Raw genomic sequence first — 60948 nt, forward strand, 5'->3', positions numbered from 1 at the left:
AGTACCTTCACAAAGACTTCACATATTTAAGGATTAAAAATCTGTATTTTGAACTTAAAAGACAAAGGTAACAGAATAATAATTAAGGGAAAAAAAAAAAAAAAAAAGCCTGAAAGAGACTAGAGACAGAAAGGAAGAAAAATTATCTATCTTGGTCAAAGGGATTAAAGGGATCATTACGGACTGTTACGGATAGACGGAGACACGGGTGAAAAGTAGAAAATAACAGGAAATGATAAAGAACCTGAAAAACCTCATCATAAAAGGAGGTGACCACCAGTCTGCGATGCCTTACTGTAGTGTCAGTCTTGATCCCACATACAGTTCGTTTATGTGTGTGGTGTGCGTGTGAATGCATGCAAGGTTTTTCATCCAGTTTTTAGAGTAATCCATGTTCTGTAGTTCTCCATCTCAGGACAAATGGCATGCATATGTGCTTGAAGTATTAACAGGAAAGTATTCACACCAACACTGAGAATTTCTGGGGGTGATTTTAAGATGCCATCGGTGCCAAATAGAGTAATCTTGTAATCCTGTCATATAATATCTTTTGTTATGGCTGTAATATCCTGGGTATCTGTTTTACAGGGAACACCCAAGATCTGCCTGTGCACATGTTTACAACAGGAATGGTCCTTGCTGTACTATTTCCATGTATTGCTGTAGCTGCAGTGTTTGTCTGTGTGATGTTTAGAGTCGACTTAGTCCTATTTTACAGGAACATATGCAGAAGAGATGACACTGCTAGAGGTATGAGTTGGCTAATGTTGACATTGGAATAAGGGTATTGATTAAAAAATAGTTTCTGGTAGGTTCTCCAAAACAATCATCTGAGGAACAGACAAAAAAATCCAGGAGTTTTGTGCCTAGAAACAGCAAAGAATATGTAAAAGAGAACTTGATGGTCAGGTGCTAAAGTAAGTTTGTTATACACCTGGGGCAGTAACAGCAAATAAACACAATGAAGAAGCTGCTCTTGGACCAGGTAGTGGAAGGGATGTGGTTAGATGCAGTTCAAATGTGCTCTGTTCTGCCATATTCTTCATCACAAAAGTTGATGAAGGTGGAGAAGTTTACAGTTATCTATCCGTAAAGAAGATGAGCACTCTAGAGTTGTCAGACAGGCAGATTTGCATAAATTTGTTTTAAATTGGTTAAAATGCTTCCTCGACTGTAGAGGCCATTGCAATGTTTATATGTATAACATCACAATGTTTGTCACTAAAAGCACTTGAGAGCAGGAGGGCACACTACCAGTAATCTACCAGGCAACATTGCTGTGACATTCAGTTAAGGAGCAAGTCTAAGAGTCACCCGGTTCTGGGTATAATTTTTCTGAAATTGGTGTGAAAAAAATTGCTGTATACATATACGTGTTTTTCTTAGCCCTCCTTATTCTCTAAATCAGCTTGAACATGCTGTGGTGGTTGGGATATCTACCAGTATTATTTATCTATCCGCTGATGTTAGCTACCACTGTGTACGCTGGCTTCCTGGGAGAATCTTCGAGAACCTGCACTATGCCACCCTGGAGGAACCGATTGTCTGATACTAGGCAATGGATTTCCTACTCCTAGAGCTTTTTTATGTGTAGGGTTTCATGGACTTTATTTTGCGCTCTGTCTTGTGAACTATATGCATTAAAGTACCCTGAAAGGGAAGCAAAGAAGTACTGTTTAAGTTGCAAAGCTATGTGCGCCACTGTATCAATTCAGATAGTTTTCTACGGCAAAGCTGAATTAGATATCACTCAATGGGGCAGACCTGGCCTTTGAATTGTTCTTGGATTTCGTGTTTGTAAATTACTGCCAAAAACATGGCCAGACATTGTATACTCTCATAATTAAAATAAAAAATTGGTCTACTCTCTTTTGCCAGTACCTGTTCTACAGAGCTACTTGATAGTTTTGCACAAAGAGTAAAATAAATGTGTGTGTCTTCAATATCACTTAAATAACATTCTTACCAGGTTACAGGCACAGTTTTACTTCCCTTAATTTTCTTTATCATCACACATGTGACATTAATTAGTTAAATTAATCTGATTTAAAAAAAACCACCTTAATGTAAGAGGGGTATGTTATTTTCAAATGTTTGACCAATGCAAGTAGAATCTTTTGTATCAAATTTAAATTGATTCAGGGTTTTTTTTGTTCATTTTTTTCAAGACTGTTTGGGGTATCAAAGGAGTTTCTAGGTGATTTGGTACTGAGACAATCACTTTGAAAACCAGAGTGGTGGATCAGATCCATATTTTTGATGGTTCTTAACAAGAAAACAACTGGTGATTTCTTTCCAGATGGAAAAGAATATGATGCATTTGTGTCTTACCTGAAAGACTGTGTTTCTCCTACTGAAGAAGAGAGAGAATTTGCTTTGGAGATATTGCCCATGATATTAGAAGAAAACTTTGGGTACAAGTTATGTATATTTGAGAGGGATGTATCCCCTGGAAGAGGTAAGTACATTGAATATTCTTGTCATTTAATAAGCACATCATTTTCTCACAAAGGTAAAAGAGTGTAATTAGAAGGAATTCTCTCAAATCTGTCATGCTTTTTACATTTAATCTGGACTATGTGCATGCAATGTTCACATGCACGCATTTTGCATGTTTTATAGATATTTTTATGAACTCATTTACACCTAGACACACACACACACATCTTTAATTACACAATACCAAGATAAACGGATGAATAAGCTAACATGGAAAAAGATGAGGTGAGAATACAGATGATGTCAGATGTTTCACAGTAGTAGTGCTCTTGCTCTGCTTTTGCTGAGAGCAGGTGCCTACAAATGAACTCTCATTTAGTGCACAGAGCAGCTGGTGTCTCTCGTACTAATTATTAGATAACTTGCATGTTTTTAACTGTGTCTGCAGTGTGGTGGTTGAAACCATTCTGTGAATGGAAAGGGTGTCATAACAAAATAGAAATGTGAACATGGAATTCTGTTTCTCTAAATGGCCTATGGATAGACAGCCTTTTGCAGATGCTTGGAAAAAAGATAGTAGGGGATTCAATTTAGTCCAAAGATCTAATTGAGGAATAGGATTAATCATCAAAACCACAGAACAATAAGGTCAGCCAGCTTTCTTCAGGCAGCATCTTGTCTCCTTCTACCAATTCCTGGCATAGTTTTTTAACCTGAGAGGTACCACAGCTCTCCCAGTAAATATTCTTTCCAGTTGTTCTCATCCTTTGAGTATTAAAAAAAAGGCTTTCTGAAGTGCTCAATCTGATTCTTTCAATGGTTTTAACTTACTTTGGTCTGATCCATTATGAATACAGAAAACAGAGTATTTCCTTCTATTTACAGGACCTTTGGTTTGTTGTAATACTCCTGTTAGCCTCTTTCTCCTCTCAATTCTCTCTTCAGGTTTCTCCCACAGTTTGCTTTGCCTTTCCCTACAGGGCATGTTTTCTACGTCTCTGGTCTCTGTAGACTGTGTCCCATGGTGTTGAAGCAAGCACAGGAAGTTGTGCATGAGAATTCAATTTGGTGCTTGGTTGTTTGAAGGGTATCACTATTTGATTTCATTCATTGCTTGTCATGACAAAAGTCACGAATCTGAAACACAATTGTAACTCATTCTGTCATCACACGCTAGTCTTCTCAACTTTGGATTACTGGCAATAGATTTGGGTATTCTGTGATGTAAAGGAAGGAGTAACCTGAGGGTTACTGAATATTTAAAGAGAGGTTATTGTTGGTGTCTTTCTGTGAAATTGCTCCAATGGTATATATCATAAAAGAGCAAAGAGATGTCTCGTTGGAGGAAAAATGCATTCTACTGTCACCTTGCACCCATCTGACTACCAACAGCTGTCTAGGATAGCTGGAGACTGAATGTGGGTTCTTTTGTTTGCTCCAGAAAACAAGCTTTGGCCACATCTGAGCTCATTTTCACAGCCTCTTAATCTATAATTCATATTAATCTTTCCAGAGGGACAGAAAGCTTACATGTCTCTTCTATAGGAGGATTATAATGGAAGCATTTTTGGTACATGTTTGACTGTTAATGAATAAGTCAATTCAGTGCCTGTCCTTTCAATTTAGTTTAATAATACATTTATCTTTAATTTGCAGCAGTTGTTGATGATATCCATTCATTCATTGACAAAAGCCGAAGATTAATCATTATACTGAGCCAGAACTACGTTTCTGACAGAGCCATATACGAACTTGAAAGTGGACTGCATAAAGCCCTAGTTGAAAGGAAAACTAAGATCATATTAATTGAGTATATGCCAATAAGTGACTACAGTTTCTTGCCAGAGTCACTGTCTCTTTTACCATCAAAGAGGGTTGTGAAGTGGAAAAAGGATAAATCTCTTCCTGTGAATTCCAGATTTTGGAAGAACCTTCGGTACCTGATGCCAGCGAAACCTACTAAGAAAAATGTCAAAGGGCACTGTAATAATCTTGACCTAGGCTCACAAGGGGCTCAACCACGGACTGAGGGCTGTGACTTTAATGGAGTTGTATAACAATTCTGGAGGCAGAAGACTGTTCATTTTGCTAACTACTAGAAAACACAAACTGCACACTTGCTTTGGAAAGACAGTGTTCAAAAGAGGCCAAGTCTGGGATCTGAGAAGAATGTAGAAGTAGCCACAGTGGCCAAGATTCTAAACGCTATCCCAGAGAGAGTTTCCTTAACAATCTGCACAAGGAGCAGGAATTCCATTCTGCTTAGGACTTGCCACATGGCACAAAACACAATGCAGGACATTTTGATTTCACATTTTTCAGTAATGTAGAATGATACGAATTATACTTGCATACATTTTGAGGCCCCTCAATAAATATATCTCTATTTGACATGTATTATTATTTAGATGCTTTTCGTTTTGTATTTTGGATTTTCCTAAGGACCTTACTTGGGAACAGATTCAAATGGCTCCTGCCATATAGAGCCTTGCATGCAGGCTTTGGGCAATGTCAAGCAGAAAAATCAAATGAAAACAGAAAAAAGGAGGCTAGAAAGAGTTAGGGCAGATTTTGTCCTGATAGCAGTATTTGCTACTGAGTTGTATGTAGTCTGGACAAGCCAAATGGGACTGATTTGGATGAATGGTAAAGACTGTTCCCATCCTTCTGTTTAGCTGAGGGATGTGGGGGATTTACATGAAAATGAGCTCTTTGATATGTACATATACTCCTAACCCTTAGGAACATTTGTATTTAGTATTATTTTTTAAAACAAACATAGTAATATAATTCAAAACCATACTAATCCTCCCTTATTATTAGTTGCCTGGCAGTATATATAATCTGACATAAATTTGATAAAATGGATAAATCTGATAAAATGGAACCATATTTCCTTCTAGTACCAATGGGGAGAAATCAATAGAGAATCATTTTGGAAGATCTTCTGTCAGTTTGCTAGGAAACCATCAAGGTTCAGCCCATTCTCCTCATTGTCTTGTATTCAACTAAAGCTACTTCTGAGGAGGCGTTTCTTTGATACTGATACCTAGTTCATGCAGCTGTAGTGGAGGGGCTTTGTTACCTTCTCAGCGTACTTGGGAACACAATTGGAGTGCTGGATTAGTGTATGTTGGATGTGTCCTAAAGGAAATACACAGCTAGTTTGTGAAGGATGGTCTAGAATTCTATGTGTTACATCCAGTAACACAGTAGAATGTATAACCTAATACAAAATGGACAGAGGTTCATGTTTAGATGTTGTTCAGACACCTGCTGTGATGGCAGAACCAACACCACTGACTCATTGTAGAGATAATCGGAATGGAAAATTTCTTACCCACTGGTGTTAACCATAGCTGGGCAGAGGAGGAGGTGACATGTATATGTGTCAAGGCAGAAGAGTACCAGAATACTAAAGAGATGTAACCTCCCAGCAGTATAAGACTACACTACACACACACTGAGATGGTGCATTTCCCCTCCCTGTTCCTTGGGTGGCAAAATGCTTGAGCGAAAGTGAGATGGACAAGGTAAGACTGAATTTCCACAGGGGTAGGGAGGCACAATTTCCTGCAACTATAGCATCGAATATCAAATATGATATCTGTGTGTGAGCAGAGAAGGAGGAGAGAAAAAGGAAGCAGGGGAGGTACTCTGGAACCATCCTTTACCCTTTCCTTTATAAACTTGCTCTAGCAGCAAAGAATAAATATGAACCCAGGAAGTGAGGCTGCTTTTTAACATATACATAACTTTTACAAAAGAGGAAAGGGTGAATTGGAGCAGAGGCTCAGCCAAATACTTGTTACTATTTGATAAGATTTTCATTCAGTCTAAGTAACCAGTATGACATACCACTCAGTCTTTTGGCAGCATGGTTTTCAAAACTTTATGTGACTGGTGCTTCCGTTGTGTTTCTAAAATCTGCTCTTAAAGTTGGACTGCTCTACTTCTTTTTTTGAATGTAATAAACCCATTACTTTAACAGTACAACAGTAGGGACTTACAATGAATGAGTGTCCTTACAATGTGTCTTTGGGGAAAGAACCATCTTTTCTGTCTGATAGTCTGAGCAACGGCTTAAAAGCAGCATAGCTTGACTGTATCTCTGTTGCACTTTCTAATTCCTTCAAGGGAAGAGGAAAATACAGTGCTTTTTTTCTAGGCAGAAAGGACACCTTCAGAAAGATGAACTCTTTATAGTGAAATGTGCAGATATACATTGGAGCCTTTTGTAATTCATAAACCAGACACATATTTGGTATTGCGGCAAAACACAAAGTATTTTAGGAGACAGTCACCAAATTTAATCATCAGTGGGCTTTGTTCTGGATAAGGCAGAGAGCTAAGTACACTTTGGAAGCTGAGAATACAAATCCTATATCTCCAAATGCTCAGAACCCAACAGAATCAAGCATTAGTACTGGCCAGTGTATAAAGGAATATGTACATAAGAAGAGGCAACATTGAAATCTCCTGTTCTAGAGCAAAAACCTGTTTTTTAGCTTCTTGTGGAAATAGAGTAATTGACCCAATGTGCAGTAAGGAGAGTGAAGCTCACACAAAAAGAAAGAAGTCCTACTGTTCCTGAAATGACTGGTGCAAACTGCTGGACCTGTATATTTTACAACCTATTTTTGTTGTATTTTGTTGTTGTGTTATTACTACAATATTTTTCAACCCCTATTGAAATAGGGAGAACTGGGGTCTGAGTTGGTGACAAAGTGCTTTCAGATGCTTTTATGTAGTTTGAGTCACTGTGCAGCCTGTCTTTTTTAGGGGTTTCACATCCATACAGGAAGCCTGCAAGAGGGCTTGCACTGTGTGGGACTGTATATGCTCAGTGCTCTGCTGCTTAGTGGGGCTAGGGGGCAAGTTACAGATAGCCCACATTGATCAGGACTTCTCTTTCTGCCAAAGCTATGGCTGCGGTAACCAACAAGGCTTAACTGGGAGGACACAGATAGAAAGTAAGAGTGTGTCACAGCCTCCTTATAATGCCAAATTTCAGTGGGTGTGGAAAGTAGCTGAGAGGCTAGGAGTAAGGAGAACTAGGCTCTTATAGTGGATATTACTCACTATTGAACAGAATTGTGGTTCTTTTGTAGATTTCAGATATTACACTTTTTTTTTTTTTTTTTTTTTTTTTTTTTGAACCACCTGGTACCAGCATTTAGGCAAAAAAAAAAAAAAACCAAACCCAAAACACTTTTACCCTTCCTCCTCTTAAATGAAATAAATTAAAAAGTCCAATGTGTTTCTTCACACAGTGCAAATATAAGATTTTTAGAACCCAAAAGGCTTTGATTTTTTAACTAAGGGCAAAGTATTTTCCCCTGTTCTTTTTACAAGAAAGTTACCAGGAAATTTTGAACCTAACAGAACTAAACTGAGAAATGAAGGGATGATGACAGTGAGGTAAAGGAAATTCCTGTAAAGGAAACAGACTCAACACAGTGCACAGCTAGAACTAACCACATTTCTTACCATATAGTGTAGGATGTGCAGGTAAGATTTTCAGATAATAGGTTTTTTTTAATTATAGCTTTTACCTTCGGATTTTACCCTACCACATCTACTTCGTAGGTGAGTTGATTTATTATCTTTGAATGTGCATTTTAAAGTAAATCAGTTTTAGTTGCTTGGTCAGACAAAATGGTAGGGTCTAGTAAGTAGCTTCAGCAGGGCTAGGGTAATTTTTTTTTCTTTATAGGTATGGTGAAGCTTTTTTTCTATGTGATTATTACTAATCTTACTCCTAGATTCAGATTACGTTTGGTTTTCCACTGTTGTAAGTCCAGTATAAGACACAGGAGTTGATAGCTCTGACGCTGAATGAAGTGATTTTCATCAGAATGGTAGTAGTAGAAAGATTGTGGCATGTCACTCTTTACTAGACTTCAGAGATATCATGAAACTTGGTGCAGCTCTCAAGAAGTTGATCTTGATTTCGTGTGCTTATATTTTATGTAAATACACAGAAAATGCTATGACATAGAGATTTATCTTTTTTTGTGAGAGTCCGCTAAGAGTTTAAACCTATGCAAAATAGCAGAGTTTTTATTCTTCTTTTGTACATTTTTTTTAACCACAGGAAGTTGTGTTAAAGCCACATTAGTTTCCTTTGTATATGAGTTTCCAACTGAGTGGCATCCTAATTCCCTACACTAAGGATACGGTAGCATGGGTGGGTACATGACAGGAGAAGGTGGAGAGGCTCTCGGTAATATGTTGCCCAGAGTAGATTGCTTTCTTTTTCTTGCAGATACTGACAAAGGTAAAATGAGTCAGTGATTATATCGAGTTACTGATTCACCTTCAGACCCTGTGCAGTGCACTGGATGATCAGTTAAAGATTATCCTGCTTCAAGTACCCTGCCTTTGGTAATTGCTGTCTGCTTCTGCCATGAATTTGTCTTCCTGTCAAACACATATGCAAGACAACACTTCTTAATTTCACGCTACTGTACTTCTCAAGCACTATAAAAATTCAAAGATTACAAGGTTCTCTAATAAAAGTGTCACCAATTGGCAAAAACAAAAAATTGGCAGTGTTGTATTTTCCCATGGCTAGCAGAAGAAAACTGAAAATTATACAGATTGCTAACCAAAGCTATAGCATTCATTACCTAACCCTCTCTTTCACACTTCTTCCACATTTGTGTTGACCTGTTGAGCTTGAAGAGAATATTGTTAGCATGGCAATAAACTGAAGAGCAGAGAGATTATACATCACTGGCATTATTAAATGCATTGTGAATGGTCACTTGTTTTGCTACAAGTAGCCTGTGTGTCCCCAGACAAACGGGCAGCTGGGAAATAAATACTTCCACTGCCTAACTTGTGTCACGTCAGGCACCGCTCAGGTAGCTTCTGATAGCTTAACAGGTTGAATGAATCACCAGAAAGAACTGCAGCTGTTATAGGAAAGGGCCTGGATCATTTGCCTGGGATCAAGGGAGTGGAGAAGACAAAGAAATAGACGAGACCTTCCCCTTTTGATAATACTGACTGACTGCATCAGCTCACTTGCAGCACTGGATCACACACAAGGCCCTTGGGTCCTGCTTTCTACCAACACCAGCATGTCTGTCCTGGTTTTGTCTGGGATGGAGTTTTTTGGGTTTTTTTTTCCTACTACCTGGTATGCTCCTGTGTTTTGGATTTAGTGGGAGAACGATGTTTTTGTTGTTGCTGTGTAGCGCTTACCCTGATCAAGGACTTTTCAGTGTCCTATGCTCTGCCAGTGAGGAGGGGCAATAGAAGCTGGGAGGAAACAAAGATGGGACATCTGACCCAAACTAGCTAAAGGGATATTCCATACCACAAAATGTCATAATGTATAAACTCTGGGGAGTTGATCAGCAGCCACAGATTGCTGTTTGGGGACAAGCTGGCCGTCAGTTCGTGAGTGGGGAACAGTTGTGTTGTGCATCACTTGTTTTTATAGGGTTTTATTTCTCTCTCTCTTTTTGCTATTATTATTATTTTTATAATTATAGTATTTTATTTTATTTCAATTATTAAACTGTTCCTATCTCAAGCCATGGGTTTTACCTTCTTCTGATTCTGCTCCACATCCCACTGGGGAAGGGGAGTGTAAGCCAGCAGCTGAGTGGTACTTACGTTGATGATCGGGTTTAGACCATGACAGTGTCTTTGCCATGTGGGCTGTTGGGTGATATAACTCATCCTTTGTTTTATACAGTATCAATAGGGGTAGAGATGAAGCCCTAATGAATGCCCCGAGAGAGGTCTTTGCAGTTGTCATAAACCCAGATTCAAGAGTAAGGATCCATTGATCCTTTTACAGTGGATAAATCCTAAAGTTTAGGAGGGCTTCTGCCCAGTGCTGCTGGGAAACTGTCTCTTTGTTCAGACATATATACTGGTCAGGAGTTTCAGGATGATTTTGAAAGATGAATGGGGTGATGACCGTTGGCGGCAGCCAATCTGTTATAAAGCACCAGGATGCATTAAGACAGGAGAGTTAACCTACTCTATGTGACCTCCGGGTGTAAAAATAGATCATTCTGCTCACTTGCAAGGAATAAAGATGTGCTGAAGAGAATGATGACTAAAGTGCCCCTCTCTACTCAGAACAGCTGCGTGAAAAAGTGTAGAGTGGGAGTTCTTTTCACGTCTTTTGCTAGCTCTGTGTGCACTGGATGCTCTCTTGCTGCCTGCCTGCATGAGTGGTGTCTGATTTGCATGAGGTGACAACAGACGAGGGAATAGCCTTTGCCCGACCTTTCTTTTTTTCCTCTGGGCTGACTCAGTGCCTCTCTGGCAGATGTGCAAGTGCAGAGTCACTCTGTGGCCAAACGTGCAAAGGAAAAATCTCCTTGAGGTCTCAGTTGCATAACATGAACATCAGCAAAGCACATGGCCTTTACTCCTGAATCAGGCACTCCAGACATGTCAATCACAGGCATTGGGTATGTTCTTACTAAATACACAAATTAAGCCATGGCTGTTGAATATGCATGATTGACAGCCTGCCTCCTGTCTAGCCCTGTGGTTGAGAAGGCTGTGGTACACAGATGAAACCTCCTAGTAGGAAAGACAAAACACTTAATGCAATCGTGTTTGGGGTTTCATCTTGTATAGGGTGCTGTAATATAGGGGTCTGGGTGCAGCTGAGTGATTTCAGGTCCTGCTCCCGCATCCCCTGGGTGTCCTGGTCTCAGCTCAGAGATAGTATGCCACAGAGCTGATACCTTATGGTGGTGTGGATGTTACCTTGTTGGGCAGGTCTCTGCTAGGGTCATTCAGGCAGTGCAATGCAGGACTCTGGTGCAGAAGTGAAGCCTGATGCTGCACATATAGGTAAGTCATAGAGGAGAAGGGTTTTTTTAGGTTCCTCTGCAGACCCTAATTGGCATCTTATGGTATATCCATTTTAGCTGGTAATAAAGCCCAATAGGAGCATGTCTCTTGGGTGAATGAGTTAGAACCAAAGACCTGGTGTCTATACAGTACATGCTTTTAGGGCTTTCCTTCTGCATAGCTCTGCTCCAGTCCAATGGGCTCAATGCTGGTTGTAGCTGCAAAGCATCTTTAGATTTGATAATCCCAAAGGAGTCCAGTTTACACATTCTGAGCCTGTTGGCCTTCAGGATAAAACAAATCTCCACGTATTTTAGTGCCAGTTATGCCTTTCTCAGTCTGTTGCTGATAGCTGTCATTAGCTAAAGGCATATTTTGTTGTTTGGTATCTAATCTATTGGAGGACAGGTTCCTCTTCTAACAGCAGCATCTGCTGCAAGACCTGCATTTCCATTCCAGATGTGGAGCTATGCATTGCTGTAAACTTGGAAATCCCTCCATAAGCAATTCTATGCAAGATATATTTAAGAGGATGTTCATATTCTTGAATATCATCTACCCTGCATCTGTGTGAAATAGTATGCATAGGAAGAGTGCTGCAAACCCCTTTTCAAAAGGCACAATATCTGGAAAATACTGTCTATAAGTTTTATAGAGATACATAAAAAGATATGTAATTGCCTATCTATGTTACTGGAGTATTATTTGGAAAAGAAAAAATCTGTCTTCCTCTTTTACAGAAAGCAAGATGATTCTTAAAGAAAATATCTCAGAATATCAACCAAAATCGGTAAAGAAAATCATGCTCACTTTGTGCTGGATCCTAGCATTGTTTGTCAATGGGGCAGAAGTTACGGAGATTAACTTTTTAGGTAAGAGGCTGCTTTGGTGAGGTTTGGGGTTCATGGCGCTTTTTAACAGCTGAGAAAAGTGGATCTGCATTTTGACATGCCTTCATGACTTTTCCCTGCACCTGTTTATACTCGTGTAAGGGAAACAGATGTTTCTAGCCTTTCTGTAAACTTTTTAAGTGTTGGTAATGCAATTTACTGTAAATAGGATTAAAAAATCAGTTCCCTAATGAAAAGAAAATGGCAAATGTAAAGGAGAATTTCTGAGAACCAAATGGAGAAAAAGAATTGCTTCTGTAACTCCTCGAAGTCTCCAGCAGCTGGTCCAAGCCCACACAATCTATTTGAAGTAGCTTGATTCAATTCAGTTCACAGAGAGAAACCAAAACAGACAGTCTCCCAGGTGGGCAGGTGAGGAACTGAAGATTTCATGCTGTCACTTCTGCTGAAGTGAAATCCTACCATATTCTCAAGGGTTACCACATCTTGACAGGCTGGAGGGGTTACACAGCAAAGTCAGTCAGCCTTCAGAGAATTTGGGGGTAGGTGACCGCAGCTTTCAGCATCTAAAAATCTGTTTAATTTTAGTGACGGTAGCTGAAACGTAAGAGGGGACAGATTTGAAAGCAGCATGACAATAATGATAGTCAACCTTACCCAAAATATGGAGTATGCTTGGCAGGCTCTCCTTCTTCAGGCTTATGTTAGTCCCTTCTCCATTAAGATGAGGAGGACTAGAAAAGCTGCATCTGCTTTCCTACAGAGTTGAGATTTAACAGGTTAGCGCTCGTGAAAATCTTTGGTTCGCTAAAAATCTTAAGCTATTTTCACATTAGGCTTTTAAAAAAGGCTTAATAAACGTCTGGAAACCTTTGGATGAACTTTTGAAATCACTGGCAAATTTCATGTTTAAGGAAATCAATCCTCTATTAGTCACATCTGGTCACATAAAATTATTTAACAAAAAAGAAAGTCGTATTTTTGTAGTATTCCTAATTTTATTTTTAAAACATGACAACTGTGTGATATTTCAGGTGGTGTTGATATTTTATTGTCCTGCTTTTCAGGATGTTCCCATGTTGAACCTCAAATATGGTATCGTGCAATTAGTGGTGAGGAATTTGTTTTACAATGTGCTTTACCAGATAGAGATGCTACCCACATTTATAACAACTCACTTCCAAAACAACATAAGGTGAAATGGTTCTGGCAAAAAGACAAAGAGCCACTGAAGGCTATCAAGGAAAGCTCTAATCCTGCTCTTCAAGGGGATGCACTTTGGTTTAAACCAGTAAGGGACAGTGATTCTGGAGTGTTCATCTGTATAATATGGTATGTAATGAAACAAAAGGCTTTTATTTCTATACAAGAATAATTGTTTTCTTTTGCTTTCTTTTGTGTATTAAATGTTTAACTTTTTTCCTGCATCACTCAGGGAAAAAATCCTATGTCTCAAAATTGTTTTGGAGGTTCAAACAAAAAAGGTGGCAAAATGTACAGGTTATGACACAGGCATGCTCTATCTTCTTGCTGGCAATGGGAATTCAATAACTTGTCCTGGGACAAAATGCTACAGCCATATAAAAAAGCCAGATGTAAAATGGTACAAGGTAAGAGTCACTGTCTTGAGCATTCAAAAAAGCTCAGTGGTCTAGTTAATGCTCATGTGCCATAGTTTTGTGAATTCTTGTTTGGCAGACAATGCAGCCTGAAAAATTGAACCCAAAAGTAGAATCTCGAATTGCTACATATCAAGTTGGTATGTAAGAGTTTTGATGAAATTTGCCACACCCAAAATATCATTCCATGAAAGAGAAGCCTAGAAATGCTTTCTCTCCAGTGGATTTTTTTCAGGAATTTAATTAATGGAAAATTCTTAGTGGTCTTAGAGAATATGAATACACTGAGTCGAAAAATAGGGGAGCTTTTCAAAAATTAGTGAGTTTTGATCTTTTTAATAGAACAGTGTTGTCAATCTCAGATAATCCAAATCATGATTTATTTCTCATGAAAGAACATAAAATATTTTCAAAAGAATTTATTTATAAAAAAAAAAAAATCCAGTCCATCAAAAAACTTCAGTAATAGTTTAATTTAGATTAGATTTATGATTTCACATTTCTCTCAAGAATCACAAATTTAAAATATTTTTTTAATGATAATCACATATTATAAACCAAAATTTTTTTTAATATCACTGACAAATGTCCTCAGATTCCTAATAAATCTTCTTTTGTGATTCAATGTAATGAGTTTGGCTTAGCTTTACTGCCATGGTAATCCTATCCAAATATCCTAAAATATAATTTAATAACAGCAACAATAACAACAAAAGACTTCTGATTCCTTGATATTATTTTTTTTTCTTTTTTTTAGGATGGTCATCAGATAAAGCATAGGAAAACCAGAAAAAGTCTCAAGCTTAAGCATAATGAAATCTACATGAATCCAACCTATGACAAAGATGCTGGAATATATGTGTGTGATTATGTTCTGTATGACAACACTACCAAGTGGACAATGAGAACAACAGTTACAGTAGAAGTCATCAGTGAGTAATATAATAACTCAGAATAAAATACCTGAAGTAAAGTCTGTTTTCTCTATTCTTTCCTACCCTATTTATGTCCTTTGTTCAGGCTCTTGTTCTGAAAAATCCATAAACTGAATTTGCTACATGATTATTAAAATCCTCTTTCAGGTATTCTGAGGACATCTTGACTAGAACCTTCAATTATAGAATCATAGAATGGTTTGAGTTGGAAAAGACCTTATGATCATCTAGTTCTAGCCCCCTGACACGAGCAGGGAAACCTTCCACTAGACCAGGCTGCTCAGAGCCCCATTCAACTTGGCCTTGAACACTGCCAGGGATGGAGCATTCACAACTTCCTTGAGTAGCCTGTTCCAGTGCCTCACCACTCTCACAGTAAAGAATTTCCTCCTTATATCCAATCTAAATCTCCTCTGTTTAAGTTTGAACCCATTACCCTGTGTCCTATTACTACAGTTCCTGATGAAGAGTCCCTCTCAGGCATCCTTGTAAGCTGTTCAGTAACAACATATAGCATAAAATGCCATGATTTTCAAGATCTAATTCCACCTTGGATTTCTTGTGGTTCCCAACAGTGGAGACCAAGTCTACAAAAGGATTTAGATCTCTTGATCTGAGAGTAGGAATTCGTGAAACTCCAACTGGTGCTAATGAGTGTTAATCCAGAACTCTATGGCAGTTTGATATGGCATGGCTTTATATTCTCCTCCAAACCATGGTAACTTCTTCCATAATATTTACTATCCTCTCTTGCCCTTCGGGTGAAGTGCAGATATTGCCTGAGAGCTGTTGGACAATGTCAACAAGGGAGCATGCTTGAAACTCAGGATCACAAAAGAGGGAGACTGTTTAAATTGCTAGAAGAGAGATGTGGTTACGCTTTACTCCAGATGCCTGTGGTTGAGTGCTGGTTGAGACTCTTATTTCAATCACAGGTCCTAGAGGAAAGTACAGCTACTTTCAATAGTACAGCTACTTTCTATAGTACAGCTACTTTCTATATCCTGAGCTGGATGAACCAAATACAGCTGTTTTTGTCTAACAGCATGGGACCCATTCTCAGCATCCTTGTTGAAAGTGGACCACTGTGGAAGGGAGAACAAGATTTAGGGAGCAAAAGAAAGGTATCAGGGGAGGCAACCTGGTTCTATGGTCTAGTGAGGACATCACTCCTCTGAAATTCCATGGTCTAGGGGAGTATAGCACTCCTCTGAAACAGCTGTTCCCTTTTTTGCAGATGTTTGATGCATTTGGTACCAAGAAGTCATGGAAAAAATATATACTCCCCACCAGAACAGGGTCTTGAAACCACACCTCACCAGCTTTTGAGACATCTGTGTGCTGAGTTACAATACTCTTTCACTCCTTTCTCTGGCTATATTCCTGAAATATTTTCCAATCAGTCATGAAATAGCCCTGCTTTTATTCTGATCACACTGAGCCAGAGCTAAGCACTGTGCTTCTCAGTTCTTTTCCCTTACTTCACAGCACAGCCAGAAAAACATTTGAAAGGAGCCATATACATACGTAATTGACCTGAATCTTGCATACATTTCTCTTCTGCGGCTTGGTTTAAAAGAAAACCCGAAGTGTTATGTGGCACCATTTCCTGCAGGATGGGACTTTCCTAGAATATCAGAGCTGTGGGTTTTAGCACCTTCAGGCTGTTTATCCGGAGGCTGGGTAGTTGCTTAGTAGCTGTATGAACTGTGGGTGCTATTATCTGTGCCCTTTGATAGCCCTTATGAAAAAAAAAAAAAAAAAAAAAGAAAAAGGTTATTTTAATGCAAGTATCTGTGCTTGTGAATGATTTTGTGCTCTGTGTGTGCTTCATGGAATGGGGATTGGCATGGAACTCCTTCAGGGGATTTTGCAAGGGTAGCCCCTAATTTCTGAGTTCTAAATAACCTTAAGTGCAAGCTACAGTGTCTCAGAGTAACTGAGATAGCAGGTCTTTAAGTAGCTATATAAGGTTTGTGGTCAAAAATCCCTGATCTGTGCAGTCTCAACAACTGTAAATCACCCTTTTGGATTTTGGTGTCTGATTTCCACCTAACATTTAAAAAAGAAAATTCTGTCAGATATTTTCTCTGCTCTTCTGCACTGATGATAGTATTGTAGTTATTAACAGTACTCCTGTTAATTGCAGCAAAAAACACTATCCATCCACCCAACTTCTTGTATCCCATTGGTGTGATGATCCTTGAAGCAGAACTTGGTAAGTTTGATTCCTTATCTGAAAGTGAAAGAAAATGTTTAAATGAGATATTAATAGATAATAAAGATCTTGATAAAGAAAACAGTTTTGCCTTCTAGGAGTATGAGAATTTTATACAAAATGTGTTTTTTTACTTGGTATGTATCTTTGTGGATATTAAAGGAATCATCATGTGTTATATAGGTCCCAGGCTATTTAAGAGAAAGATATTCTGGTAACCTACATACAAGATTTTCCTGTTTTAATTTGTTCCAGGAAAGCCACTTGAATTGGAATGCCGTGTACAGTTTGGGTTTGAAAGAGGTTCTCTGACAAGGGTAACATGGAAAAGAAACAACAAAGAAAATATAAATGAGAAATTGAATCAGGAAACACGGTAGGAAAAAAATCCCAGTAGTCTGATTACTACTAAAGTCAGCAGCTATAAAAACCCTTCTACAACTTTACAGCTTTACTGAATACATTTTACTGAAAGAAACTCAGAAGGCTCTGTTCTTCAATTTATTAATGTGTATGTCCATGAGCATGTGACAGGCCCATGCACTTCAGTTACAAAAGCACATAATGATGACCATAAAGTGAAGAACTTAAACTTTCTGCACAATTTTAACTCTTCTTCCTAAAGCTTTAGCCTATGGACAGCTTCAGCGTGAGTGGTGCTTCGTTGCCTGTGCCTGTATCAGCTTTTTTCAAGTGTTCCCTCTGTTGTACCTTGCCAGCAACTCACACGTTCTGTCTTTTGAAGCTGTCTCTGAATGTGGAATGAACCAGATCAGTAAAACAGTACTGTGGACACTGAAAGGAGTTTGGGTGCCTCAGACCTTGGGGTTAGGCAGTCTGAGGACTGAATTTCAGGACACTGAATTTCAGGATTCTCCCCTGACAAGAATTAACCAGACCCTGTAGAAAAGCCACATGCAGGGGAAAGATTTTCTGTGACCTGGGGTCAACCCATATAGTCACTTTTGCAGTGTCCAACTTGGGCAAGAAACAGTGAAGACAACACAGGCAAGTGTGTCTCTCACTAAACAATCCTGAGTCATCTTTATGGAGAAAATCTTCTGTACACCATGGGAAGCTAAAGCCCTGCTGCCACTGCTAAAATTCAATTCTTAACAGGAGTCATACGGGGAAAAAAACCCGAATTATATTACACACACACATGCACATATTCATACTCCTGTGGTAGATTAGAAATCTGATTTTTCTAATTTTTGAATGTTTAGCTTTGTAATGTTCTTCTTACCAGGTTTTTAGCTTTTTGCATACAATTTCTGTTCATTTTTTAAAAACCCAAATGACTAGAACATTCCCTACAGACTTTTGGTAGAGGTTGAATTCTTGCCCATGCGCATGCTTATGTACCTTGAGTTAGCAGAAGTAGGGCCATGGTAGACTGTCATTTTGCAATGTCAAGATGTGAGGTGCCCTCAGGACCACCAAAGATATGCCTGTACTTGTGGCTTTCAAAGAGAAATGCTGAGACACAGAAACCTTGGGTTCTAGAGTTTTTGAAGACACACATCTGTCCCATACAACCCTCACTCAGCCCCAAAGGGATTCCTTTGTTACCTCTTCATTTCCCATACTTCTGTCCCTTATACCTTATTCTGTTTGCCTCTCTTGTCCTTGGGCTTTTTACCACTATGCAAGAGGCTATGCTGCTCAGTCTTTTTGCCCATCTAGTTCTCTCTTGTGGCTCCTTTTGAAGTTTCATTTCCCTCCATTTCTACCCTGAGAATATTTTTTACATCTTAGAAGACCACAAATACTCATACAGAAGTCAAAGGGGAGCTATATATTTAAAACTAGGCAAGTGCTTAAGAATTTTGTTGAGTTGATGAATTAAGAATAAACTCTTCAGTCTGCACGCTATTGATGTTAGTAGTATTTTCTTACAATGTAAAAACTAAATGGAAGTTCCAAACCAGAATATCACATCATTGTCAAAAGTTCAAGATGAGTGTTAGGAAGTTGCAAACTCCTCTTTGTGTTTAGGACATTTGAAGATGGTGTGCATGAGCAGCAAAGGTATCATGCAAACACATATTTTTCTCTCTTTAGTGTTTATCCAGAAGGTTTAAAGGGGCACACACTTCTTCATGTTGCAAAACTGAAAGAAGTTACTGAAAGGGATCTTGGAAGCAACTTCACATGCTTTGCTGAGAATTCAGTGGGGAATGCCACAGCTATGATCCAGCTGAAAAGAAAGCAGAGAGGTAAAACTATCAATGGATGACTATTTGCCCTTGAAGACACATTTTGATTTGCTGCTATGAATTCATTTTGCATTGACACTTTAGCCAGCTGCAGACATTTCTTGAAGCTGGATGGGAGAAGTTTGATTTGCCAGATATCTAGAAAGTCACATTATTCTGACTACTTAGGAAGATGGGGCTATATGGAGACTTATTGCAGGCAAGTGGGCCAAGTGGAAGCTGGAGAGTGACTGGAAGAAGAGGAGAGTAGCATTTCTCAACATTAATAGTTAGTCTACTAAACCAAGTCAGAGCAGCTGCTGAAAGCAATAGTATTCCTTGATTTTCATAGGACATTTCTCCTTGTTTTCCCAGTCCTTAGCATGCATGTTTCTGAGAAGTTACCATAACTGGTATGAATGTGGAAGCCTTTCAAGCAAAGAACAAAACTAGAATCAGTGTTGAAATTAAACCATTGAACTGTAATTCACAATGGAGATTCATCTTTGGAGTGGCACGGGAAGTCTCCAGCAGGGCACTGTGTGCAGCTATACGTGTTCTGATGTGACAATTCCAACTCAAGTGATGACTACTTTCAGCCCTGCTGAGTGTATCACAGACCATTTTCTATGTGCTTTCCATCACAGATTAGCTTTTAATACCATCAAGGAGAGTCTATTCAAAAAAGATCCCTGATGGTAGACTGAAATTCTGTTAAGGTTTGCAGCTAAATAACTTCCTGACTTCTCTAAGGTCTGCCAGTGGCATAAGAAAGAAGATTGTGAGATGGTTTGCCCCCATTTTTGGACTGAATTTTTCATCTAGAGTGTCAATATTTTTTTGGAAAGCCTGAGTTATGATGCACCCTTTTCTTTCTACAGTGTTTCTCTTACATGTCCTGTGCAGTGCCATTTCTATTCTATTTGCATTACTTTTGTGCATTGCCTTTATTTACCAGCACTGGATTGAAATAGTGCTGATGTACCGAAGTTATCTGGTCCCCAATGAAGCTACAGGAGGTAAGAAACATTACATAATATTAATTTTATTCATTTTTTCTACTTCCTTTTTCCATGTGGGTTAATCTGGTGGGAATTAACCGTTAAATTAAATTCTCCTACTGACCCTGCTCTCTTTGAGTCAATACAGTACAATACAGAGGCTGCTAAAGCTAGCAAGATGCCCAGTGGATTCAGATGGAAAAAAAGTCAGGCAGTGTGGAGGAAGTATATAACACCAACTGAAATGTCACAGTTAGCCTTTTACAAGATCTCTTTTTTAACCAGGGAAGATTAGAGTAGGAAGTTGAATTTTTGCAGTAACTTTTCAGGGAATAGTAGAGCATCTCCAACATTCGAACCTCATTCTCCCAAAGCATTCAGCAGAACCTCTGGATAAGAATCAATGGTCCTTGCAGAACTGAGTGAAGAACTCCGGACCCTATTGTATTTTTCACTGGAAGACAATAATTTCTCACACCGACTGAGAAGGGTACATTTGGGAAATATTCATATTTCCTTTCTAAAAATTATGTTGACCGTCTTTGCATGTACACCAGTGATCATCTTCTGATATTTCAAATCTTCATAGTAGCATCACTCCATCATTTCAGCTAAAGTGGTTCTCCAACATAGTAGGCAGTATGAAAATGCATCAGAAATGACTGTGCCTGCTTCAAAGAACTTAACATATAACTTTCTTACATGAGCTGAAAGAAATCTGGTAGTATGTGACCAAGGAAATTTTTCAAAAAATTCTTGAATCTTGATGCAGATTGAGATAGAGGTGTCTCGGTCTGCTTTTGTGTTTGCATGTGTGTATGTGCATTATACGTGAGTGTGAAATAACTGGATCTAGTTATCTATAAATACATACGTAGTGAGAGAGAATTAACTGCCCTTTTGGAAAGTATTTTTGTGAGCCCTAAGGCAGCTGGAAAAAGTGATTTGGAAAATCATTGAAAATTTCCCCTGTATTTGGTAACAAATTGATTTAAGAACCTCTGGAAAGTCCCCTTAGAGATCACCCCATATGTCAGTAGGACGAAGAAAGACCTGCCAGGATTTGTGCACTGAAGTTGAAGACACAGTTGGCTTCCATTCTCGTGGCTTCTGTCCTTCTCCCTGAGTCTCATGTACCACATGCACACAGTACCATTCACAATGTGGGGGCATGGAGTGTACAGACCAATTGTGCCTACCCAGCTAGCTTTCTGCCTAAGGGGATTGGCCATAAAATGTGTTCTCACCTGTTGGATTATGCCCTACTTAAATATGTATATATGGAAACTGAACATTAAGAAAGAAGCTGAATGCTTCAGACAGATTTGCTTATGTATAGTGTTATTTATTTATTTTAGATGGCAAAGAATTTGATGCGTTTGTGTCCTATGCAAAACTGGACTCTTCTGAAAGTGACTCGACTCTAATTAGTGAAGAAAAGTTTGCCCTGGAGCTTCTTCCAGATATGCTGGAAAATAAATATGGATACAAGTTATGCATTTTTGAAAGAGATATTCTCCCAGGAGGAGGTAAGGTCCCTGTGGATGGCAAAAAAATCTTCAGTTCTTTATAAAATTGTTTTTCACTTTCCATAAAACATTATGCACCGAACCAGCAAATGGTACATTTTGGTACAGGAATTTCTGCTCAAATCTCATGTTGTTTTGATCTTTATGTCTGGCCCCTGCGCCTCAGGCATTTGTATGTTTAAGTGTGGTCTCTGGGAGCTACTAGGCTGAGATAAAGCTTCTCATCTAAGAATTTCTTTGCAAGCAGACTCCATTCACTGGAAAGAAGACCACAAATATTTCAGTAATTGCCTCCTGAGCTACTTTAGTCGATGCTAGCAGCAGTAATTAGAAAGCCCTCAGTACCTGTCCCTGGGGAGACAAAGAAAGTGCAAGTGCCCCTTGAGACTCTGTTTAAGTAGCAATGAAGTGAGTTTACATGTCAGCTCTGTCCTCTACCTCCTGAGCAGCAAGTTTAATTCTTCAGGCTGCGTAAGAACAACAGCAGCACCCTCTGATAGCAAAGACGTTTATAGAGGGTTATGTGATTGCTTAGCATCCCTGTTTTTGGTTTCCTTATTTCTGGGTTTTAGCTGTCTATAAAGGAACTGATAAGTTATAAAGTCCATTATAGAATGCAGTAATGTTCGTTGCCATTTCTTCTCCAGCATACACAGATGAAGTTGTTACAGCTATTAAACAAAGTAGACGAGTAATAATTATTTTGAGCCCAGCCTACGTCAGTGGGCCAAGCATCTTTGAACTGCAGGCAGCAGTGAACTGTGCCTTGGAAGACAAAAAGATCAAACTGGTATTAATAAAGTTCCAGACTTTCCAAGAGCCAGAGACTTTGCATCCAGTAGTGAAGAAAGCTCTTCGGATTTTACCAGTCATTACCTGGAAGTCTTCTGTTTCTGCTGCTCCAAATAAGTTCTGGAAATATATGCGTTACCACATGCCAGTGAAAACTACTAAGGTATTGGGAAATTGGACCTTAAAGGACTTTTGCCTAAGGTTATTCAGCCTGGTATATCGATAGCAGAAATTTCACAGGGGGGTGATGACAGCAGGCTCAGGAATGGTGATGCGACTGTAAAGGGCCTTTTCTACACTGGCTGACCACTGCAGACTGTAACTACTGTCAGCAATAGCTCACTCCAAAACAGTGAGAAGGACTGCAGTGTGACAGTGCTGCAGCTCCACAGTAAAACTAAGTGGCACTGCACACATCTGTAAATGTGAACTCTTTCATAAATTATTTCTGTATTATTTTTATTATATTTATTATATTTTGCTGGGATGTTGAGACATACATGTGAATGCTTTGTTATTTGCACTGTATTTCTTCTGGAATATTTTTATACTAATTTTCTAGAAAAAATATTAAAAAACAGAACTCCAGAGAAAGCTTGCAGTTCAATTTTCCTGTGTAGTCCAGTGGGACAAATCCAAAGTCTTTAAATGAGTTACCTCCTCCTGTGGGAGCACCAAGAAAGTGCCATGGGAGACTGCTACAACTGAGTATGCCAAATGAGTTGAGAAAAGAAGGATCACTGTATTAGGTCTGATCCCAGGCATCTCCATCATTCCTGCAATGAGAGAAAGCATTCCTACCAGTTGTGAAACCTTTCACACTTGCAAACATCTGCATATTGCTGACCCTGTCTGGTGTTGGTCACTCATGAGTCCCATTGAATCTGTTGGTATTATTGGTGTGTTGCAGTTGTAAATCAAAGTCCTGGTTGTCACAGCCAGTAGACTTTCAGGGACTTTAAAGTCTTTCCTTTCTAGTTCCCTGGCTGCTAACTCTCCAGGGTTCATATCACTTACTTCCAAGGCATCTTGCTGTCTGTAGCTAAGTCAAAATACAGTGGTTAGTGTTAAGAAAATCTGAGCAGGACAACCACTGATTTGGTGTTCTGCTGACTTCATTTGGCTTCCAAGTTAAAAAATCATTGTTTTATAATGCTAATTGAATAGTTCATCTGCCAGATTTCTTGTTGGAAAGGGACTGCAAGAAATACTGCTGTTAACTGAACCAGTATACTGAAAAAAACACCCCGATTGTTCTACAAGCAGCTTTTAATCAACACTACTATGTTTGTACACTTTGTTAACCTAATGCTAAACATGGTAGTTTTTGTGGAGGAGGGAAGAGGCTGATCTTTTAAAGAAATATTCTGTATGGGTGAATGTCGCGTTGGGGGAGGATAATGTAGTTGTCCAATAAATGCCTTGCTGGCATGAGTAAAACAAATGTCAAATACAAGACAACTCAAGATAGAGTTTTAGTCACGTGATGTGATTTAGACCTCCTTCTTTCTTCTGTTATTATGTGCTAAATTATGTTCACGAATTTAAGGGAGAGAACACATTTCTAAACAAGAAGGCAATTTGCGTGGTCCTCCACCAGATGTCCCTACTGTAAGCCCTGCAGAGCACGTCTATTTACACGCCAAGCAGTTCTGTTCCCAGCTGAGAAAAGACCAGTGAGCAGTGCCAAGTGTGGTGGTATCTGAGGTGCCAGTTGCACTGGGGAGGCAGACAGGGAGTGAGGGCAGAAGAGGAAGGTATGGAGTAGGCTCTCCTGCATGCACTGAGTGCCACCATCTCACCCACCCGATACTATTCACCTGTGCTGCGCTTGTTACCTGATTTTTTTTGACAGTGGGAAAAAGAAATCGAAGTGGCTGGATAAATAATATAGTTAGAAAGGGCTTTTATTCCTTAACAGAGTGATGCTGTTGCTGAGGTTTATCTAGGTTGAAGAAACCTGCAGAACCGGTATCTTTATACAAACTCTAGGTCCGTCTGTAATACAAGGAACAGGACAGGCACATTAGGGCTTTTAAAACGACATCTAAAAGGCAAATGAAGCAGCCCTGAGGAAGAAGTGAGTGTTGCATACCTTCATGCACCCACTATACGCTGTATCTGTAATAAAACAATCACAGACGCAGACATGGGCTCTGCCACACTTGCACATGCAAAGCTTTCAAACTGGTTGTTGGTCTTGCTGTTGAGTCTGGTATGCTGTTCTGCTGCTGCTTATGTGGATGAGCCCAACCTGAGCAACGGTTTCTTGCCTCACTATGAACCTGATCAAGCTGTTGACTCTTCGCAAGATACGAGGCTACATGTTTTCACAGTGGACTATGGCTATGTGCAAATTCCCTATGAAGTTACTCTTTGGATCCTCCTTGCCTCTCTTGCAAAAATAGGTAAGTAGAAAATGGGATCTTGGGTCCTCCTAGCTCAGCAAGAAGTTAAAAACATACCATGTAACCAAGTATCTCATGCACTTTGTAGCTGGGATTGTTTTTACAGCTTCTGTCCTCAAAAGAACAGGTGTGTTCATTTCCATGGCAATGACAAAATTCCAGCTGTGAATGCTTCCAGCTTACTTAGGTAAATATATGACCTCTAACCCTCCTGTCTCTTGGGTTGTCTATGTTAGTGAGTAGCAAAGGAGCTGCCCTACACAGTGCTGTCCATCCCTTTTTCTAATTTTTAAATATCACAAGTTACCAGAATCTACAACCTGCCACAGCTGCAGAAATCAGTAACACCAGCTCAGGCTTCAAGTGAATTGAATCTGGGGGGAGAAAAGTGAGAAGAATTCTTCCATTGTGCAAATAATAGAAAACATTTCCCTTTGAGTCTTTGTTTTACATGTTTGCTATTTATAGTTGCTCAGAAAATAACACCAGAGGAGAGAGACTGAGAGTCTGAGTGTAGGTCATTAGAGATGTAGGGTAAGTGCCTTTTCAGTACACACCAATACATCCAGCTTCTATTAGAACTCCCTGTAGGTTTCTGAATGAAGAAAGACAACTCGTGGGGAGGTAGGAATGGCAATGAACATAGTAAAAAATGGCTCACCATGTGTCTTACATGTTTGCATGGCTGGGTTCAAATTATTTTGACTATTCAGAATTAATGCAGCAACATCAAATAAATGAAGAAGATAGTACTAAGGTGAAGAGCTGCACACATGTGATCTTCCTGTCCTTTTGATCTCTCCATGGGATTTTCAGATGTTACTGTGGAACAGGCTGGGAGGTAGGACTGATGATTTTCTGGAGGTGGCCTGAAAATAAACATTTTGCTGTTATGGTGTCGGCAGAGTGTGACAATAGCAGTGAACGTATTGATCAATTTCTCTATTCATCATCCATAAAAGCACAGGACTTGCTATATTATAATTTTCTTGTTTTGAGCAAGAAACAGATGTTATAGAAGAACTGTGTGATGCCTTCCAAGCATCCTCCCAAGCAGACCTGTTCCTTAGCCAGGGTTTTCAAATAATATTATTTTCATTGAAAAATGTGGAGCTGCTGGCTCAAAATCTACTTGGTGGGAAGAGTTAGTCTGAATAATCTGGTTACCTAGGGAAGAAGATTTCCAAACTGTTAAACTTTTCAGTGTTTTATTCAGGCATTATCTTCTTTCCAGATTTCAGGATTCCAGGGTGGGAAATGTTTCTGAGACCTTGAAAAACAAAACAATCCCCTTATCCTGTAAAACTGACGGAAGACTTGAACGAATTTTTTTTAATTAGAAAAGTAGATAAGTGGAGCTATGATCTTAACATACTTTTCAGTATTTCAGGATTTCAAATAATCTCCTAAATAAATTATTTTAAATGTCATAAAAATATTTTTCTTTTTCTTCAGTGTTTAACATAGATAATTTGAGGGTTACGGAAGCACAGTCACAGTATTAACTTCTGGAGTTATGGAATGAAGGTTGATCTAGCCTCAGGCATGGAGATACAGCCACTGGATTTAAAGGTTTCTTAGTCTGCCACATTCTCATTCTTATAAATTCTGAATAATTCCTTAAATTTCTAATAAAAGAACCTCTCATTTGCAGTATGTTTACACAGTTCCTGGTAAAGTAACTAGATGAGCCATAATAGATATTATCTTGGTATTGGTATCAGTATTTGTGTCAGATAGGAAGAATTATGTGAATGCAATTGCACTAGTAGTACATCAAGGTGGGCAGGAGATTCATACCCACAACATTTATATTGGTAAGTATGACCCTTTTTCTGTAAAACAGTTTGGCTACATCTATGCTTGTAAACTACCAAGCACCCTGTCGGGAAGCTGTGTGTGACTGTCTATACCACATCGGTGCTGGTGTGCTCCTTCTCTGCTCTGGCTCCTGTTGACAAGCCTGCTCCCAGGCAGTGCCCAGGCAGGCTTGTGGGCCTACATATGTTCCCACAAGCGGTTTGCATGTGACCACTACTTGCTGGAGTAGGGAAGAGAATTTGGCTGTATGGATGCAGCCTGAACCTTTCTGCTTTGAAAATTCTTTGGCCTTATTAATTTGCTATGGTGTAGACTCAACATTTATTCTAGTAAGGGAAAAAAACCCAAACCCTTAGGATAAATCTTTTTCTCAGATATTTAATGGCTGTTGGTAGCTCTTTCAGCTCAGCTGAAATCACTAGTTTTCTTTCAGTAAACTAACTCATAGGGTTCTTTACCCTATGTAGGAACAGCAGTTTTCCCAGAAACACAAGGTTAGTCATCTTGTACAATGCCTTATGTTACTGTGGCTTGATTACTGCTGCTTTGGATATGTTATTGTTCATGAGTACTCAGCCCCTCTGTCTGTGGATAACCTTGAGTTCATTTAATGCTTCAGGGGAGTGCTGAAAGTAGAGGGAGCTCAGCAGATGACGGTATCTGGGCTGCTCCCTTGGACTCCTCCAGGTTCCTGGTCAGCCCAAATCCAGCAGGAGCTCTGCAGCCAGTGACCCTTCACAGCACTCGAGGGGAAGCTGCCTGGGAACCTGCAGCCAGGGGGAGGGTGTCTTTGAGATGGAGGGATAATACTGTGCCTCAGAGGTTTGGCAGTAGCAGTTTGGCAGTAAGGACTCTTGAAGAATACTTTCTTTCCAATATGTGGAGTACAATTTCAAAGAAGTTTCTGCATTCTTAGAAGCAGAGCTTAGACTCAGTCTAAGTTTCTTGCTCAGAAATTGAGAGCTGGGAAGCAGGTAGACAAGAGGTTCATTGCCAAACTCTTCCTCTGCTTTAGACGTACAAGTCTGCGAATGTTTTATTTTGAAGAGAATGATACGGCCTGTTTTTACATTCATAATCTAAAGAACAATACCTGGCTGTCTGACAACAAAGTATTCAAAGGCAAGCAAAACATCTGTCTGACATCAAGTTAATTTAAATTGGAATAATACCCTAATGTTTTATTCAAGGTTTCCACCTCTATCACCGATTACCCAGACTCATGCCTGAAAGCTGCATCCTGATTGTCGTTGGAGCACTAGTAGGAGCGATCATTTTTGCTTCAGATCACAAATCTCCACCGGTGATGGACTCAAGTATTTACTTTTTGTATCTCCTTCCACCCATTATCCTAGAGGAGGGTTATTTCATGCCAACTCGCCCATTTTTTGAAAACTTTGGGTCCATCCTGTGGTGGTCTTTGCTGGGATCTCTGCTAAACTCATTTGGAATCGGCCTCTCCCTGTATGGGATCTGCCAAATAGAAGCCTTTGGCCTGACCGACCTGGACCTGCTGCAGAACCTGCTCTTTGGCAGCATGATTTCAGCTGTGGATCCTGTGGCAGCTCTCGTAGTTTTCGAAGAAGCCTCCGTTAATGAGCAGCTTTACATGATGATCTTTGGAGAATCGTTGCTAAATGATGGCATCACTGTGGTGAGTTTCTTTCTACTCCTTATCTTCCCTTCTTTAGGCTCTTGTGGCTTGTAGGGTTATTTGGCAAAGGACAAGAGCAGCTCTAAGGAGATCCTAGATACATCATTTATGTTGTGGATACTCTGTTCCATCACACACAGGTAATTTTAATATATGTAAAGATCACATCTTATATTAACTCCTTAAAAAGCATATTGTGTTAGATCCGCTGGGAGAGGGAAGCATAGACCACATCTTGCTCTTGCATTCACTTAAGTGAATGGATAAACCAAGGCTGATTTCTCTGGTAGGATCAGTGTAAGACCTACAAAAAATTCTTGCTATTGTGCCAGCAGGTAAATAGAAAATTCTACTGCTTAAAGACATTCTGCTGCTTAACCCCCTGCAGCAGGGATAAAAACACAGGAGACCTTCCTTGTCACATGCTGTAGAGGGCACTCTGCAAAAACCCCCAACCAAACCGGATGTGAACAACCTCTGGGTGCTGCATTCCTTCCTCCTGCTTCTCCTAGGAAATTCCCCAGAGACCTTAGTCAGGAATTCCAAAAGCCACTAATAACTTTGCATAACCATGTTTCTATCAGTAAAAAATCAGTATCTGAAAAATGTTCACCTTTCTTGGATGTCTTATCTTAAGTGTCCAGAAACAGCGCTTCAGGAATAGGAGAGATTTTGTTTGTTGAGGTTTTGTTTGGTTGTTTGGTTGGTTTGGGTTTGGTTGGTCGGTTGTGTTTTGGGTTTTTTAATACGAAAAAATGTTCTTTACAGAACTCATTTTGCTAATACTTTTCTAAAAGTTTGCTAAAGCTTGGAACAACCTGAAAATCTACCTGCAAACCGCAACTGACAAAGTCACTTAGAAGACATGTTTTTCAAGGAAGAAATTTCAAGCAGGAAATTCACTGCACAGAAACTAGCAGGACTGCTCATGTGCTGCAAGTTAACTGCAGGTTAAGGAGTTTTGCTAGATAAGATCTTTACAGAATTTTAATCACAGGAATCTAGAACACATAAAAACTATTCAGATGCTGTTATACATGAGGTACAGCACAACCTGGACTTTAAAATCTGTACAGAGTTCACTGTTGAAAGGCTTCACGGAAGAAGTGCAGCTTATGAGCAATGCAAAAAGGAAAAGGAATGAAGTAATTTCTTGCAGCCACAGCCTATTGATCATAAATCCTTCCTCTTGGTGAATAAGAGATGTAGGGCCAATGTAGAATTAAGGAATAAATGTTTCTTAACTTTATATGCAAACTGCTTGTGTGTTACAGTTGTAACAAAATAATCCCAATGCATCTATCACTTTCACCTGCCTTCTTGGTTCCTTCACATGCAGACTTCAGAAAGTAGTACTTCTTCCTCACACTGGAAAAGTTTGTTTCATCCTTTTTTTGACTAGCTCTCTACATTGCCTTCCTTTTGTTCCCAGCTCTTTTTTATGATGTGGATCCAACTCATGGTATTTACATGAGCTTTCAGTCAGCATCCTTCTACGGCATAAACGTGTAGTGACAGAAAGCCTTTAAGAACAGTGGTATGTAGGCATTTCTCAGCAACACTAGGTAAGTCAGCAAAAGAGATAAAAGGGCTGTACACAAGGAGTACTGGCTACACCACTGTGACTTCCATTTGCCTCACATCCCCTCATCTTTGGGGCTATTCTCACAGTAGCTGTGTTGCAACCAGTTTGTCAGCTCTTGCTGATGCATCTGTGCATCACTCACATCTCATCCATTTTCAGGACATTCAGATTTTCAGAATCTCTGCCTAGTTTCAGGTTTGAGAAGACTGAAGTAACAGTCACCTGCATGGAGCCCAATAGGTGTATTTCTCCTCTCTGATACCCCTCTTGCTTTTTAAAAGGCTTTAAAATTGTGTATCTCAGATTTCTCGGTTCCTCCCTGTTTCTCTCTTAACAGTTTCCTTCCAGTTAACTCTATGTGTTTAAAAAGATAATATCACCAAGATATATTAAGCATACATACTTTTTATATTGTTCAAATACAAATATCGCCTGGTTCTCTCCAGTCTGCTTATCGGCTTGAACATACTTTTTTTCCCCAGCAGGAAAAACTGGTATGAAATTTCCGAAATTGTTTATTATTTGAGGCAACAATAGCTCCTTCTCCTATATTTAGTTCAATATCCTGGTATAAAAAAATTATTCAAAATTACAGGCTGCGGAATGCGAATCATGACTTAGGAGTTACGCATTTGACTTAAGGGACTGGGACAAAAGTGCATAATTTACCTTTTTTACCTATTTGTACCTTTTCCTATTCTCCTCATTAGGGCCATGTCTGTGGGTGGAACAAAAAGGCTCTAGGTCCTGTTAATTTATTCCTGTTCCAGTTGCTTCTAAGCCGACTGTTAGCATCAGAAAAGTACAGACAGCAACAGGACTGCTCCTAGCATGTATCATACACTAGTGGAGTTTCAAAGCCCTGTTCAAAAGTGGTGATGTCAAATTCAGTGCAGATTTCATTCAAACCTGAACACAGCCGGAGGACGTGATTTTGCTAGGAAGTGTTTCAGACATGGGAAGCTCTGCTCCCACACATACACAGACCATTTCTATCTCAACAGGAGCTGGACAGCTGTGTGCATAAGGGAACAGAATATTTCCCCTTACTACTTCATCTCTAAGGCCTGATTTTAGAAATGCTGAGAACACCTATGCCTGATGCTGTAGTCAAAATGAAGTGGCACTGACCATTTTTTTCTAATGGTGCCCTCTCTTTGTATGCAGTAGCAGAGTGGTTAAAAAAAATCTACTGCATGATGGAGATGCAAGTAAAATTAATTTCTTTATTTTAGGAGATTTGAATTTACTCTTGGATGTTTCTGAGGACGGCTTTGACCACTGGGATGTATGGGTGCTAGGAAGGAGGATAGAGATATTCTCTGCTCTGGTTGTTGAAGCTGACCCACTGTGTTCAGAGTAAAATTAAATACATGTGGCCAGGAAAAGTTATCAGGATGGAAAGAAAGGGTTATCAAGGTTGATGTGTTGGTGGCTAAGACGGCCGCTTTAAAATCTTTTTTCCAGAGCTTCTGATGTGGATGGTATGTGCAATGTATGTATCATATAGGCAGCTGGAGCAGGGACCTGTCCCTGGGGAGGTCCCCTGTGGGCGACAGTGTCACGCTCTCTCTTCCTCTCCCTAGCTCAAACAGCCACCCAGTGGTATACCACTACATGGTAATGTCCCCTCCAAAAAACCCAAAGCATGACATTCTCACAGTGGTTAAATGAGGCCAGCTTCACTGGATGAACAAAGGCATCCTAAGCTGACTCAGGTTTTCCTATCATGTAAAAATTATAGTACTCCATTTACTGGCATAAACACTGCAGTGTCTAATCTGCTCTAGTGAGAACCCATCTGCAATACTGCGTCCAGCTCTGAAGTCCTCAGTACAGGAAAGACATGGACCTTTTGGAGAGGGTTCAGAGGAGGGCAACAAAAATGATCAGAGGGATGGAGCACCTCTCCTATGTAGACAGTCTCATTTTTCTTCTCAGCTGGTAGACAAGAAGGCTCTGGGTAAATTTAATTGCAGCCTTTCAGTACTTAACAGGGCCTATAAAGAAAGATGGTGAGAGACTTTTCAGCAGGGCCTGTTGTGACAGGACAATGGATGATGGTTTCAAACCAAAAGAGGGGAGATTCAGGCTGGATGTGAGGAACAAATTTTGTATGCTGAGGGTTGTAAAACACTGGCACAGGTTGCCCAGAGAGGTGGTGATACCCCATCCCTGGAGACATTCAAGTCCAGGTCAGATGTGGTTCTGGGTAAGCTGATCTAGCTGAAGATGACCCTGCTCATCGCGGGGTCAGTTGGACTAGATGAACTTTGAAGGTCCCTTCCAAACCAAACCATTCCATGATTCTATGATTCTAAATGGAGCTTTATTTGTGTGGTGCAGTTCAGGATGTTGTATAGAACAGTTTACTAAAAAAAAAAGTTATAAAAAAATGAAAATTATGTCATATTTTCATAATTTCCATTTTAATGGCATCACTTTAGGACACTTTAGGAACCAGAAAAAGGGAGAAAAAACTACTAAGTAATTTCCTGAGGATAATTTGCTTTACTCATAAGTCAGCATAGATTCATGCCTTGGTATTTTTTCTAAAGAATCACAAGTCTTAGGAAAATGTTGAAGTCTGCAATAAAGGGGGGACAGAGAGAAAACAGGCTTTGTAATTAAAACCTGTATGGTAAGTACAGTAAGGAGTACTTACTGTAGAGAAATGAACTCTCTTTTCCTTACCTGTCACCGAAGAGCCCTATTTTATACATAGCCATCAGGAAAAAGCAGTTCTGGATATTTTCTCATGTGAAACGTTATGTTGTGCTTTGTCTGTTCCTCAGAAATATTAGCAATGAGAACAGGATGTGTGACAGCTCAAGGTCATATGTTCCCAGCAGCAATTTAAGATTAGATAGTAGCTGGGGAATAATTATTATCCTAATGAGCTTGACTCTTCTACCTGCAAATATCTGCTTTAATCTTCCTAATGGCCTTCTGGTATTAACTATATGAAGAAGAAAGTCCAAAGAAAATCAGATAAGGCAAATCGTTTTGGTCTATTTTGCATTTTTGAGCTAATGTTTTGGTGCAACAACTTTGAAGAGGTGGTGTCTTTAAATATTCCCCAAATTCTCTTGGAAACTGAAAGGTGATTTTCATGTGTTACACACTCCCTGTAAACAGATCTGACAGGACTTAATATTAACCAACTGTCAGCAACCTCTAAGACCTTTTTGTTGCTATAACACTTATTACTGTGGAAACTTTCTATTAGTTTCTAGAAGATGGATGAAAGCAGAATACACTGAAGATTTTTCATCACAAATTTCTGCAGAAAAGAAATTATTGATAATGACAAACTTATCTGATCTAAATTAAATTACCTTTACAGACCAAATTATACAATGTAAGAAATTAATTCTTTCTTTTAATCTGACATTCTTTTTATTTTTGTCATTTCAAGCTCTCCAGTCAAAACATATGTGTGAAGGGTCTTTAGGCCATTTAAAGTGCCACAGCTTTTGATTCCCACTTTGCAATCGCGACAGAGTTCCTGTATTGTGAGGATGGAGAGGCTGTATTTATCTAGCTAGAGTCAATATGAAACTGAGGCTTCCATAATTCCCTTGCTTTGCCTTGCCTTCCCTTCCCTCCACTGCTTCTTTTCCCATTCTCAGTGATTCATGATTTTTATGCTTCAAATACTACTGAAGAACATCTAACATTCCCCGGTCTATCTAATGACCTGTGTCCACTCTACAGATCATACAGACAATCTAAATGGGATTTAAATAAAAAGTGTGATTCTTAGTCACTGCCTTGCCCCATCCTGAATCAGAAAGAGAGCATGGAGGGTAGAGCCTGAGGTTGATAGGTACCCATCTGGCCTTTAGACTCCTGCTACAAAGACCAGTTATTAAGTTTACTTTCAGAAAACAAACAAAACAAAGAGTATTTTTTGGTTACTTCAACTGCATTTGATCCCCCAGAGTTTTACTCTTGTTACATATCTACCCTTCCAGTTTTTGCTGTTTTTTGAGATGCTTAGCACACCCTCAGTTCTGGGACTTGTTAAGAACAGCTGAGGTTTCAACTGTTACTTTGCTGATCCATTTAAAGCAATTTCAGGTGCACACACACACAGAGCTATGAGGTGACTAAGCCTGCCAGGTTCAGCAAGACACCTGACTGTTGTCTCCTTATTTTCACTTGTAGGTTTTATATAACATCTTCATCGCCTTCACCCAGATGCACAGGTATGAAGAAATTGAATCCATCGATATCTTTGCTGGCTTTGCTCGCTTCTTCGTGGTGGGGCTGGGTGGCATGTTGTTTGGCATTGTCTTCGGATTTGTTTCAGCGTTCATGACTCGATTCACCCGCAATGTTTCTGCTATTGAACCCCTGCTGGTCTTCATGTTCAGCTACCTGGCATACTTGTCTGCTGAAACCCTATACATCTCAGGCATTTTGGCGTGAGTATCTCTTACTGCTTTTCAGATCGCCTCTTGAGGGAAGTATTATTACTTTGAGGAGGTGGTTTGCATGAGGTTGGTACAATACAGGCATTTTCAGTCTCTGTCCCAGAGATCTGCAGTGGAAGGCTTCTAAAAGAGCTGTAAAAGGCAATGCTAACTAGGAAATGCAAGCCTACAGTCAGCGTAAGTATAGATGTATTATTGAGGAGTGCATATCTGCTCTGAAACTTTTTAGATTTTTGCCTATTGGAAAAATCCTGCAAACTGTGGGTGAAGTGACTAGTGCTGCCACTATCAGTCTGCTGCTTCTGGTAAGACCAGCAGAATGAGAGAACCATTTGATAATAGGTCAGAGTATCTGTATTTATTTCTAAGCAGCATCACCATCAGATTACAAGAGAGATGAAAAGTAATAAGTATGTAAACATAATAAAGAATGTCTAAGTTTTTTTGGTTTTGTATGCAACTGTGAACATCAGCTCTAACAGACTTTACTGGAATTACTTTACATTTGAACAGCAGCATTGGAACTGACACTCGACAAAACCAGACAGCCCAGAACATCAAGTACATATGCATATGCATAGTCATAGATCATATTTTAGTGTGATCAGGATAGCTTGATGCTGCTGTAATGCTAGCGACTGCTTCTTTGAAGTGCTGTGATGGCATGGGTGCCCACTGCAGTGAGAAAGCTGGAAGGTCATTTGATAAATAACCATAATAAATGAAGAGAGAATGACTACTGTCCAAAGGAAAGAGGGCAGCATCAGGAAAAGAGTCAGAAGAGAAAGGAAAGAATAGGGGTGAAAGTGAGAGACTTTACAAGAAAACTCCTGGGAGGTGAATTTCAAACATAATACTGATTTTCAAACAAATAATGAATAATGAATTTCAAACAAACTGCTCCTCAGCCGGGTAAAGAAATGTGAACCTGATGGTAGTAAATTCTCCAGCTGGTGTTGGTGGCTGCTGTGGGCTCAGTGCCTAGCTGTTGGGTGGCATCAGCCTTGAAAGCCCTGTGTTGGCTCTGAGCTTGCATGCTAGGTCTTGCGGGCACTGGTGATCCAGAAAGGAGTCCCCTTTATTGACGACAAACCAATTTAAACCTAACAAATACAAGCGTGTGGCTGATGATGTTCAGACAAGCGCATTTACTCACCTTCACTTGTCAAACCCTGATTTCATGGAACCATAGAATACTTCAGATTGGAAGGGACCTTTGAAGGTTGTCTAGTCCAGGGGCAATGACCAGGGCATCTTCAACTAGATCAGGTTGATCAGAGCTCCATCCAGACTGATCTTGAATGTTTCCACAGATGGGGCATCCACAGCCTCTCTGGGCAGCCTGCTCCAGTGTTTCACTACCTTCATTGTAAAAGATTTCTTCCTTATATCTAGTCTAAATCTACTAAAATCTTTTAGTTTAAAACCATTAGCCCTTGTCCTGTTGCTACAGGGCCTATTAACATGTTTGTCCCCATCTTTCTTGAAGGTACCCTTTAAGTGTTGAAAGGCTGCAATAAGGTCTCCTCAGAGACTTCTCCAGAATGAACAACCCCTATTTGTTCAGCTTCAGAGTAGAACAGGCTTTGTAAAAACAGCCTTTGTAGGATGGCCCTGGGAAGTAATATTTGAATATTTAGCCATATTAAATAAGTAGTTAGGCAGGATATATGTTTTCCTGAGCAATCAGATAAAGAAGATGACTCTTGTACTGTGGTTTGTATATCGAACACATTTGCTCTGATTGAGATAACTAACAACTTTAATTGAGAAGGGTTAGACCCAGCATGTAGTGAACACTCATACCATATGGACACTTTCCTACCTGCACTGCCCAAAGTACTGGCTCCCTGCCTATTTATTACACTAGACTACATGGGTCTTTATTTCTTTTGCTTCATATTTTCATTAGAGTGCTGAAATTATTAGTAATAAAAGAATTTCAATATAATTTATTATTCTTACTGCTTCATTAAGGAAATTATTGCTTGTTTTAGGGATGGGAACTTATTGTCACCCTTCTGAATTATTGAGGAAATCATTAATTTTTCACTTGGGTCATGAAAGTCTATTATGCATGTGCCTCTGAAAGTCAACAGTATTAAACATTAATTCCTAATGGCCTTGTCTTAGAGTGTCCTTGGACCTGCTAAATGTCTCAGCTTCACAAAAACACCCTTGAGATTTCTTCAGTGGAAATTAAATGAGCAGAAGCTAGACGAAGGGTTATTTAATGAACAGTCAGCATTCTCTGAATTCACAAGTTTGGAAAAATATAATCAGAAGAAGCCCCCAAAGACTAAAATACTATCAGTAGAAACTAGATAGATGATGGACTATGTTACTAGCATAGCATTCAATCTATTTATTACCTATGACTATGGGAAATAAAGTGAGAAAGAGGAAACCTCCTTTAGTAGGGCTGCCCAAATACTATTGCTCCAGGTGATTAATACTAGCAATTGTGTCGTGGCTGCTCATGCCTCTGAAGCAGACTCTAGTCTTCATTAACAGTGAAGAAGTGAAAAGCATCCATATGCTTCCTTAGCACATTCCCCACACCCTGAATAAATAAGAGAGGGGAAGGACACATCTATAGGGTAACTGAATTTTCCCTTTCTGTACACAGTGGGCTGCTGTGGGTTGAGTCACTGAAGGTTATCCTAGCCGTGCTGATCTTGCCAGCTAGCTGGCAGGGAGCCGCTGGGAACATAGGACTATTACCATGTCTTACCACCACCAACCACCTCAAAAAACAAGACCACTGAGAGGTTGGTTATATACCTCTAAACGTAGGCTAGTACAAAACAGACTTGCCCTTTGTTTGAGACTCAAATATTTGGTGCTTGGTGGCTTGTGTGTTAAGCATTCAGGATATTAATGGACTTTGAACTGAAACGTGATAACCTCACTTCCTTGTCTGGAAGGGTGACTGGTTTGCTTCCTTTTTCTTGTATGCAAAATGGATTTGTAAAGTTGAATGAAGATGCTCTTCTATCTAATGAAATAACTGACATTACTGAAGAAATAAAAAGCTTCTTGATATTAGGAAGGTCAGGGATTGGTAATGGAGAGTGCAAGTAATGAAAGCTGAGGTTGCTTTTAAACAAAAGAAAAAGCCAGGTTGTGGCTGATCTTGATGTTTTCCCTGGTACAGGATGACATCATGTGCAGTGACAATGAAAAAATATGTGGAGGAGAACGTTTCCCAGAATTCCTATACTACAATAAAATATTTCATGAAGATGCTGAGCAGTGTCAGCGAGACCCTGATTTTTGTATTCATGGGAGTGTCTACAGTGGGGAAAAACCATGAGTGGAACTGGGCCTTCATTTGCTTCACCCTGCTCTTCTGCCTCATTTGGCGGACACTGAGTAAGTAAGCTTTTGCAGGCAACCTTCTGTGCACCTCTGAGAGAAACCATTTGGTGCAAAAGTATGTTAGAAAAGTCTGTGCAAACTGGCACAACCAGTTTAATAACAAATTTACTAGGCTTATTTTAGTGAGAAGTTAATTTCACAAATCTGCACATGAAAAATAGGGGAATAGGGGGGAACCCAAATGAATAGGGGTCTGTTTCAGATGTGTTGCCTATGAATTATGCCATTCTTTTTGAACCTGAAGACTTTATTCTGCATTGTGTTAAGTTACAGATGCTGCAAGAGAAAACAAGCACATGTACACTTGGAGAAGTGATGAATTAGAACATCCCTTACTCAGCCACTGTTATTTGTCACTTTAATTAAAAATATGAGTGAACAATGCCTTCGTAATGAAAGGTGTAAAGATGTTTTGGAAGTAGTACACACGAGAAGGCCAAAAACACAATTGTGCAGGCAACCTTATTTCTGACATTTTTTAACTTCTGAGTACCTGAACTGGCCATCTGTCGTGGTTTAAGCCCAGGCTGTAAGTTAGAACCACGCAGTCTACTTCCCCCCCACCTTTCTTCCCTCTACTTCTGGAGGGATGGGGAGGAGAATCGAAAGAATGCAACTCTCACAGGTTGAGATAAGAACAGTTTAATAACTAAGGTATAACACAAACCACTACTGCTACCACCAATAATAATAATGATAAGGGAAATAACAAGGCAAGAGAATACAACACCTCACCGACCAGTACCTCGCCCCCCGCCAGCAGCGAACTAGTCCTTCTGGGGACTCTCAGTTCTACATCCTGGGCATGACATGCTGTGGTATGGAATACCTCTTTGGCTAGTTTGGATCAGGTGTCCTGCCTCTGCTTCCTCCTGGCTTCCCCTCCTCCCTGGCAGAGCACGAGACTTACAAAGTCCTTGGTCAGGCTAAACATCAGTGTTATCAGCTCTGTTCCCAGGCCAAAAGTCAAAAACACAGTGCTGCACCAGCTACTAAGAAGGAGAAAAAATGACTGCTACTGCTAAACCAGGACACCATCTTAGTAGTTTTAGGTAGGGTTTTTGGTTGGGTTTTTGGGTTTTTGTTTGTTTGGTTGGTTGGTTTTTCAGGTTTTTTTGGGTTGTGTTTTATTTTTTTTTTCCCCAGTTTTTTTTTCAGAGCAATTTATATTTTTCAAGAAAATGAGAAATCCAAATATTCCATCAGGCCTTGGAGGATATATTCTGAGCACTGACATTTAGGCATCTACCTTGGGTAACTAAGCTAGTAGGTTTGTTCCCTCCTCTTTCATTTATAATCAAAGGAGGCCCCTCTGAGACATCTACATTGGTCACCTGCCACCACCTTCTCCAGCCTTCAGGCTTTGTCTATATTTCCTTTACATACAGGCTTTAGCTCTGGGCATTGGTCCTGCAATATCTGCTACAGTACTGAGGAGGAATAAGACCTGCAGGTGACTTGTCAGGGCCAGCTGTACTCTGAAGGGGAAGGCAAAAAGGGTTTGAAAGGAAAAGGCAAGTGATATTTGCTGTAAAATGGTTGATGAATCAGCTGAAGGATATGCTTTGTCTTCCCTACCATGTACAAAGAAGGAAGAAATAGCGGAAGATTGAGGGCAGCCTTAGCTGCAGTGACTGTGACACTGTGGATGCTAAGATCCTGAGAGGAGTGATCATGCCAACAAACAGCAGAATTACAACCCTTGACTTCAAAAAGCAGATTTTGGCCAGTTGAAGCAGTTGATAATGTGGTTGATAATCTGAGCTCAAAATACTGGTCTAGCTGGTCACTAATGGCATCCCTCAGAGCTCACTATAGAGACCAATATTGTTTTAATGTCTTCATTAATGACCTGGATAATGGAATGGAGTACACACTGAGAAAGTTGGTGGCTGGCACCAAACTGCAAGGAGCCGTCAATATTCTGGATGGTTTCCATTCAAAGGGACCTGGGCAGGCTGGAGAAATAGGCTGACAGAAAGCTCATTACATTCAAGAGCACTTACAAGGACTTACATGTGGCTTGGAATAACTTCATGCACCAGTATAGGCTTGGAGTCTAGAAGCAGCTTTACAGAAAAGGACCTGGCCTGGTAGATAACAGGTTGAACACAAGTCAGAATTATGTCCTTGTGACAAAGAAGACAAACGGTGTTCTGGGCTACATTAGCAAGTGTGTAGCCAGGAGGTCCAGGGAAGTGTTTCTTCCGCCTCTTCAGCACTGGTGGAAAAATGTGTTTCCAGAGCAGTCTCACCAGTTCTGGGTTCCCCAGTGTAGGAAGGATACAGAGGTTCTGGATCAAGTTCAGTAGAGGTCACCAACCTAGTCAGAGGCTGGAGCACTGGATATACAGGGAGAGTCTGAGAGTGCTGAGTCTATGCAGCCTGAGGAAAATACAGCACAGGACAGACATTACGTTCTACAAGTGCCCAGTCAGAGGAGACAGAGAAGACAGAGCCAGACACTTCTCAGAGGTGCACAGCAACAGAACAAGAAGGAACAGACACAAGCTGGAGCATGGAAATTCAGAATAGACAGTAGGAACCCATTTCTTAACATGAGGCTGATCCAGTATTGCAATAGTGGTCCAGCTCTCTATTTTTGAAAGCATTCAAGACTTGACGGAAGCTTTGAGCAACCTGATCTGATTAGCTCTGCCTTGATAAGGACTTTGACTAGATGACCTACAAATGTCCTTTCCAGCCTTCAGTACTCTAACATTTGGGACCAGCTAAGCGTTGGCACCAAACACCTGAGATTAAGGTGCTCTTGCTTGAATCTCTCAGGTGGCTGATCCCTTCAGACAAAAAGAATATCAGAGCAGAAAAAAGATATTGTTTCAAAACTCATGCACATTTCAAGACCTTTGACTTTAAAGCCTGGGAGCCCTGTAGGAAGGCATTTAACACAAGGGAGAAGAAAGAGGAAACCTGTGACAGTTTAAGTACATGCATCTGATCAGCTCTATTATATAGGGATAACACAAGTACTCAGTGATAAAGGCAATATAATTCCTGTGGGCTGACAGGAAAAAGAAAGTAATTAAGTATTTGCTTGCTAATCTTGGACCAAGCATGGCCTCTAATTTTTTAAAGGCTTACTTTCAGAGTCCATATAGGAATATCCATTCAACCAAGACTGAAAAAGTGCTCTCCTGATGCAAAAGCTATTTTGCTGCTACATGTCCGTCCTGCTCTCAAACACCAAGGGGAGTGCTAGAGCTTTCCAGACATTGCTGAAATATTTTCTGCTAAATTTGTTTGCTAAAACGGTTACATCAATTTGCCTGAAGCTTGACTAAAGAGAATTGGCCAATACTTTACGTATGTAGTTTCAATTTGAGTAGCTGATCTCTAACATAGCTATAAGTAGCCAAAAAAGGTCTTATATAAAGTGGTATCCAGCAACCTGCATAGCAGAATACTGTTACTGGCCTTACCTATAATAGTGCACTGAGTTTATCAGTGGCAGCTGTGTAAAATAATACCAGTAATTATTAGCATTTGTCAGCTTTTACTTCAGTAATTTAACAGTTTCCACACAAAACAGAATACATGTTTCTTATGGGAGATGAAGATTAAATCAAGCAGATTGCTAAGTATACTCTATAAAGAAAAGCAGCAGTCCTTACACAGCCACAGGCTCTCTGATTAATTTAACTTTCATTACAAACAAAATTAAATTTAAGAAATAAACACGGAATTAGAGAGACCATAAGGTAGAGGATTAAAAATCAAAATGTTATTACTCTTTGCCTTTCAGTGAACCTGTCCACAGGACTTGTTGTTAAAGCCCTGTTCAAACACTTTGGGCAGACACTGTGCAGAAAGCAGGAAACACTGCAACGGAAGGCACAGAAAAAGCTCTTGTCCAGTGGATTGTCTTATCTCAAGAACACTTCAGAAAAGAAGTGTGCATCATAAATATAGAAAGTTAATATTTTCCCCTAATCTCACTTTTAAACTGCATAAATGAATTTAAATCCCAAAGCAGGTAGTAACCATGGTCTTTTCTAGGAGATTTTTTAATGCAAACTAGATTAAGCAGTTGGTCAAACAGAAGACACAAGAACCCAAAACTAAAAAGACTGCCAACAGCTGAGTGAGCCAAGATGTTGTTTTGCTTTAAGTATTTTCCTTTTCACCTTGGTTAATAATAGGTGGTTGTTGTTTTTTTTTAACCTTCCTAGGTGTATTTGCTCTCTTCTACATCAGCAACAAGTTCCGAACATATCCCTTCACTTTCAAAGACCAACTCATTATTTCCTACAGTGGCCTTCGAGGAGCCAGCAGCTTCTCTCTTGCATTCTTACTTCCAGTGAATCTCTTCCCAAGAAAAAAATTGTTCATTACCGCTACTCTTGTAGTTATATATTTCACTGTGTTCATCCAAGTAAGTGTATTTCTTAATGGATTGCTTTCATGAAATAGAGGTGACTGAAAGCTTCATAGTGAAGATTGCATTGAATTTCCTCTTAAATTGTATTTTATGGCCAGATTTAGAACTGCAATGTATAATTATCCTTTCAGGGCTTTCTAGTTATTATTAAATAACTTTTTGAGAAAGTTGGCATTGAAAACCTGTATCTTTTAAAATATTCAAGGAAAGGAGCATTTTGCGTCCAAAATCTCTTATGTTCACTCCAGATGTGCTTCCTAATGCTTCCAAATAAAGAAGCATTTTAACTTTACACTTCAGCACAGAATCATTCTCTGTTAGTGGGGTACCTCAAACTGAACAGAAAACAGTATGTCTGTTCTATGAAGGACTTTGAATATTTTACTTTTATCTTCATTCATCTTGGTGACCAAATGAGAACATTTAAAAATCCTTTGTAAAAGAATATTAGAGAAAAATGAAGTTAATAATTCAGATTTCTAAGAATAGCTGGCTATTTCAGATGTTTGGGCTGTTCCACTTGGCTTGCACTGCTATATCTGGAAAAACTGGATCTTCTGGAAGTCTTGCATCCCATCTTCTGTATTTTCCTGTACCAATAATCTAGGGTGCCAATGGGGCACTATGCACCTGTGGTTAGATTCCACCAGAATGTTTCAGAAAAAAAGATTTGTTTCTGTTTCCCCTGTTAAAATGCTATTCAGTAGCAGTGCGGTAAAGAATTGGAAAGAGCTGAAAATAATTTTGAAGTTAAAAAAACCACCCAAAGTATTTAATTCTGATCATGCTGAAGAAAGAGATTTCAAGATTGTAAGAACCTCACAAAGGTAACGTTTTCTTTCAAGTGAGCGCTGTTTTGAAGGTTGGCAAGGAGTTAAAACATGTTAATAAATACAATTTTGATTACAAAAACACTGGTGCATAAATTTTTTAAAAGTTTTTAAGTTTTAAACTTCTTTTGTAGCACTCCATACAATTAATATGCCTAATACACAGCTTTTTTAATTGATTAAAATGAAATTTTTTTGCTTTCCTTCTGTTTTTTTTTTTTTTCTAAAAGGTAATTAACATTTCAACTCGTTGTTCCAAATGCAGGGAGTCACAATTGGACCATTGGTCAAGTATCTAGATGTGAAAAAAACCAACAAAAAGGAGTCTATCAATGAAGAGATTCATGTGCGAGTAAGTCTTTTATATCAGTAGCTGGTATCCTAAAAAGAAGAGAAAGGGTATTCCAAAAGAGCTGGACAGATGGAGGCAGTTGGTAGAACTGGCACTCAGTGAATTTATCAATATTTGGAGGAAAACCATAGGCATCATTTTCTAAGCTATATTTCATTCATATTCATAGTAACTATCATATTATATTACACCACAAGTGTCATGGTGTAGCAGGCCCCTTACTTCTTGACACTTGTGACCATGACAGAAACATGAAGGCCACATTTACAAAATGCACTCATCATCCTTCCCAGCTAGATTTGTCATACACCTTCTTGCCATCTTTTGACTGTTTCTGGGTACACATTGACCCCTTAAAAGTCTTTAATCAAGTTTTGTTGAACTGAGTTGAACCACTGGTCTGCAAATTTAGTTTTAAGTTATTCTGAGTAATGGTCTTTTCCCCTCTTAAATATTTACTCTAGCTCCCTAATTAACATTATAAAAAATTACAGAAAGCTGCTTAAATAAACTGACTTATCCGTACACAAAATATATGTACATGCTTTCATTTTCACCATAGGGAATATATTTGAAATTAAGAGAAACACTGTGCCTTAAAATTACACGCATGCAGAGACATTAGAATTAGAGCATCTCAACAGATTTGAATTTGAAGTACATTTAATTCTTATTATTTCAACCCTTACACTTAACCTTGAAATGAACGTATGTTTAAAAGCACCCCTTGTAACAATATGTTTCTATTACTGTAATGCTAGAAACACAAAAAAGATGACTGAAGATCCTGGTAGTTATCTGTGATGAACTTGTGAGTCTCATCACAATTTTCAAAAGCCTCAGAGGACTTGTCAGTCAAGGCAATGTTAAGGTGTGTGGTACCTGGCTCTGTTCCCCTCTCAGGGGGATCACACATGTGGAAGGGAAAATGGATTGACAGAACCGGGAATTTAGGTTTTGGTCTCAGTAAACACAGAGGACCAGGCAATTTGGATACTCAGTATCATTTTCCTTTACTTGGGCTTATATGTTGCTGGGTGACAGTGAGATGATAGCAGACTGACAGACTTGCCTCCATCAAAATATTGCCCCTGTAGCTGAGCATAGGAGCTGCCACAATGGTATCTTTGCTTTGATTTCTGGAGAAATGTAGATGCTTTCAGAATTAACTCACACTCTCCAATAAAAAAATCTCAAATCCTGTCAACAATAACATATTTGTGGTAACATTATTTTACTGTAATGGCCACTTAAAATTTTTCCATGTTTGTTTCTCTAGTTGATGGATCATTTGAAGGCTGGTATTGAAGACATATGTGGACACTGGAGTCATTATCAGCTGAGAGATAAGTAAGCATCTCTTATTGCAGCCTACTGTAATAAAATAACACATATATCATGTAAAATACAATAGGTTAATAGAATAGGAAGTCAATCTTGTGCCCCATAAAGCTAAAATAGCATGAAAATACTGGGGACATGTGCAATATCTCTTTTTTAAAAAGTGAACTCCTGAATGACCATTATCTCTTGGGAGTGCACTGCTCACATATTGCCTACTAAATTACTTCTGCACAAATAAGCCTTCTGAAAGAAAAGCATAGCATGGGAACTCATGCTGCACTCATCAGCCTGTGCACATAGCTTTGGCATAAATCTTAGATCCATGGCAGTGCTTCTTTAGATCTGGTTTTAGAACAGAAGCTACATAAGGTGTCAGTCCTCCATTGACACCAAATATAATCCTGTCTTAGTGAGTACAGATTCAGTAACAGTTACCTGTCCTTACAAGCCTTCACATTCAGTAATAGTTAAAATAAGAGTACTGAAGGGAATGGTTAAATTTAGATATCTGGTAGCATAAGCAGATAGTCTCAAGCTAGTCTTAACTCAGAAACACAGGACCTGCCTTGTATTTTTTAGGAACAGAATGAAGTGATTTTGCAAAGCTTGGCACTGTCCAGAAGTGACAGGCCTGCCATTCTGAGCTGCTGTTCCCTTTACCTTTTCCTTAAGGGAGCACTGTGAACATGCTGGCCATCACTGTAGCATGTGAAGGGAAGTGTGGGAGACACTAATCTTCCTTTCCCACAGATGTCTTATTATGATGTTGTGGGCCAAAAGTTATCCCTAGTTATCCTAGTTATGCCTAGACTTCTGTGCTGGATTCCTCTGTCTCACCTTTCAGCACTGGACCCCAGTAATCAGCAGAGGGGCCTGTTGGGACTCCTTTCATGACTGGGTCTCACAGTATCACAGTATCGCAGTATGCTAGAGATTGGAAGGGACCTCAAAAGATCATCTAGTCCAATCCCCCTGCCGGAGCAGGAACACCTAGATGAGGTTACACAGGAATGTGTCCAGGCGGGTTTTGAATGTCTCCAGAGAAGGAGACTCCACAACCTCCCTGGGCAGCCTGTTCCAGTGTTCCGTCACCCTCACTGAGAAGAAGTTTCTTCTTAAGTTTAAGTGGAACTTCTTGTGTTCCAGTTTGTGCCCATTACCCCTTGTCCTATCGTTGTTTGCCACTGAGAAGAGCCTGGCTCCATCCTCGTGACACTCCCCCTTTATATATTTATATACACTAATAAGGTCACCCCTCAGTCTCCTCTTCTCCAAACTATAGAGACCCAGCTCCCTCAGCCTTTCCTCATAAGGGAGATGCTCCACTCCCTTAATCATCTTAGTTGCCCTGCGCTGGACTCTCTCCAGCAGGTCTCTGTCCTTCTTGAACTGAAGGGCCCATGGAAGTCAAGAATTAAGAGCAGGAAGAAGGTGGCTGGTTTTCATCTGATTCTTGTCCCAGTGAGAAGTAAACATGTAGTATGCTAGGGCGCATACCTGAACCCAGAAGCTAAAATGTCCTTTTGTCTCTCACAGTACAGATTGAGCATTAGGATGTCGGCTGGGATCACACCACTGCCTGTGCAGTCAATAAGATAAACAAATCCCAATTGGAACAGTAATTCCATTGGAATAGCTGCATCTACTCACATCTGTGAGAAAATGTTATCCCCTTATCTCACATCTACCCAACAGCTAGGAAGAGAGTATTTTGTCTAAACTAGCATAAAAACAGAATTTCAGTTGAGGGACAGATTCAAAAAACACAGTGTATGTGAAGGCATTTAATAGAAGAAGATTGTATTAAAAGGTAATTCCCTAGATGTTTCTACTCAGCTTTAAAGAGGGTTAGCATATGTATACCAGAATTAATTACTTAAGTGATGACACTGCAGGAGGCTTTCTGTAACCTAGAAAAACATAAAGAAGAACAGAAATCCCAATGGAAACATTTGTGTACCTATCTCTGCTATTATGTATAAAAACTAGCCTTTTTTAAGAAAAAATGTATAAACTCTCTGGTGTTTTTCCTAGCATTGTGGACCACATTACCTTGCTGTGGTAAACTGTAGCTTTGAAGGAAACGTATAAGAAGATCCGCTGTTCTATTAAATGCCTGCCGGAAAGCACATACCTGTTCCAAAGCCACACACAACACATTCACATTCAAATTTTGCCACACATTAGTGATATTTTACAATCTGCAGCATGCGAGCACATAGTATTTTGTGGTCCATTCAATCCCTCTGTTATTCAGAATACAAAGAACTGTATTTTCTCTGCTGTAATTGTCAGGATACAAAATTATCAGCAACATAATGGACCCAAACTACTGTAACTGCTGGGCCATTTAAAGCCTCATTGGTGGCTGGCTGAATAGGCCAGGATTGCTGTAAGAGCAGCTGCTGCTGTTATGCCCTACTAGAATACAACATTTGTACAAAAGCAGGGAGACTGTCCATATTCTTTTCCAACAAATGTGGCGGTGTTATATGCAAACACACATCCAGCCTCTTTTTGCTCTGATTGCAGCTTGTTTCTTTTCTTTTGTCTGGTGGGCTTTGCAATCTCTGTGGACCAGCAGAACATGCCAAATGTCCCTCTAAAGGTCTCCACTCACTAGGCCTTCAGGAGTCCACAGGTGCCTCCAATTTGGATTCAGTTTCCACCACTGAATTATATATGTGTGCATTTGAATGAAGGTCAGCTTGTACCTCAAAAATACCCCCCCCATTTCATATTTTTACACTTTGATCTTAATATCTATCTCTTTTGCAGATTTAAGAAGATTGATAATAAGTATTTGAAGAAAATCTTAATTCGGGAACACCAGCCCAAATCCAGCATTGTGTCATTGTACAAAAAGATGGAGATAAAACTGGCCATTGAGATGGCTGAGAGTAGCATGAAACTTTCAGAAACACCTGCAGCTTCTTCACAGTGAGTACTGACTTCCTGACCCCTTTTTAGTGTAGGTGCAGGAAGGACGGGGACAAAAATGAGGAAATACCCAAGGGATTTTATGACTTACATAGAAATATATGGGGGAAAAAAGATACAGTTAGGAAAAGAGAAGTTGTTGTTTTGTGCTAGCAATTTGGTGCTCGTCATATTTGCGCTTTGGCTTTTTATTTGCAGAGTGAAAATTAAAACCGGGGACACTTTTTCTGTTTCTCTTTAATGATGGGCAGTTCTGAAGAGGAATCATGAGTCAGGTGCAGAAGCTGCTCTGGCTGCTTTACATCACAGCAGTGGTTCAAGGTGGCTGTACTTGTCACCGATCTGGCCAGTGGGTTTTGCTCATCAGTGATAGGTGATGAGAGACCTGCAGGAGAGCTTGGAGCCAGGTCCCAACTGTATTATCCCTATCACAGATTTTTGTTAAAAGCAGATTGCCTTGTAACATTTGCAATTATTGCTACTTCAGTTTGCAGTCCTTCAAACTGTCTTGTCCTATTTTGGTACTTCCTTGCAAAATTCATCCAATTAAATCCTGAGGACAGTTCTGCAGAGAAAGACTTGGGGGTACTAGTGGATTGAAAGCTGGACACGTACCCAGTAACATAAGCTTGCAGCCCATAACAACCATACACATCCTAGGCTGCATCAAAAGAAGCATGATCAGTAGGTCAAGGTAGCTGATTCTGCCCCTCTGCTCTACTCTGATGAGACCCCACCTAGAGTGCTGTGTTCAGCTCTGGGGCATCCAGTACAGGAAAGACATGAACCCGCTGGAGAAAATCCACGAAAATGATCAGAGAAATGGAGCACCTCTCCTATAAGGAAAGGCTGAGAGAGTTGGGGTTGTTCAACCTGGAGAAGAGGAGGCTTTGGGGAGACCTGATTGTGGCCTTCCAATGCCTAAAGCAAGCTTATAAGGAAGATGGGAACAGAGATTTAATAGGCCATGTAGCGAAAGAACAAGAGGTAATAGTTTTAAACTCAAGGAGGGTAGATTTAGACTAGATATAAGGAATAAATTTTTTTTGAGGGTGGTGAAACACTGGAGCAGGTTGCCTAGAGATGCGGTAGATGCGCCATCCTTGGAAACATTCAAGGTCAGGCTGGATGGGGTTCTGAGAAACCTGATTTAGTTGAAGATGTCCCTGCAGATTAAAACTTGGCATCTAACAGATGTTCTTTGCTGAACAGTTGATATTAAAAAGATTGCTTGTCTGTCAGGCTCCTTTCTGTCTGCTGTATTCCCTTAACTGTTCTGAGCCAAGACAAATGTGCAAGTTTGATAGACAATCTATGGCAATCAAACCATATTTCTCTTATTGTCTTGAGTGAAAGAGAAAATAAGACAAAACGCTTCAGTATAGTTCAGAAATTCTCTCCTGAGCTGAGAGAAAAATATTCTATGATAAACAGCTGATAATGATGGACTAATTTTTGCCATCTCCACTCTGGCTGTAATTGAATTTTACTGTGCATCAACCTCTGATGCACAGGTTTTCCTACTGAGACAGCCTTTTTAAAAATGAAGTGTCAACTTCAAAAAAACAAGTGCAGCCTGTGGCACAGAAACATGATTCTTGGAGGCTGTGAGAGTGTTCTAGGAGAATATATGTTTTCCCAGCTCTGTTCATTGATAGGTTTGAGCACTGGAAGAGACAGGGTAGTGAGCTAGTTGTTGGATGTTTGGTCTGAGCCAATGCAGCAGTTCTTTTCATTCTCCTGACCCATTCAGTCAACCTGCTTAAGACTAAAAGGTTTCTCAATGCATTTGTAAATTGTTTTATAGTTATCATTGAAACAGCTTGTACCTAAAGTCTCTGACTTCAGTGAGGATACAAAAACCTGGCTGTAAGCAAGCGGAGATTTGAAATGAAATTCCAATGTATAGCATGTAAAACAATATCTGCAGTGCCAGAGTAGTGCTTTCTGGCATTCTCTCTCATAGAGTAGTACTCTCTCACTAGCACTTTTGATCAGTTTTGCAACCTTTAGGCACATAAGGGGAAATGCTCTACAACAATCGAAGTGGATCTCCATCTCTGTGAATTAGAATTATTCTCAGAAATTGCATTCATGCTGATGTAATTCCTGCAGGTGAAGAAGGTGTCCAATATGCAGTGTTTCCAGTGGAGAAATTTGCCCATGGACTATGCAACAAAGAATTCACATTTGAATGAAAATAGAGCATTTTGTTACAGTGTTTTGTCGAATATAAGCCTTAGAAATAAAGACAGAAGTTGCAAAAGCAGTGCTGAGCAGATATTATCAGAACTGTTTGTATGGCTGTTTCTTGGAGGAAATATGCCCGTTACACAGAGAGATGGCTTGATGCTTAGGTTACTTACTGTTGGCTTCATATTGCTGCAATACTGACTTTGGCAAGAGTAAATCTTAGAATGTATCAATACAGTGCAGGTCAAAATCAAGTGCCATGTTGTCATTTGTGGTGATGCAGTTCTGCAAGGACTGTGCCCTATGAATGTTACTTCCTTCACAGGACTAGTGAAGGTTGGTGGAGACTTCACAAAGTTCAAGGTTTTAGATATTAACACATACCAAATAATCTTACAAGGTTTGTGGAAGGCATTTTTTTCCTCCATGAGTCAGCTGTCTACAGATGTAAAGAAGAGATACTGCCACAGTACTCATTACAGAGAGACAGTCAGTTTTCATGGCATACAATAATATCTTTATTTTCTTCACAAATACATTTCCTGTACTGTGTTTGTTGTAACATGCTGGAAGTTTCAATAAGAACAAAGAAATCGTTTCACTAAGGATTGCTTGGGTTTGGTAACCTACCAAACTTGTTTGGGGCTTTTTTTTTTTCTTTTTTTTTTTAATTCTCTTTAAATGCATTATACATTGCAAAATGCAAAAGCAATCTGTTCCTTACACCTGTGCATTGTAGGTTAATATTAAATTCCATGAAAATAGTACATGTTTTCAATTTATGCTTCAGAACAATACAGACTATCTTCCTACTGTTTGTTCTCTTGCTGTCCCAGCTCAGCTGAAATTCAGGGAATATTATTTATTCTTTTTAAGTCACTTTAAGAACAAAATTATAAGCCTTTATATGACAGAAGAGGCCACTTCTGTGCTGGCATATGGAGGGTCAGGTATGTAACTGGAAAGGTAAAGAGGTGATCTGATGTCTTCCTAGTGGAATTCTGCTTTCCCCAACTTAGCTGCTTTCCCCACTTTGTTCCCAACTGTAAGGTATAAATACCCCGTGGAGATTTTCACTGAAGTGGGGACCAGAGAGGCAATTAATTTGTATGATGTCAAAGCTGCTTGCATCAACTATGTCAGTTCAATTTGCATTACACAAATGAGCAAAACCTGCATTTTATAGACAACTACTCACTGGCAGGCTAGATTGCCATTAGTCCTCAGGGGCTGGGCCTATGTTTGCTTTCCTAGGTGTACCTTGCATCTTTCTGTTGTCCAAAGAGACTGGTTTCTGTGCTGTGGAAAGTAGCATACATGGACTGTCCCACAGCCTGCAACACACCAGTCCCGGTGTGGAATAAAGGTGCATTACACCTAAACCTGGAAACTTGGTGGTATCCTTGGATCCTCTCAGTGTTTATTTCTGAAAGCTGAAAGCAAGCAAAAACCCAATCAACCAACCAACCCACCCAGCTGGCCTAGAACTGGGTGATGGTGATGGGTTTTCTTCCCTGCTAGTAAATACCTAACTTTGTTGTGCTGTTGAGAATTGATGAATGCCAATTAAACATTTGTTGAGAAGGATTCCTTAGGGCCAGGATAAGATTTCTGGTCAAATCCAAAAAGTGAGTCCTATTCACTCACTTTGGCTTGTCAATAGCATAAAACCAGTGGTAATCTTGTTAAACTAGCAGCAATTTCAAATCCCAACCTTTTCCCTATGTTTACAGCATAAACTCATTTTAGCTTGAATCCATCTTCCTTTGTTTTAGCTTTTGTTAAAAGTTTTTGATTTATTGTAGGGAGAGTAAAAAATAAATGCACACAAAGCTGTGACGATACTGTACATTGATTATAATCCATCCTTTAATTGCACAGTTTACAGATGACACTCTAAGGACATCACTTAGCTGAGAACAAAGATTTGAAACTTCATTTAAAAAAAAGAAGTCAAGAAAGCAAATGGAGAAAGGAAAAAAAAATAAAAACAAACCACAGAAACAAGACGAACACAGACTGATTCATTCTGAATGATCACTATCTACTTCCCTTTGTTTTCTTGGGAATTGAGCTGTATGCTACTCTCACACATATCAACCTATTTAGCAAAACCAGTTAACATTTCACAGTAGCCCTCCTCCATTGTTTTGCTAGTGAAAAAGCCAGGCAGCTGCAAGTGACTTGAGCTTCTTGTCACAGTTTGTTAAAAATACAAAGATGACTATCTTTTAGGTAGTTCTTTTGTTTTAAATGGAGAATCAGGCTCAATAGCAAGGAAACCCTGTATATTCTCCTCACCACAGGGTGGGTGTCTTGTGCTCTTCCATCAGCATGGTTTTTAGTTCTTCAGGATCCACTGCACTTTCTCAAAGGAGTTAAAACCAGTAGGTCTGCATGGCCCAGACTGCTAGACCATGCTGAAGAACGTATTCAGACAGAGGAGAAAACTTGCAGTGCCTTCCTGAATGCACTGTTGGTTGTTGCCAAATCTAATCCTTAATTACAAACTTCCTTACGAAGCTTTGAGGGGAAAAAAAAAAAAAAAAGAGAGTTTCTACTACCAGCTATATGAAGGCTTAGGGCCCATTCTGACTACCCAGTATATTGACAAAACTCAGGAAAGAGCAAAATATGACATTTTTTATTAATCTTTGAAAGATTTTGTGGTGTCACTGGTCACAAAGAGGCTGAAAAGTCTTGCGTTCTCGTACTAAAAATAGATCATGAATCATTTCATGGGAATAGTATTTAATCAACTCATTAATGTAATATTTAAACTTCTCTTTTATTTACAGGAACGGTAGAAATCGGCGTATGCGTAGGCTCTCCCACACAGAGATGAAGTCCATGAGAGACGTCTTGGCACATAATCTATACCAAGTGCGACAAAGGGTGTGTAAATGACCTGCTATCGCTCACTGTTTGCAGACTGAAAGCTCTTGTTTGCACTCCCCATATCACAGCTACGGCGGGTGGTAGCACCAGGACCAGCCCTGGGGTCAACACTGGTGGGAGATGTGAGCCCAGTGCCCTGAGGTGCTCCGACCCTAGAGCTACCCAGGGAAGGAAGGGAGAGGAAGAAGCCCTGGCTTGAGACACATTCCTGGGTGTATAAAGAGAAAGTGAGTTTTCTCCATCAGCTTTTCACCCTGGCAACATGGAAAGCCAGGAAAGTCTGTGACTGAGCTGTAGAGGTCAGGCTTTCCTCACTACACAGCTACCCATGACTCGGGAACCACTATCTCCAGGCTGCCAAACGCTCTGTTCCCATGGCATGAAAGGCCTGTGCAGTGGATGTCTAGGCTGGACCAGTGCTGGGCAACCAGCTACTGATGTTGATCAGCCAGCTACCTGGTATCTGGTGATGAGTGCAGGCTCTTGTTGGAGGTGGTGGGCTGGGAGGTGGCCAGCAGCAGTGAAGATCCACCCTGTGGAAGTGGATGGACCAAAAGTGGTAAATACTGTGTAGCTCAAAGACAGCTGAGAGGCTGGTAAATCCTTCGTCTGTATGGGACCAACAGCTTAACCTCACCATGAGAGAAGAAAGGGGAAAAATGAATAAATATTCCACCTCCTCTGGAGCTTTGCTTTACGCATTTGGGTTTTTTTTCCCCCCATAAAATGAGAGTGATAATAACTCAGCAGGGATTTGTTTTGCAGAAATTTGTACTGCCTCTGATGCAGCCAAGTGAATATTGAGTTACTGAGAGATATTGAGATACTGGACCAGGTCAAGGGAAGGGCAACAAAGCTGATGAAGGGTCTGGAGCACAAGTCTTATGAGGAGCAGCTGAGGGAACTGAGGTTGTTTAGTCTGGAGAAGAGAAGGCTCAGGGGTGACCTTATCGCTCTCTACAGCTACCTGAAAGAAGGATGGAGCGATGCGGAGGTCAGTCTCTCCTCCCACATAACAAGTGCTAGGACAAGAGGTAACGACCTCAAGCTGTGCCAGGGGAGATTTAGATTAGATATTAGGAAAAATTTCTTCACAGAGAGGGTGATGAAGCACTGGAACAGCCTGACCAGGGAAGTGGTGGAGACAGTGTCCCTGGAAGTGTTCAAAAAACGTGTAGATGAGGACCTTTAGTGGTGGACTTGACAGTCCCGGGGTAATGTTGGACTTGATCTTGAAGGTCTTTTCCAACCTAGTTGATTCTATATCTACTTAATCCAATATTGAGCCCAGAATATAGAACTGAGTGCTCTCCTACAACGAGTGGTACAAGATATTTTACATTAACCTTGAAATTACGCAGATAAACACCTCTAACTCGTGTAACACATATTTAAGATAAAATTCTAGGCCCTGCTCTTTTAAGTGTGTTATTATTAATATGATATTCATTCTTAATATTGTTTGATTCGCCACAGCTTATTATCTTTATTATATTAATTTCTCATCTTACCAGCAATAATTTGCATATATAGATGTCTCTTAGATTACTGAAATCTCTCAAAAATCAACTACAGCAATAGCTATTTGCACCAGTCACTTCCTATGTGGGATTGAGAACTGTGTGCTTTTGGATATGAATGATAGGAAGGAAAATGATGCTACTTTCAATACTTCACTTTCAACTCTAAAGGCCTGATAATGTCTGGCTCATCAGATCGATTTTACAAGGAGCTTTGCAAGTGTGACAGAGATCAGAATCTGCTTTTTAAGAAGGCTTAATTTTTTTCTTTAAGGCAGATAAATATTTCCCTCATTTCACCAGATGTATGCAATAAATTAAAAAGCTTGTCCTAAAACATGTTCTGTTTTAGGGTCATATTAAGGTGTAGCTTGTCCAGGTATGGCAAGGAAACTCAGTCTGTCTATCTCATTCTGGAGATGTACTCTTCTTAACTTAGTCTTTTGCTCCTGGGCACATCTGCAACTTGCTCCTAGCCCGGTAATGTTAGTACTAAGGCTCAAAGGCCAGCTAATCATCCATCTCTCTCCTGGGACCTGTCTCAGATCTGTAGCTCCCAACTGTGTGACAAGAAAAAGGATGACAAAGGGAGAACAAGGGCAGAGATGTTAATAACCTTGTGTGGGTAAGTATATGTTTCTAGTGCACTTCAAGCAGGCAACAGTCTATGACAGATGGCATCAAAGTGCAGTCTTTGAGGTCTAAGACATACAGCTCTTCTTGTGCTTCTTCCTGTCTTGATCTGCAGCAGTGAATTTAGTATGAGGCTGCATTTTTTCATGTGATGCCAAAGAGATCTGTGGTGAGTCTATGGCCAAGATGGGGCAAGTGTCCCCTTGGCCCCATGATCAACCAGACTGCACAAGGTTTTTAACATTGGAAGAACAAAGAAAATCAGCTGGGTGCATTTTCTGTTTCAGGCACCAGCATACAATCGACACAACCTGCCTACCAGCGCAAATGAGAAACAAGCCCAAGAAATCCTCATCCGTCGGCAGCACAGCCTGAGGCAGAGTTGCAGGAAAGGAAACAGCTTACCTTGGGGTAGACCGGTACGTGTTACATATACTACCATTTATGTGAAAAATGCCTCTGCTTCTCTGTAAATAAGGAAACAGACACCCACTTTATATGCTTTTTGTAATAATTAAAATGGATACTTTCACCAGTGTCCTTAGCATGTTGACAGCAACATTTTAATGTACTACCTCTACACATTGGTCAGAGATCAGCTACTATGGCTGTCAGTAGTAAAATAATGTAATTTGCATTGTTTTGGTATGTGCAAAACAATATAATCACAAAAAGCCAGATGCAAAGCCCTTGACACCTTGCACTGACTGTTGACTCTTGATCAGTAAGATTTGTCTGACTAAAGGTAGTCATTTGATAGCATAGACATTTAAAGCTGAGTTGAGGGGGCCTACAAGGATGCTGGGGAGGAACTATTCATCAGGGACTGTAGTGACAGGACACGGGGTAACGGGTTCAAACTTAAACAGGGGAAGTTTAGATTGGATATAAGGAAGAAATTCTTTACTGTGAGGGTGGTGAGGCACTGGAATGGGTTGCCCAGGGAGGTTGTGAATGCTCCATCCTTGGCGGTGTCCAAGGCCAGGTTGGATGAGGCCTTGGGTGGCATGGTTTAGTGTGGGGTGTCCCTGCCCATGGCAGGGGGGTTGGAACTAGATGATCTCAAGGTCCTTTCCAACCCTAACTATTCTATGATTCTATGATTCTATGATCACAGTGAGGGAAGAGAAATAAGTTCGTGCTGGGTATATTAATTTTATTTAAAGTTGTCATATGAAATAGGAAAGGCGTATCTTAGAAGAACATGTTTCTCTCTGCTGACTGTAAAAAAACCCCATAGGGCTATTACATTAGACACTGACATTTTTCACTGGCGTTGACATTGAGTTCAACCGTCCAAGCCAAGCATTGTTCTTATTCATTCCTCTCTAAATTGGGCTGTAAAAGTGCAGAGGCACAAAAGAAAAAGCATATAGCCATCCCTCTTTACCTTCTCACCAAAAAACTACAAGTGGCAGACACAGTTACATGGACTGAATACATTTCTGTCTCATACGCAGGCTAACACCACAGAAGTACGCTACCTCTCCTTGCCTCAGGGCCCCAGACAGCGCACAAGACAAAAAGCCAGGCATGTTACTTTTACAGGTAATGGAAATGCTTTACTCTGCATCCTACTCCAGCAGTGAAAGAAACTTGGCCAGTTGCTCAGTGGATTTAGCAGTACCAAATAAGGACTCCCAGGGAAGTCCCTGGCCCCTTTAAATGAGCTACACCCTTTTCTCCTTTCTTTTTGATCTGTGTTGTTTACATGGTCATTACTGCAGCAGTTTCTATCTCATCCCAGCACCGCCCAGGCTTCTCTTCCCTGTAGCAGGCTCCTGGATCCCCTGTTCTCCCCTTACATCACACACAGAGACTAGTTCATTGTGGTTGGTATAGATTATGTGGTTGTCTTACCCTGCCCATGGGGCTGATCACCCCCGTGATGGATTCAGGCAGGAGCTCAGGCTCTTTCCTCTGACTGGAGTACTGGGGGCTCTTCTCCTTGTGCCTCAAGGCTCTTCCATGTGGAGATGAGCCTCTAATCACATAACCTAACAAAAACTCCTGGCAGAGTCTGTCCCCAGGTAGCTGGTCTCTTCTCCCGCTTTCCCAGCTTATTCTCTATGAACATTTCTGTAGTAGTACTGGAATTGCTGGATAAAGTTATCAGCCAGTCTCATATTATCATATGTACACAGTAAAATGCAGACCTAGCCTCAGCTGCACTCTCAAGTAAGGAGACAGAAGTTAGGGATGGAGCAACACTGAACTAAGGAAACATAGCAAAACGATGTCACAGAAAATACAGAATTTAAGACACTTGAATGTTCATCATTGTCTCCATCTGTAATCTCCCAGACTCCTTTCTGAATTTACTTGTGTGAACCTGAAAGGCATTTGTGTTCCTTAGAAATATTCCTTTTCATTTCTAGCAAAATTAGCTTTAGAGATTGAAACCATATATTTAATCTTTGTATCAAAAACTTGGACAACAAAATTAGTTTCCTGCAGGTGCAAAACTGTTTTTTCTTCCTTTTCTGTTTTTCTACGAAAGAGATGCAAACAGGAGATCTGTGAAGGCAACCATCTTCCTGGGACTGAGCACTCACACATGGTGGCAGCAGAACAGAAACTCAGAGGATCTGTTCAGAAGGGAAAATAAAATTACTCATGGGGATTTTTTTTCTTTTTTCCTTTTTTCATACAGCCGATTGATTATTTTCAGTTCTGTTTGTCAGGATGCCACGGTGGGGGATATGTGCCTTTCTAAAAGATTCAAATTGTTCTACAGAGCAGCCTCAGACCTAAAAGCATTTCAGACATTCTCAAGGGACCAAATCCTTCTATACCAGACAGGCATATTATTTCAGTGGGGAAAGAGCTAAATCCTGAAACAGTGAATGAAAGTACTTTTTCATTAATAGCTAGGCCTGAATTTGAGCCCTACCTTATGATCTATCCAAACAGATCATATCCAAAGAGGCTTCTTGGTTCACCTTCTGGCCCCATCCAAAGTCAGTTGTGTAGCATTCACCTTACTTTAAATTGTCTGCAGCAGGAGGAAGCCACCCTAAACTCCTCTCATAAACTGTGTTAGGATGAAACAAACTGCACTTGGAAACTGAGAAGATAAATGTAAGGAATGTAGGAAATTAGAATGACAACCTTATATATGTACATATGCATCTACAGAGACAAATGCTACCTCTTCTGTCTATGCCTGGAAACCCTCCTGGAGAAAGCATCCTCTAGCAAGCTTGGTTTAGCTCTTATTTATAGCATGTGCAGAAAGTTTAGTAACTAAAAGGTGAGAAATAACCACAAATAGATCCTTAAACCACGTATCAGCTCCTTCCGCTACTCATACAAATGAATTATTTCTTTGACAATGTATATCATTCTTACTTGGCAGCAGTAATGCTCCCAAAGGGCTAAGTATGAAGGGCTAAAGCCCTTCAAATCTGAGACAACCTATCCTATTTTACTGCTTATGGTGTGGTATGCCCACATGGCCTATGAGAAGCAGGTTCTGCTGTTAAACCAGTCTGTGCCCCTGTTTTGTAGAGGTATGTGCTGGTGCATGCATTTTTACTTTGCAACAAGTGTGAAGTAAACATTAGTTTAAAACAATGTAATAGTTATTAAACTGCAATAACTTAACAACTTTTGACTATGTGACTAAGGCCATACATGTGTGCTTTAACTGCAGCAGTGTACAGTTTAATTTTATGATTAGTAGACCTTTGTGTTTATCTCCCAAAGCCTCCTAACTTGTTACAAGCTGTTTCTTAAATTAACTACAAGTGGCTTTAAGAAGAGTGAAAATGTTCTATGAACTCCACAGAATGAGAAAGCCACTTATTGGCCTACGGCAGGCAAATTTTTATTGTGTACTTGTGGCAAAGCAAGCTGGTAGGAGCAGGTCTGACACACCCAATGTAATCAAAGCACCCTAGAGTCATACTCCTGGTTTCAGGTGAAACTGTTTTCTTACCAGTTGTTAATCACAGTTAACTGGTAAACCTGATTTTCGATGCCACTGTAGTTGTCTCTATCACTATTTTTGTCTTTTGCTGTGGGTTTCAAAATGCTTTTCAACCATGGTACCAGGTATACTTGTGAAACCTGTAGAAAATTGAAAGCTACATAAAAGAGCACTCTTGCCCTGTGAAGGCACTGAGCAGCTCTGTCTGGCATTAAAAGGTAGCTGAATGTGCTTACTTGTTGGGGTTTCAGGGTAGGGGCAAGATCAATAAAATCTTTTGAACATCAGCTTTGGGATAAAAATAAAATTTAGGGTTATTCTTAGTTCTCTATGTAATAATTATTTAAAATACTGCAGTTCCAGGGTTTAAAACCATAATGCTGTATTGTACTGCATATCCTTTAACTGTCCTTGCCAATACCATGGTGTTTCTCTATTCTCTTCTTCAAAATATGAATTATTTGGCTATTTTCCTTCAGATCACCACAGAAGTGGCTCCGATGCTGCATTCCCAGTAATGTTCAGACCCCAGCCCCGACTACGGCCACTCGAAGCAAAGCACCACGAGGAAGAGCTGATTCCAATGGCACACTTGGAGAGACGAGCACACCCATCCAATCCATCAGGTCGAAGAGGAAATTCAATCAAGCAGCATTGTTTCACCAGAGCAGAAAATCTGGCTTTAATGCCAAAGTCTCAATTCACTGTGGGAGAAGTAAAGGGATATGAGTCAGAAGAAGAGACAGTAAAAATGGCACCAGCCAAGCCATTAGACATATGAGGAGCACAGAAGAGCAATGTTTGCATCTCTAGGGCCCTCTGTGCATTGCTCCAGAGAAAATAACAAAGCTCTTATATGAACCAAGCCACAATTTTGCTTTTGGGATTAGGGCACTTGTTCTCATATCACTTTCAAATGCTGTATCAAGGTACTTAGTGGCTCAGAGAAGACTCAAATTCTTACATGTTTCTGTCAAGCTTTCTTTCCAACAAAACACTGCAGGAAAAAGGAACGTGACCTTTGTAGGGGTTTGGACATGGATTTAAATGACTATAGTTGGATACATGCAATGCTATGGGTGGAAGCTAATACTGCCTTTCTCTGTTCTGCACTACGGCCTGCATCCAGAAGAAAGAAACACTGAAGGACATACTTGGCACATAAGTGCCAAGATTGGTAACTTCAACTTGCTTAGAGCTTTTGACCTCAGAGTAGCTGAGATTTTCCAAGAAAAAGTTAAAAAACAGAAATGCACTTTTAGGCGCTTAAATGTCACTGAAGATATCTAAACAAGTACTTGAGTAAAAAGGATTTTTACTGGACATTTTCAGCACCACCAGAGGAAAAAACCCTTTTTTCCCCTTTTTCTCATGTTTGCAGCTTTTGTGTTTAGCAGGCCATAATGAATGCACTGAAATTGTACAAAGCTTTATGAAACTTAAGTTCTGTTTGCATTTCCTTATTGTGCCTGAGAAATGATACAACTTCCTTTTATGAAAGCAATTATTACAAGAGGGTAAGATTTGGCTTTTGTACTGACACTGAATAAGCAATGAAATACAGTTGTGTACCTGAAAATCAACAAATAAACCCAGCTCCGCCAAAAAAGGGAGTACCTTTTGCCAGATCTCAATCCTATAGTAAGTTATGTTGACATTTTATAAATCTGTATGAAAATATTATTTTAAGAAAAAGAGTTATCATACAAAATCAAGTCTTAAATTGCAATGTGAGTCACCGAGTTGCTGCATGAAACTTAATGAGGCCAAAATTAGTGCCCGTGTGATGTGGTCCTTAGGGCACAAAGCTGATGCAGTTGCATGGAGTGAGGTGACAGGGGTGCGGGGACCTGCTGCTGCACTACAGAGTCGAGAGGGGTGAGATCTCCAAAACTGGCTGCTGGGTGATGTGGACTGGAGGCAGTCCCTGGAGACAGCAATGAAGAGCAAGTGGAAATCTGAGAAGAAGGTGAAGAAGGGATAGTGTCTCATCTTCAAAGGGAGCTCAGGAGAGAGATTAAACAGAGGAATTACTGTCAGCTGCAAATTCAGCATTTCCTCTTTAAGAAGATTTAATCAGCAGGTTGTATGGAGGAGCTGGACAGACACAAACTGTGAAATGAGGAAGGTTAATTGGATATCTGGAGTGGCATGCAAAGGGGCTAGACATACATGATGGAAAAGAGGACTCTCTGCAATTTGGTCC

The 60948-nt window shown here is 40.0% G+C and overlaps 3 protein-coding genes across 3 annotated transcripts in view; all 3 read left to right on the forward strand.

The window, feature by feature from the left end:
* IL18R1 (interleukin 18 receptor 1) overlaps positions 1 to 4496 on the forward strand; it is a gene marked incomplete at its 3' end in the record, with an annotated part of 13973 nt that extends 9477 nt beyond the window's left edge. Inside the window, exons 7-9 of the mRNA XM_080612974.1 lie at positions 589 to 750; positions 2300 to 2458; positions 4096 to 4496. Of these exons, the coding sequence (XP_080469100.1) occupies positions 589 to 750; positions 2300 to 2458; positions 4096 to 4496 (722 nt within the window). The remainder of the gene's footprint in view (positions 1 to 588; positions 751 to 2299; positions 2459 to 4095) is intronic.
* Positions 4497 to 11225: 6729 nt separating this feature from the next.
* Positions 11226 to 22640, forward strand: IL18RAP (interleukin 18 receptor accessory protein; the record flags this gene model as incomplete). The annotated part of the gene is made up of 10 exons (XM_080613534.1): positions 11226 to 11271; positions 13190 to 13454; positions 13558 to 13732; positions 14499 to 14673; positions 16826 to 16894; positions 17150 to 17270; positions 18959 to 19113; positions 19974 to 20111; positions 21452 to 21622; positions 22270 to 22640. The coding sequence occupies 10 exons, from the start codon at positions 11226 to 11228 to the stop codon at positions 22638 to 22640; spliced, it is 1686 nt and encodes a 561-aa protein (XP_080469660.1).
* A 1923-nt stretch (positions 22641 to 24563) lies between these two features.
* On the forward strand, positions 24564 to 59523 carry SLC9A4 (solute carrier family 9 member A4; the record flags this gene model as incomplete). The annotated part of the gene is made up of 12 exons (XM_080612886.1): positions 24564 to 24822; positions 27834 to 28297; positions 34053 to 34312; positions 37479 to 37696; positions 41893 to 42095; positions 43197 to 43283; positions 44563 to 44633; positions 47406 to 47567; positions 52559 to 52655; positions 55099 to 55230; positions 56272 to 56359; positions 59222 to 59523. 12 exons carry the CDS (start codon positions 24564 to 24566, stop codon positions 59521 to 59523), a joined length of 2343 nt encoding a protein of 780 aa, XP_080469012.1.
* Between the last annotated feature and the right edge of the window lie 1425 nt (positions 59524 to 60948).

This window comes from Psittacula echo (assembly GCF_963264785.1).
Source record: "Psittacula echo genome assembly, chromosome: 3".
Classification (NCBI taxonomy): Eukaryota; Metazoa; Chordata; class Aves; order Psittaciformes; family Psittacidae; genus Psittacula; species Psittacula echo.